Source organism: Mobula hypostoma, chromosome 2 (genome assembly GCF_963921235.1).
Source record: "Mobula hypostoma chromosome 2, sMobHyp1.1, whole genome shotgun sequence".
Classification (NCBI taxonomy): domain Eukaryota; kingdom Metazoa; phylum Chordata; class Chondrichthyes; order Myliobatiformes; family Myliobatidae; genus Mobula; species Mobula hypostoma.
In genome coordinates, this window is record NC_086098.1 from 171,636,143 (window position 1) to 171,708,231 (window position 72,089).

Below are 72,089 nucleotides of genomic sequence, written 5' to 3' on the forward strand. Positions count from 1 at the left end.
AATGGGAGAATCCGGAGGAAACCCACGTAGTATAGACGGTAGCAGAATCGAATCCTAATCGTTGATCGCTTGTTCTGTAAAGCATTTGCGCTAACCACTACACTATCATGTCGTTGCAGATCATGGAAACATTGCACAAAATACCGGAGATGCTGGAAATATGAAATAAACAATAAATGTTGGAAATACAGACAGCACCTGTGAAGTAAGAAAAAATTTGAACACCATTGAAATTTCAAATTTGGAACATAGAACATAGAATAGTACAGCACATTACAGGGCCTTTGGCCCACAATGTTGTGCTGACCCTCAAACCTTGCCTCCCTTATAACCCCCCACCTTAAATTCCTCCATATACCTGTCTAGTAGTCTCTTAAACTTCACTAGTGTATCTGCCTCCACCACTGACTCAGGCAGTGCATTCCACGCACCAACCACTCTCTGAGTAAAAAACCTTCTTCTAATATCCCCCTTGAACTTCCCACCCCTTACCTTAAAGCCATGTCCTCTTGTATTGAGCAGTGGTGGCCTGGGGAAGAGGCGCTGGCTATCCACTCTATCTATTCCTCTTAGTATCTTGTACACCTCTATCATGTCTCCTCTCATCCTCCTTCTCTCCAAAGAGTAAAGCCCTAGCTCTCTTAATCTCTGATCATATGATTGCCCTTTATGATGTTCTCTTAAGGGGTTGTCTATTGGTGGGTCCTCAGGTGTCTGTAGAGGCTGATCCGGGATCCACATATTCCTGTGCAGTGTGGGTACGAGTAAGTGGTGGCTGTGGTCAGTGGTCGGGTCTTTTGGTTGTTCAGTCTCTCCTTTCACAGCCGCCACTTGTTCTCTGTGGCACAGCGGAGGTTGTTCTCATGTAGTACAGCTCCCTCTCGACTAGATTTCCTCCAGGTGTATCTATCCAGTGCAATGTCTTCCCAGTTTTTAGGTGTAATGTTGAATTTCTTCAGGCGGATTTTGATGTTATCTTTGAAGTGTTTCCTTTGCCCTCCAGGGGCTCGCTGAAATTCTTTTAACTGGCAGCACAGGATCTGTTAGGCATTTGAATGACATGATCAATCCAGCAGAGTTGGTTTTGGTTTACTGATGCTGTTCACATTGGCTCCTCCACTGCGCAGTGTTAGTGCATCTGCTCTTCCAGATAACTCTCAAAAGGAGGGAGGAGAAGATGGCGGCGCAACAGCAGCGCGGGCGGCCCCTCCGGTGAATGATATCTGTAATCTGTCAAGTAGGGGACCGTGCACAATTTTGATTTGATGGAAACGGACGTGAGAGTACAGAGGAACATCTGGAGAGACTTCAGAAATGCCCACTTTGCTGCTGCCGCTACTGTGTGGTAACCAGAATCTCCGGAGCAGAAGACCTCAAATCCTCGGCTTTGCGTGTTTCAGCAGCCGGGGCTAGGTTGAAGGCGCTCAGCAGAGGATGGCGCTCGGGAGGCTGCATCAGAGGGGCTGGTCGGAGGCTCGAAGTTTTCGGACAGATGGACTCAATGTTGGCTGTGGTCAGCTGCTTCCAAGGCATCGGCAAGTTGACAGTGCCTGGAGGTTTATGGCAGGGAGTTTCTCCCTTTTGCCGCCTGCTAGTGGGGACTCGGGAGTCGATCGACTCAGGGACTTTGAGACTTTTTTTTACCATGCCCATGGACTGTTCTTCATCAAATTATGGTATTGTTTTGCACTGCTGTAACTATATGTTATAATTATGTGGTTCTGTCAGTGTTAGTCTTTGGTTTGTCCTGGTTTCTGTGTTATCACTCTGGAGAAACATTGTATCATTTCTTAATGCATGTGCATTTCTAAATGACAATAAAAGAGGACTGAGTGTTCTCATAATCTAAATCTTTTGTAAGGATCATTGGTACAGCTGTTACTCCTCAACCATCAGGCTCTTGAACCAGAGGGGATAACTTCACTTATCCCAGCAGTGAGACTATTGACTCACTTTCAAAGACTCATCATCTCATGTTCTTGACATTTACTGCTTATTTATTTATAATTATTATTTTGCTTTTTTTTCTTTTGCTGTCATTTGCACATTGGTTGGTTGTTCGCTCAACTTATTGTGTACAGTTTTTCATCAATTCTATTAAGTTTATTTGTTCTTCAATAGTTCCATTTACTATCAAAGAACATATACAATATACAATCTGAAGTTCTTGCTCTTCACATACATCCACGAAAACAGAAGAGAACTCCAAAGAATGAGTGACAGTAAAAACATGAAACAGCATGTATACCAACATGAACGTAGACCACCAACAGAACTGTGTACTGTATACCAGCACGAACACAGACCATCGACAGAACTATATACTGTATACCAACATGAACACAGACCACTGACAGAACTGTGTATTGTATACCAACATGAACACAGACCACTCACAGAACACTGTACTGTATACCAACATGAACACAGACCATCAACAGTACCCCATATTGTATTCTAGCATCATTCACAGAACATGGACAGTACCCTATTCTGTATACAAACTTTTACTAGTTTCTAATCAGAATCAGATTCTTTATCACTGACTTCGCTGATGTGAACTTTGTTACCCTGTGGCAGAAGTTAATGCAGAGACATAAAATTACCAAGTTACAAAAAGTAACATTGAGTTTGTTCATGGAGTGTTGAGGAAGCTGATGTTGCAGGGAACAAAGTCTTTTCTGAATTTTTGAGTGAGGCTCTACCTCGCCAACCGTAGTAACTGGACAAGGACATATTCCAGATGGTCAGAGTCCTTCATGATGTTTGCTTCCTTCTTGAGGTGCGGCTTCTTGGAGATATCCTTGACGGTAGGGAGAGTTGTGACCATGATGGAGTTGGCTGCAGCTCTCTGCAGCCTCTTGCAGTCCTGTGCATTGGATGATCCGTACCAGGCTATGGTACAACTGGTCAGTATTCTCTCTCCGTGGTACACTTGAGAGTGTACACTAGGAGAGACTTGGATAGCTCAGGGGCAGGAATGGTTACTTCGAGTGCCAGGCTTTAGATGTTCCAGAAAGGACAGGGAGGGAGGCAAAAGAGATGGGGGCGTGGCACTGTTGATTAGAGATAGTGTCACGGCTGCAGAAAAGGAGGAAGTCATGGAGGGATTGTCTAGGGAAAGAAGGGTAGGGAAAGGAAGAGGATGGCAGCAGTGATAGGGGACTCTATAGTTTGGAGGTCAGACAGGCGATTCTGTGGACGTAGGAAAGAAAGGATGGAAGTTTGCCTCCCAGGTGCCAGGGTCCAGGATGTTTCTGATCGCATCCAGGGGAACAGCCAGAGGTCATGGTGCATATTGGTATCAATGACATAGGTAGGAAAAGGGAGGAGGTCCTGAAAACAGACTACAGGGAGTTAGGAAGGAAGCTGAGAAGCAGGACCTTAAAGGTAGTAATCTCAGGATTACTGCCCATGCCACATGACAGTGAGCATAGGAACAGAATGAGGTGGAGGATAAATACGTGGCTGAGGGATTGGAGCAGAGGGCAGGGATTCAGATTTCTCGATCATTGGGACCTCTTCTGGGGCAGGCATGACCTGTACAAAAAGGACGGGTTGCACTTGAATTCCAGGGGGACCAATATCCTGGTGGGGAGGTTTTCAAATGCTATTGGGGAGAGTTTAAACTAGAATTGCTGGGGGGTGGGAACCGAACTGAAGAGACAGAGGAAGAGGTAGTTGGCTCACAAATAGAGAAAGCTTGGAGACAGTGGGAGAGGGAGGATAGGCAGGTGATAGAGAAGGGACACATTCAGACCGATGGTTTGAGATGTGTCTATTTTAATGCAGGGAGTATTATGAACAAAGCAGATGAGCTTAGATCGTGGATCAGTACTTGGAGCTATGATGTTGTGGCCATTACAGAGACTTGGATGGCTCAGGGGCAGAAATGGTTACTTCGAATGCCAGGCTTTAAGTGTTTCAGAAAGGACAGGGAGGGAGGCAAAAGAGGTGGGGGCGTGGCACTGTTGATCAGAGATAGTGTTACGGCTGCAGAAAAGGAGGAAGTCATGGAGGGATTGTCTACTGAGTCTCTGTGGGTGGAAGTTAGAAACAGGAAGTGGTCAATAACTCTACTGGGTGTTTTTATAGAACACCCAACAGTAACAGGGACATCGAGGAACAGATAGGGAGACAGATTCTGGAAAGGTGTAATAATAACAGGGTTGTTGTGGTAGGAGATGTTAATTTCTCAAATATCAATTGGCATCTCCCGAGAGTGAGGGGTTTAGATAGGGTAGAGTTTGTTAGGTGTGTTCAGAAAGGTTTCTTGACACAGTATGTAGATAAGCCTACAAGAAGAGAGGCTGTATTTGATCTGGTATTAGGAAATGAACCTGGTCAGGTGTCAGATCTCTCAGTGGGAGAGCATTTTGGAGATAGTGATCACAATTCTATCTCCTTTACCATAGCATTGGAGAGGGATAGGAACAGACGAATTAGAAAAGCCTTTAATTGGAGTAAGGGGAAATATGAGGCTATCAGGCAGGAACTTGGAAGCATAAATTGGAAACAGGTGTTCTCAGGGAAAAGTACAGAAGCAACTGTTCAGGGGATATTTGCGAGGAGTTCTGCATAGGTACGTTCCAATGAGACAGGGAAAGGATGGAAAGGTACAGGCACCGTGGTATAAAAAGGCTGTTGTAAATCTAGTCAAGAAGAAACGAAGAGCTTACGAAAGGTTCAAAAAACTAGATAATGATAGGGATCTAGAAGATTATAAAGCTGGCAGGAAGAATGAAATTAGGAGAGCCAGAGGGGGCCATGAGAAGGCCTTGGCAGAAAACAATTAAGGAAAACCCCAAGGCATTCTACAAGTTTGTGAAGAGCAAGAGGATAAGATGTGAGAGAATAGGACCAATCAAGTGTGACAGTGGAAAAGTGAGTATGGAACCAGAGGAGGGTACCTTGCTTCAGTATTCACCACGGAAAAGGATCTTGGCGATTGTAGGGATGACTTACAGTGGACTGAAAAGCTTGAGCATGTAGATATTAAGAAAAAGGATGTGCTGGAGCTTTTGGAAAGCATCAAGTTAGGTAAGTCACCAGGACCGGACGAGATGTACCCCAGGCTACTGTGGGAGGTGAGGGAGGAGATTGCTGAGCCTCTGGAGATGATCTTTGCATCATCAATGGGGACGGGAGAGGTTCTGGAGGGTTGCGGATATTGTTCCCTTATTCAAGAAAGGGAGTAGAGATAGCCCAAGAAATTATAGACCAGTGAGACTTATTTCAGTGGTTGGTAAGTTGATGGAGAAGATACTGAGAGGCAGGATTTATGAACATTTAGAGAGGTGTAATATGATTAGGAATAGTCAGCATGGCTTTGTCAAAGGCAGGTCGTGCCTTACGAGCCTGATTGAATTTTTTGAGGATGTGACTAAACACCTTGATGAAAGTAGAGCAGTAGATGTAGTGTGTATGGATTTCAGCAAGGGATTTGATAAGGCATCCCATGCAAGGCTTATTGAGAAAGTATGGAGGTTTTGGATCCAAGGGGATAGTGTTTTGTGGATCCAGAACTGGCTTGCCCACAGAAGGCAAAGAGTGGTTGTAGATAGGTCATATTCTGCATGGAGGTCGGTGACCAGTGGTGTGCCTCAGGGATCTGTTCTGGGACCCTTACTGTTCGCGATTTTTATAAATGAGCTGGATGAGGAAGTGGAAGGATAGGTTCACAAATTTGCTGATGACACAAAGGTTGGGGGTGTTGTAGATAGTGTGGAGGGCTGTCAGAGGTTACAGCGGGACATTGATAGGATGCAAAACTGGGCTGAGAAGTGGCAGATGGAGTTCAACCCAGATAAGTGTGAGGTGGTTCATTTTGGTAGGTCAAATATGATGGCAGAATATAGTATTAATGGTAAGACTCTTGGCAGTGTGAAGAATCAGAGGGATCTTGGGGTCCGAGTACATAGGACACTCAAAGCTGCTGCACAGGTTGACTCTGTGGTTAAGAAGGCATACGGTGCATTGGCCTTCATCAATTGTAAGATTGGGTTTAAGAGCTGAGAGGTAATGTTGCAGCTATATAGGACCCTGGTCAGACCCCACGTGCTCAGTTCTGGTTGCCTCACTATACGAAGGACGTAGAAACCATAGAAAGGGTGCAGAGGAGATTTGCAAGGATGTTGCCTGGATTGGGGAGCATGCCTTATGAGAATAGGTTGAGTGAACTCGGCCTTTTCTCCTTGGAGCAACGGAGGATGAGAGGTGACCTGATAGAGGTGTATAAGATGATGAGAGGCATTGATCGTGTAGATAGTCAGAGACTTCTTCCCAGGGCTGAAATGGCTAGCATGAGAGGGCACAATTTTAAGGTGCTTGGAAGTAGGTACAGAGGAGATGTCAGGGGTAAGCTTCACCACTCATTGGCTAAAGAAATTCCTCCTCATCTCTGTTCTAAAGGATGTCCTTGTATTCTGGTCCTAGACTCCTCCACTGTAGGAAACATCCTCTCCACATCCACTCTGTTGAACCCTTTGAGCCCTTTCTATATTCGATAGCTTTCAATGAGATCCCCCCCCCCACCCCCCGCCCCATTCTTCTCTGAGTACAGGCCCAGAGCCATCAAACACTCTCCTCATGCATTACCCCTTTCACTCCTGGGACCATTCTCATGAATCTCCTCTGGACAATCTCTAATGACAGCACATCCTTTCTGAGAGCAGGAGACCTGAATTGCTCACAATACTCCAAGTGCGGTGTGACCGTTGGTTTAATTGGAAAACAACGTTGTACTATCCAACCTGATTGCACTGAATATACCCTCACCCTCGTTCCCACCACCACAGACTCTCAGTGAAGTGTTTTAAGATTCTTGTCTCATTTTCACAGTTACCTTGCAGCCAAATTCCATTTCCTCTGTTTGTACTTCTGTCGAATGCTACAGTCTTCTGAATGATCTGCACCTTTCCATTCCTGGCTTCCTAAACATCTCCAAATTTATTGCAGACACCCACTGAACATCTTAGGAACAGCTTCTTCCCCTCCACCACTAGATTTCTGAATGGTCAATGAACCAACCAATGAATATATGTAAGTCCTACCAGTGGCCGGAAATGGCAGGGCTGAGGGACAGCACAGAGGCACTGCTCATGGCTGCACAAGAACAGACACTGAACACAAGGGCAGTAGAAGCAGAGGTCCATCACACCAGTCAAGACCCAGGATGTAGACTGTGCAAGCAACCTGTTCAAACCATCCAGCACATAGTAGCAGGGTACAAGATGCAGTCAAGGACAGAATACGCTGAACAGCACAACCAAGTAGCAGGAACTGTGTACAGGAACATCTGCATGGAGTATGGATTGGACACTCCCAAGTCCAAATGGGAAGCACCGAATTAGGTAGCGACAGAGAATTCCAGAGCTAAGATCCTGTGGAACTTCCAAATGCAGACTGATGAGCAGGTACTGGCCAACCAACCAGATGTAGTAATTCTGGACAAGGAACAGAAGAAAGCAACAGTAATAGATGTGGCAATCCGGAATGACAGTAACACCACGAAGAAAGAATATGAGAAGTAGAAGCTGGAGAAATACCAGCGCTTGAAAGAGCAGATAGAAAGGATGTGGAAGGCTCCAACAAATCCCGGGAACAATATCTGAGATCTTGGTCCAGAAGAGCACACTACTGGGAACAACAAGTATACTGCACTGAACCAGCAAGCTCCCAGCTGTCTGGTAGAAGACGCAAGATTGAGGGAAAAATACGCATACACACCACCCATTAGGGGCGAGAAAAATATATATATAAATCAAATGGAGAGATAGCCAAAAAAGTGTGGTGGAGGGAGGAGAGGAAGGATCTAGTGAGGAAGAAAGGGTTAATAGGCAGCTGAGAGTGGGAGAAATTGGGAATGATGTAAGAAGCTGAGAGGTGATATGTGGAAGTGACAAAGGACTGAAGAAGATGGAATCTGGTAGGAGTGGACAGTGGATCATGGAGTAAAGGAAGGGAAATGAGGAGATGAAATGGAGGGAGGAACATTTGGGTGATGGGCAGATGAAATAGCAGGGGAGGAGAAAGGGGGTGATGGGGCCAGGTTATAAGGGAAAACAAAAGGTGGGGGGAGAATGGATAGAAGGGAGTTGTCATACAAAGGTAATTTAGTTGTTCCACTTTGGCATCCGTGCAGCCAAATGGGTTTGCCTTAATTCTTGAAATATTCTTTCTGTGGCTGGGAGCTTTGATCAGTCCTGACATCCATGGAGTTTGCACGTTCTCCCTGTGACTGCATGGGTTTCCTCTCGGTTCTCTGGTTTCCTCCCACAGTCCAAAGCCACGTAGCAGATCAATTAGAATTGTACCTGGTGTGTGGTGAGCAGTGGAATTGGCTGGGACAGGGTAATGGGAAGGGATTACAGAGAAAGAGAAAAGGTAGCAAGGAGCTAGCATTAACTCAATGGGTTGAATGGCCTCCTATTTCATAAGGAAATATGGAAAGAAACTTCTCTATTGCATTCAGCTGTTTTAGGAGACTCCTTAAAACAATTTTTGACTAAACTTTTAACCATCTGTCTAACATTGTCTTGTGTAACTTGAAATTGATTTCATGTGGTCACAAGTTTAGAGCTGATAAATTAAAGGTGCTGTATGAATGGAAGTTGTTGTTGTTGTTGCTAGTATATGCAGTTGACTAAATTGATCATGTACGAACAGACAATGTGTCACCATACAGTCATCTGTTCCATACACCTCTTGGCTAACAAGAAACTATTGATCATGGATTTAAAATTAGTCATGGTCACAGCAACAAACGGTATTTGTGAGAAATGGGAAAGGTGTGGTTTGTAATGGGATATGGAGATGCTTGGTTCTACTGTAATGGGAAAGGGGTGAAATGGGATATGGCAATGGCTGGTCGCTGTCTAATGGGAAAGGTTTGTAATGGGATATGGTGATGATTGGTCTCTAATGGGAAAGGTTTGTAATGGGATATGGTGATGATTGGTCTCTAATGGGAAAGGTTTGTAATGGGATATGGTGATGCTTGGTCCCACTGTAATGGGAAAGGTGTGAAATGGGATATGATTGTTGGTCTGTCTGTAATAGGAAAGGTGTGTAATGGGATATGGCGATGGTTGGTCCCTATATAATGGGAAAGGTTTATAATGGGATATGGTGATGATTGGTCTCTAATGGGAAAGGTTTGCAATGGAATATGGGGATGGTTGTTGTCTCTGTAATCGGAAAGATGTGTTATAGGATATGGTGATGTCTGGTCCCTTTGTAATGGGAAAGGCACGTAATGGGGTATGATGATGGTTGGTCCTTATGTAATGGGAAAGGTTTGTAATGGGATATGGTGATGGTTGGTCTCTCTCTAATTGGAAAGAAGAAAGAGGAAAGAGGTTTGATATCTGATTATTGACCAGCTTTTAAACTGTATCTCAGAGCTATCTGGTCGTGGGTGGGCTACATTTACAGGGACCTTACTGTGTGCAAATTGCCTGCAAATTCCAATCAGTGCTCTAACGCTTCATGATTGCATAATAAATTAATGCTTACTTAAGATTGACTAAATGATAAACTAAATATAAAAACAAGTATAAATTATAAAGGTGAGTAAATATGTCATATATAATCAGCCACTTGCCCTCAGACGTCAGATTTCTGAATGGACGTTGAGCCTATGAACACTACCTCATTACTTTTTTCTCTTTTTGTGTTATTTATTTAATTTAACATCATATACCGTATGCTCTCTCTGTATATATATTTCTTTCCATAATTTACAATTGTACAATAGATGAGAGCTACAGGGAGGTAGTCACACCTAGCCTGCTGGAAGCAGGTCGTTGGGTGACAGTCAGAGGGGGGAAAGCAAAGGTGAGCAGACAGGTAGTGCAGAGCACCCCTGTAGCCATTCCCCTGAATAATAAGTTTACTGTCCTGGATACTGTTGGCAGGAATGACCGACCGGGGTGAGCCATGGTGGCAGGGCCTCTGGCACTGAGTCTGACCCTGTGGTGCAGAAGGGTGGGACAGAGAAGAGGACAGCTGTTGTCATTGGGGTCTCTATAGTCAGGGGAGCAGACAGGAGATATTGTGGACGTGAGAAGGACACCCGCATGGTTTGTTGCCTCCTGGGTGCCAGGGTCCGGGATGTCTCTGACCGGGTGCATGACATCCTGGTACGAGAGGGAAAGCAACCAGAAGTCGTGATACATGTTGGTACCAACGACATAGACAGGAAGAGGGATGAGGTCCTGAAGTGTGAGTTTCGGGAACTAGGCAGAAGGCTGAAGAACAGGACCTCAATGGTGGCGTTCTCAGGATTGCTGCCAGTGCTACGTGATAGTGATGGTAAGAATTGGAGGAGATGGCAGTTGAATGTGTGGCTGAGGAGTTGGTGCAGGGGGCAGGGTTTTAGATTTTTGGATCATTGGGATCTCTTCTGGGGAAGGTGGGACCTGTACAGATTGGATGGGTAGCTCCTGAACGCGAGGGGGAGCAATATCCTTGCAGGTAGGTTTGCTAGCATGGTTTGGGAAGGTTTAAATTAATTTGCAAGGGGGATGGGACCTGGAGCGATACAGCAGTGGAAGAGGTGCATGGAGTAAAGCCAGATCTAACATATGAAGAGGCTTTGAGGAAAGAGAAGCAGAATAAAGGGTATAAAGGTAGTAAGGTAGAAGGGCTTAAGTGTGTATACTTCAATGCAAGAAGCATCAGGAACAAAGGTGATGAACTGAGAGCTTGGATACATACATGGAATTGTGATGTAGTGGCCATTACAGAGACTTGGCTAGCACCAGGGCAGGAATGGATTCTCAATATTCCTGGATTTCAGTGCTTTAAAAGTGATGGGGGGGGGTGGGAAGTGGAGGAGGGGTGGCATTACTGGTCAGGGATACTATTACAGCTACAGTAAGGGTGGGTAATGTAGCAGGATCTTCTTTTGAGTCAGTATGGGTGGAAGTCAGGAACAGGAAGGGAGCAGTTACTCTATTGGGAGTATTCTATAGGCCCTTTGGTAGCAGCAGAGATACCGAGGAGCAGATTGGGAGGCAGATTTTGGAAAGGTGCAAAAATAACAGGGCTGTTATCATGGGTGACTTTAACTTCCCTAATATTGATTGGCACCTAATTAGTTCCAATGGTTTAGACGCGGCAGAGTTTGTTAAGTGTGTCCGGGACAGAGTCCTGTCACAGCATGTTGACAGGCCGACTATGGGGAAAGCCATAATAGATCTAGTATTAGGTATCGAACCAGGTCGGGTCACAGATCTCTCAGTGGGTGGGCATCTAGGGGACAGTGACCACTGCTCCCCGGCCTTTAGCATTATCATGGAAAAGGATAGGATCAGAGAGGACAGTAAAATTTTTAATTGGGGAAGGGCAAATTATGAGGCTATAAGGCTAAAACTTGTGGGTGTGAATTGGGATGGTGTTTTTGCAGGAAAATGTACTATGGACATGTGGTCGATGTTTAGAGATCTCTTGCAGGATGTTAGGGATAAATTTGTCTCGGTGAGGGAGATAAAGGATGGTAGGGTGAAGGAACCATGCGTGACAAGTGAGGTGGAAAATCTAGTCAGGTGGAAGAAGGCAGCATACATGAGGTTTAGGAAGCATGGATCAGATGGGTCTATTGAGGAATATAGGGTAGCAAGAAAGGAGCTTAAGAAAGGGCTGAGGAGAGCAAGAATGGAGCATGAGAAGGCCTTGGCGAGTAGGGTAAAGGAAAACCCCAAGGCATTCTTCAATTATGTGAAGAACAAAAGGATGACAGGATTGAAGGTAGGACCGATTAGCGATAAAGGTGGGAAGATGTGCCTGCAGGCTGTGGAAGTGAGCGAGGTCCTCACTGAATACTTCTCTTCAGTATTCACCAATGAGAGGGAACTTTGACATTTGACAAGGTTCCACATGGTGGGCTTATTCAGAAAGTCAGAAGGCATGGGATCCAGGGAAGTTTGGCCAGGTGGATTCAGAATTGGCTGGCCTGCAGAAAGCAGAGGGTCATGGTGGAGGGAGTACATTCAGATTGGAGGGTTGTGATTAGTGGTGTCCCACAAGGATCTGTTCTGGGACCGCTACTTTTCGTTATTTTTATTAATGTCCTGGATGTTGGGGTAAAAGGGTGGGTTGGCAAATTTGCAGATGACACAAAAGTTGGTGGTGTTGTAGATAGTGTAGGGGATTGTCAAAGATTGCAGAGAGACATTGATAGGATGCATAAATAGGCTGAGAAGTGGCAGATGGAGTTCAACCCGGAGAAATGTGAGGTGGTACACTTTGGAAGGACAAACTCCAAGGCAGAGTACGAAGTACATGGCAGGATACTTGGTAGTGTGGAGGAGCAGAGGGATCTGGGGGTACATGTCCACAGATCCCTGAAAGTTGCCTCACAGGTAGATAGGATAGTTAAGCAAGCTTATGGGGTGTTAGCTTTCATAAGTCGAGGGATGGAGTTTAATAGTCACGAGGTAATGATGCAGCTCTATAAAACTCTGGTTAGGCCACACTTGGAGTACCCTGTCCAGTTCTGGTCACCTCATTATAGGAAGGATGTGGAAGCATTGGAAAGAGTAGAGAGGAGATTTACCAGGATGGTACCTGGTTTAGAGAGTATGCATTATGATCAGAGATTAAGGGAGCTAGGGCTTTACTCTTTGGAGGGAAGGAGGATGAGAGGAAACATGATAGAAGTGTACAAGATAATAAGAGGAATAGATAGAGTGGATAGCCAGCACCTCTGCCCCAGGGCACCACAGCTCAATACAAGAGGACATGGCTTTAAGGTAAGGGGTTTGAAGTTCAAGGGGGATATTAGAGGAAGGTTTTTTACTCAGAGAGTGGTTGGTGCGTGGAATGCACTGCCTGAGTCAGCGGTGGAGGCAGATACACTAGTGAAGTTTAAGAGACTACTCGACAGGTATATGGAGGAATTTAAGGTGGGGGGTTATAAGGGAGGCAAGGTTTGAGGGTCGGCACAACATTGTGGGCCGAAGGGCCTGTACTGTGCTGTACTATTCTATGTTCTATGTTAAAAATTTGTTTTGTATTGCAATGTACTGTTGCCCCATAACAACAAATTTCACGACATAGGTCAGTGATGTTAAACCTGATTCCGATTCCGATTCCGATTCGGATTATGATACAGATTCTGATTCTGCCACTTTACATTATATAACATTTGCACATTTGAAAAGTTTTTAGTTCGGAGGTGTATTTGTTTTTGCTAACTTTCCCGCTTAGCCCGTGTGTTTTACTAGCAAACACCGGGATCCGATCCGGATTCGGGTGAAGGGTCAGCGAACGCCTGAAAGGTGTGGACAGCGATCTGCAAAATAACCTTTTCATATATATTTTAAAAACACATGCCTAGTACTATGTGTGTAGGGCAAAGCAGCTGAGGGATGAATAACCAACAGGAACTGCATAATCTAGTTATTTCTGGAGCTTCCTGTCTGCCGGCACAGTTCTCAAGGTTGAAGCGGAGCTGAGTTGCTCAGTGTGTGTGTGTGTGCGAGGGAGAGGATGGACGGTTCTGGACGGGAGTCGTCAGTGTGAAACTGGCGGGCAGGAAGAACCGCTGGAAACCAGGAACCAGCAACACCCTGACCTCAGAGCGGGGAACAATCTCGTCGGGCTCTGACAACTTCTGGATGGAATTGCTGCTTTAAAGCAACAGGTAAAACCATTCAGGGGAATGAACCTCCATCCATTCTCCCCGTCTGCCAGTGAAGCCCACTGCCGAGCTTGGCTGTGTGTACCCTCACACCACAGACTGTGGAGGCATTATCACTGGTGCAGACCGCAGCAATTTCCCCTGATTCAAGGCTGCACTTGTGGCAATCATTCCGTTTGCAAACAGTTAAAAATCCCTTAGGGTTAAGGTCAGAGTATGTTTCTTTCATTCTTATTGTTATCTCCGCTCTGTAATTACATTATCTTTCAGCTTTCTGATCAAGTCCTTTGAATTTTGTCTATCTTTTGTTAAATATAATGGAGCAATATTCTTCAGCGTTCTTCAGTTTATCCCACACTGTCCTTGAATCGGATTTTAAATTTCCCTTTCTGAACTGCCTTCTCGTTCTCCCTTTGAAATGTTGTTGGACTGTTTAGTTCTTCTCATCAGATTCTCTCTCTCGCTCTCCCTCCACCCCGTCCCCCTCCCTCCCTCTACCCCGTCCCCCTCCCTCCCTCTATCTCTCCCTCTCCCCCTCTCCCCCTCTTCCTCCACCCCATCCCCCTCCCTCTCTCCCTCTCTCTCCACCCCGTCCCTCCTCCCTCCCTCTCTCTCTCCCCTCTCCCTCCACCCCATCCCCCCTCCCTCCACCCCATCCCCCCTCCCTCTCTCCTTCTCCCTCCACCCCATCCCCTCTCCCTCTCTCCTCCTCTCCCTCCACCCCGTCCCCCTCCCTCTCTCTCTCCCCTCCCTCCACCCCGCCCCCCCTCTCTCTCTCCCCCTCCCTCCACCCCATCCCCCTCCCTCTCTCCCTCTCCCTCCACCCCATCCCCTCCCTCTCTCCCTCTCTCTCCACCCCGTCCCCCCTCCCTCCCTCTCTCTCTCCCCTCTCCTCCACCCCATCCCCCCTCCCTCTCTCCTTCTCCCTCCACCCCATCCCCTCTCCCTCTCTCTCTCCCTCTCCCTCCACCCCGTCCCCCCCTCTCTCTCCTCCTCTCCCTCCACCCCGCCCCCCTCCCTCTCTCTCCCCTCCCTCCACCCCGCCCCCTCTCTCTCTCTCCCCTCTCCCTCCAACCTGTCCCCCTCCCTCTCTCCCTCTCTCTCCCACTCCTACCTCCCTCCACCCCATCCCCCCTCCCTCTATCTCTCTCTCTCCCCCTCTCCCTCCACCCCTTCCCCCTCCCTCTCTCTCTCTCTCCCCCTCTCCCTCCACCCCGTCCCCCTCCCTCTCTCTCTCTCCCTCTCCCTCCAACCTGTCCCCCCTCCCTCTCTCCCTCTCTCTCCCACTCCCCCCTCCCTCCACCCCATCTCCCCTCCCTCTCTCCCTCTCCCTCCACCCCATCCCCCCTCCCTCTCTCCCTCACCCTCCACCCCGTCCCCCTCCCTCTCTCCTTCTCCCTCCACCCCGCCCCCCTCCCTCTCTCTCCCCTCCCTCCACCCCGCCCCCTCTCTCTCTCTCTCCCCTCTCCCTCCAACCTGTCCCCCTCCCTCTCTCCCTCTCTCTCCCACTCCTACCTCCCTCCACCCCATCCCCCCTCCCTCTCTCTCTCTCTCTCCCCCTCTCCCTCCACCCCGTCCCCCTCCCTCTATCTCTCTCTCCCCCTCTCCCTCCACCCCGTCCCCCTCCCTCTCTCTCTCTCTCCCTCTCCCTCCAACCTGTCCCCCCTCCCTCTCTCCCTCTCTCTCCCACTCCCCCCTCCCTCCACCCCATCTCCCCTCCCTCTCTCCCTCTCCCTCCACCCCATCCCCCCTCCCTCTCTCCCTCACCCTCCACCCCGTCCCCCTCCCTCTCTCTCTCTCCCTCCACCCCATCCCCCCTCTCTCCCTCTCCCTCCACCCCGTCCCCCCTCCCTCCCTCTATCTCTCCCCTCTCCCTCCACCCCATCCCCCTCCCTCTCTCCCTCTCTCTCCACCCCGTCCCCCCTCCCTCCCACTCTCTCTCCCCTCTCCCTCCACCCCATCCCCCTCCCTCTCTCCTTCTACCTCCACCCCATCCCCTCTCCCTCTCTCTCTCCCTCTCCCTCCACCCCATCCCCCCCTCTCTCTCTCTCCTCCCCTCCCCTCCCTCCACCCCGCCCCCCTCTCTGTCTCTCCCCCTCCCTCCACCCCCGTCCCACCTCCCTCTCTCTCTCCCCTCTCCCTCCAACCTGTCCCCCTCCCTCTCTCCCTCTCTCTCCCACTCCTACCTCCCTCCACCCCATCCCCCTCCCTCTCTCTCTCTCTCTCTCCCCCTCTCCCTCCACCCCGTCCCCCTCCCTCTCTCTCTCTCTCCCCCCCTCCCTCCACCCCGTCCCCCTCCCTCTCTCTCTCTCCCTCTCCCTCCAACCTGTCCCCCCTCCCTCTCTCCCTCTCTCTCCCTCTCCCCCCTCCCTCCACCCCATCTCCCCTCCCTCTCTCCCTCTCCCTCCACCCCATCCCCCCTCCCTCTCTCCCTCACCCTCCACCCCGTCCCCCTCCCTCTCTCTCTCTCTCCCCCTCTCCCTCCACCCCGTCCCCCTCCCTCTCTCTCTCTCCCTCTCCCTCCAACCTGTCCCCCCTCCCTCTCTCCCTCTCTCTCCCACTCCCCCCTCCCTCCACCCCATCTCCCCTCCCTCTCTCCCTCTCCCTCCCCCCCGTCCCCCTCCCTCTCTCTCTCTCTCCCCCTCTCCCTCCACCCCGTCCCCCTCCCTCTCTCTCTCTCTCTCCCCCTCTCCCTCCACCCCGTCCCCCTCCCTCTCTCTCTCTCTCCCCCTCCCTCCACCCCGTCCCACCCTCTCTCTCTACCCTCTCCCTCCACCCTGTCCCCCTCCCCGCCTCTCTTTCTCTGTCTCCCTCCACCCCATTCCCCTCCCTCTCTCTCTCTCTCTCTCTACCTCCCTCTCCCACTCTCCCTCCACCCCGTCCCCCCTCCCTCTCTCTCTCCCCCTCTCTCCCTCTCCCTCCACCCCATCCCCCCCTCTCTCTCTCTACCTCCCTCTCTCCCTCTCCCTCCACCCCGTCCCCTCTCCCTCTCTCTCTCTCCCTCTCCCCCTCCCTCCACCCTATCCCCCTCCCTCTCTCTCTCTTTCCCTCTCCCTCCACCCCGTCTCCCTCCCTCTCTCTCTCCCCCTCTCTCCCTCTCCCTCCACCCCATGCCCCTCCATCTCTCTCTCTCTACCTCCCTCTCTCCCTCTCCCCCCACCCCGTCCCTTCTCCCTCTCTCTCTCTCTCCCTCTCCCCCCTCCCTCCACCCCATCCCCCTCCCTCTCTCCCTCTCTCTCCACCCCGTCCCCCCTCCCTCTCTCCTTCTCCCTCCACCCCATCCCCTCTCCCTCTCTCTCTCTCTCCCTCTCCCTCCAACCTGTCCCCCATCTCTCTCCCACTCCTACCTCCCTCCACCCCATCCCCCCTCCCTCTCTCCCTCACCCTCCACCCCGTCCCCCTCCCTCTCTCTCTCTCCCTCCACCCCATCCCCCCTCTCTCCCTCTCCCTCCACCCCATCCCCCCTCCCTCTCTCCCTCACCCTCCACCCCGTCCCCCTCCCCTCTCTCTCTCTCTCCCCCTCTCCCTCCACCCCGTCCCCCTCCCTCTCTCTCTCTCCCTCTCCCTCCAACCTGTCCCCCCTCCCTCTCTCCCTCTCTCTCCCACTCCCCCCTCCCTCCACCCCATCTCCCCTCCCTCTCTCCCTCTCCCTCCACCCCATCCCCCCTCCCTCTCTCCCTCACCCTCCACCCCGTCCCCCTCCCTCTCTCTCTCTCCCTCCACCCCATCCCCCCCTCTCTCCCTCTCCCTCCACCCCGTCCCCCCTCCCTCCCTCTATCTCTCCCCTCTCCCTCCACCCCCTCCCCCTCCCTCTCTCCCTCTCTCTCCACCCCATCCCCCTCACTCCCTCTCACTCCCCCTCCCTCCACCCCATCCCCCTCCCTCTCTCTCTTTCCCTCTCCCTCCACCCCATCCCCCCTCCCTCTCTTTCTCTCTCCCCCTCTCCCTCCACCCCATCCTCCCTCTCTCTCTCTCTCTCTCTCTCTCCCTCTGCCCCGTCCCCCCTCCCTCTCTCGCTCCACCCCGTCCCCCCTCCCTCTCTCTCTCTCTCCCCCTCTCCCTCCACCCCATCCCACCTCCCTCTCTCTCTCTCTCCCTCTCCCCCTCTGCCCCGTCCCCCCTCCCTCTCTCGCTCCACCCCATCCCCCCTCCCTCTTCTCTCTCCCCCCTGCTCCACCCCATCTCCCTCTCTCTCTCTCTCTCTCTCGCCCTCGCTCCACCCCGTCCCACCTCCCTCTCTCTCTCCCCTCTCCCTCCAACCTGTCCCCCTCCCTCTCTCCCTCTCTCTCCCACTCCCCCCTCCCTCCACCCCATCCCCCCTCCCTCTCTCCCTCTCCCTCCACCCCGTCCCCCTCCCTCTCTCTCTCTCTCCCTCTCCCTCCAACCTGTCCCCCCTCCCTCTCTCCCTCTCTCTCCCACTCCCCCTCCCTACACCCCATCCCCCCTCCCTCTCTCCCTCTCCCTCCACCCCATCCCCCCTCTCTCTCCCCCTCTCCCTCCACCCCATCCCCCTCCCTCTCTCTCTCTCACTACCTCCCTCTCTCCCTCTCCTTCCACCCAGTCCCCCCTCCCTCTCTCTCTCTCCGTCCCCTCTCCCTCCACCCCATCCCCCTCCTCTCTCTCTCTCTCTCCCTCTCCCTCCACCCCGTTTCCTCTCTCTCTCTCTCTCTCTCTTTCCCTCTCCCTCCACCCTATCCCCCTCCCTCTCTCTCTCTCCCCTCCCTCCACCCCGTCCCCTCTGCCCCCCTCTCCCTCCCCCCTCCACCCCGTTCCCTCCCTCTATCTCTCTCCCTCTCTCCCTCTCTCCATCTCCCTCCCTCTCCCTCCACCCCATCCCCCCTCCCCCCTCTCTCTCCCTCTCTCTCTCTCCCTCCACCCCGGCCCCTCTCCCTCTCTCTCTCCCCGCTCTCCCTCCACCCCGTCCCCCTCCCCCCCTCTCTCTCTCCTTCTCCCTCCAACCCGTCCCCCCTCCCTGTCTCTCTCTCTTCCTCTCTCCCTCTCCCCCTCTCCCTCCACCCTTCCCCCCTCTGTCTCTCTCCCTTTCCCTCCACCCCGTCCCCCTCCCCCTCTCTCTCTCTCCCCCTCTCCCTCCACCCCATCCCCCTCCCTCTCTCTCTCTCTCCTTCTCCCTCCAACCTGTCCCCCCTCCCTCTCTCCCTCTCTCTCCCACTCCCCCCTCCCTCCACCCCATCCCACCTCCCTCTCTCCCTCTCCCTCCACCCCATCCCCCTCCCTCTCTCTCTCTCACTACCTCCCTCTCCCCCTCTCCCTCCACCCCATCCCCCCTCCTCTCTCCCTCTCTCCCTCTCCCTCCACCCCATCCCCCTCCCTCTCTCTCTCTCTCTTTCCCTCTCCCTCCACCCCATCCCCCCTCCTCTCTCCCTCTCCCCCTCTCCCTCCACCCAGTCCCCCCTCCCTCTCTCTCTCCCTCTCCCCCTCTCCCTCCACCCCATCCCCCTCCTCTCTCTCTCTCTCCCTCTCCCTCCAACCCGTTTCCTCTCTCTCTCTCTCTCTCTTTCCCTCTCCCTCCACCCCGTCCCACCCTCTCTCTCTCTCTCTCCGTCGCCCTCCCCCCTGTCCCCCTCCCCCCCTCTCTCTCCCTCTCCCTCCACCCCATCCCCTCTGCCCCCCCTCTCCCTCCCCCCTCCACCCCATTCCCTCCCTCTCTCTCTCTCCCTCTCTCCCTCTCCCTCCCTCTCCCTCCACCCCATCCCCCCTCCCCCCTCTCTCTCCCTCTCTCCCTCTCCCTCCACCCCGGCCCCTCTCCCTCTCTCTCTCCCCGCTCTCCACCCCGTCCCCCTCCCCCCCTCTCTCTCTCTCTCCTCCCTCCACCCCGTCCCCCCTCCCTGTCTCTCTCTCTTCCTCTTTCCCTCTCCCCCCTCCCTCCACCCTTCCCCCCTCTGTCTCTCTCCCTTTCCCTCCACCCCGTCCCCCTCCCTCTCTCTCTCTCTCCTTCTCCCTCCAACCTGTCCCCCCTCCCTCTCTCCCTCTCTCTCCCACTCCCCCTCCCTCCACCCCCTCCCACCTCCCTCTCCCCCTCTCCCTCCACCCCCTCCCCCCTCCTCTCTCCCTCTCTCCCTCTCCCTCCACCCCATCCCCCTCCCTCTCTCTCTCTCTTTCCCTCTCCCTCCACCCCATCCCCCTCCCTCTCTCTCTCTCCCCCCTCCACCCTGTCCCACCCTCTCTCTCTACCCTCTCCCTCCACCCCGTCCCCCCTCCCTCTCTCTCTCTCCCTCTCCCTCCACCCCATCCCCTCTCCCTCTCTCTCTCCCTCCCCCTCCACCCCATCCCCCTCCCTCTCTCTCTCTCCCTCTCTCCCTCTCTCCCTCTCCCTCCACCCCATCCCCCTCCCTCTCTCCCTCTCCTTCCACCCCATCCCCCCTCCCCCCTCTCTCTCCCTCTCTCCCTCTCCCTCCACCCCAGCCCCTCTCCCTCTCTCTCTCTCTCCCCCTCCCTCTACCCCATCCCCTCTCCCTCTCTCTCTCTCCCCCCCTCCCTCCACCCTGTCCCCCTCCCCCTCTCTCTCTCTCCCTCTCCCTCCACCCTTCCCCCCTCTCACCCCTCTCCCTGTCCTTCTCTCTTCACTCTCTCCCTCTCTCCCTAGCTCTCTTTCCTCCCTCTCTCCGCCTCACCCTCTGCCCCTCTCTACCTCTCTCTCCCCATCTTTCCTTCTACCCCCTCTCTTCCTAACTCTCTCTCCCCTTACCTCTCCTCTCTTTCACTCTCTCTCTCTTCCCCTCCCCCTCTTCTTCTCACTGTCCCTCCCTCTTGCTATGAAATCTTTCCTCTCAATCTTTGGCCATCTCCCCCCTCCCACCCCTCCAATACAAACACTCTCTTCTTACCCAAACTCCCCTCACTATCCCATCTCCCCTCATCCCCAAACTCCATCTCTTCTCCACCCCATTTCACAACTGCACCCCTCACTCCCAGTCACCCCACTCAGTCCCAACAGCCTCCAACACTCATTAACTTCCAATCTCCCTCCTCACTCCCCGTCACCCCCTTTCTCTGTCCCCCCTTCACTCTCCACACTGTCTCACTATGTTTCACACCCAACTTTCTGTCACCTTCTCACTCCCCCAATTCTTCTTCACACCCTCACCACCCTCACTTTCCATCAGCCCCCTCTCCCCATCACCCCCTCAACCCCGGTCATGTCCCTCACTCCCCAACACCCTCCTCACTCCCTCAACTCTTCTTCACCCCCTCACCACCCTTACTTTCCATCAGCCCCCTCTCCCCATCACCCCCTCAACCCCGGTCATGTCCCTCACTCCCCAACACCCTCCTCACTCCCCCAACTCTTCTTCACCCCCTCACCACCCTTACTTTCCATCAGCCCTCTCTCCCCATCACTCTCTCACTCCCTGTTACCCTCCTTAATTCCATTAATACCCCATCACTCCCTCACTCCCCATCAACACCCTCAACCCCGGTCACCTCCCTCACTCACCAACACCCTCCTCACTCCCTCAACTCTTCTTCACACCCTGAAACCCCCCCACTCCCCATCACCCCCTCACTTCTCATTAACTCTCTTTCCCATTCAACCATTCATGTCCCACCTTCCCCCTCACTCCCAGTCACTCCTCACATCATCCCAAACTCCACTTCACCCCCCACTCTATATCATTCCCCATTACCCACTCACTGCCCCCTCTCTCCCCATGATACCCCCACTCCCCTTCACCTCCCTCACTCCCTGTTAACCCCCGTCATTCCCCTCACTTCTCATCACCACCCTCACTCCCATTAATTTCCCATCACCTTCCTCACTTCCTGTCATCCCCTCACTCCATCACCCTCTCACTCCCCCAACTCTTCTTCACACCCCTCACCACGCTCACTACCCATCACCTGCTCACTCCCCATCACCCTCCTCACTCCTCCTCACTCCTCCTCACTCCCCCTCACTCCTCCTCACTCCCCGTCACCCCCTCACTCCCCGTCACCCCTGTCACCCCCCTCACTACCCGTCACCCCCTCATTCCCTGTTACGCCCCCCATGGCCCATCACCCCCGACTCTCCATTATGACCACTCCCTATGACCATTCAGTACATGTCCTGCTCTCCATGCCAGCAGGCAGGAAATACAGAAGCCTGAAGACACACACGTAAAGTTTTAGAAACAGCTTCTTCCCTTCCACCATCAGATTTCTGAAAGGTCCCAAAAGCTATGAACACTATCTCACTATTTTTGCTCTCTGTTTTTCCACTATTTTTAATGTATTTATACAGTACGTACATACACTGTAGTGCTGCCACAACAAAACAAATTTCATGACAGACGTCAGTAATAATAAATTTGATTCTTGTTCAGTGATGCCTCTTTAATTAAATTTATTCAACCTGATTCCTTCTTCCTGCAAGTCTATTGACCCAGACAACTATCCCTTTTCCTGTCAGTTCCCTTTTCTCTACATTCTCTCCAGCTCTTTCTAATTTTAAATATCCTGAAGTTGTGGAGCATTGTGTAAATCTACAACTGATCCCCTGATAGCTGACGTGAATGATAGCAAAATCTGCAGTGACGGCTAGAATTAATCCAAACTCCATCACATTTCTCACTATGCATTTACATGCAGTCACACATGCACGTGTGTGTGTGTCTGTCTGTCTGTCTATATAGGCACCTGTGTGTGTGTGTCTGTGTACGCCCGTGCATATAGGAGTGTGTGTGTGTGTGTGTGTGTCATTGTGTGCCCATGCATATAGGAGTGTGTGTGGTGTGCTTGTGTATATGCGTGTGTGTGTTTGCATCTGCGTGTGTGTGTTTGCATCTGCATGTGTGTGTGTGTATGAGAGAGAGTGTGCGTCTGTTTGACTATATATGCATATGTGTCTGCGTGTGTGTGTGTGTGTGTGTCTATATGTGCGTGTGTGTGTGTGTGTGTGTGTGTCTATATGTGCGTGTGTGTGTGTGTGTGTCTATATGTGCGTGTGTGTGTGCGTGTGTGTGTGTGTGTGTGTGTGTATTTAAATGGATATCTTGAAGAAAAGATTTATATGCTGTAAATATGATGATCTGTATGTATTATTATTTTATTGTGTTTATGTAAATATCTGCTCATATGTCTATCTACCCCTGACTGCTGTCTGAGTCACTTGCATTTTTTGCTTTAAGAATGATGAAAGAGAATATTCCCGTCTGATCTATTTAGAGAAAAAGCTCAATAACTGGGGAAAGAGTGAAACAGAACGGAAATATACCATCTTGTACTTGCATCCACGCTCATCAACTGTGAGAATCTTACCAATCTGTAATAGTGACTTGCTTAAACCAGCAAACTGACAACGTCAGCTGGCAATCGGTAAAAATCGCCCTGCAGGTATAGGGAAAGGAAGAGGGCAATTAATGTAAACAGTTCTTCCCCAGAGCCTGAGATGGAGAAATTAATCAAGGGAAACTGAGAAGTAGCTGTAATAGATTAAAGATCAGTTTTATTCGTTACATGTACATCATAACATAGAGCAGGGGTTCCCAACCTGGGCTCCATCAATCCCTTGCTTAAGGGTATTGGTCCACGGCAGTGTGTCATTTTGCGTAATACAGTACAATCCAAGGATGTGCTGGGGGCAGCCCGCAAGGGCCATGATGTTCCTGGCACCAACATAGCATGCCTACAATCCATTAACCCTTTGGAACCATCTTTGGACTGTGGGAGGACATGGGGGCACCCGGAGGGAACCCACAAGGTCAGGGAAAGAACGTGCAAGCTCCTTACAGACAGTGGAGGAAGTGAACCCCGGTAATGTAAAGCATTGCACTAACAACTACATTGCCGTGCTGCCTGTTCAATGGGCTACAGAGAGGGAGGGATTTAGTCACAATGACCAGAAAACCAAAGGGGCTTAAGGCCAAACAATCAGAGAGTGATAGAGTCACAAGGCGTGGAACCAGGCCCTCGGCCAAACTCGTGTTGACCAATGAGCTGGTCCAAGAGCCCACATTTGTCCCTGAACCCACTGAGGCCCTCCACTGGTTGGGTCAGCCATGAATACCATGTCTCCATGATACACAAGGCAGGGCAGTATGATATGGAGAACAAGCCGCTGCCCGTGTAACAGGTTACCCCTCTCCACACAGCTGACGAATCCAAGGGAAAGTCACAGACCCACACATTCCGGCACCAGCAGTCACAGGAGTTGCTAGTCAGCGTTGAACTCAATGTAGGACTGTCTTAAGGACTTCAGCTCCAAATTTTTCCTTGGGGTTTACTTTGAAGCCTTCCCCATGACTGTGTATAGTCACAAGGCAGCGTAGGTTTGAGATTAGAGTTTCCTTCCCCTAGATGAGCTGCCAACCACGGCTGATGAATCCCATCTTCCCAAAGTGACTGGTTTTAAGGTGACAGCAACCCGACATTGCCCTTTCTCCTGTCAGTAGAAACAGTTCCACTGGGCTTAGTAGCTAACCCACACGTGAAGACCAGGAACTGGACTTCATTGCCAGAGGCTAATTGAGGTGCACACTGTTGGGGGCACTTAATAGGTAGTGGGAGCCTAACCCCACTACCACCTCCTCCCCTGGCAATGACAACCTTAAGGAAACTATAACTCTCTAAACCCCTCCACAGCACAGTAGCATAGTGGTTAGCAGAATGCTTTAAAGTGCGGCCTGGGTTCAAATCCAGCCACTGCCTGTCGGGAATTTGTACATTCTCCTCCAGGTGTTCTGGTTTCCTCCCTCAGTCTGAAGACGTACCAATTGGTAGGTTAATTGGTCATTGTAAATTGTCCTGTGATTAGGCTATGGTTAAATTGGTGGGTTGCTGGGCAGTATGGCTCAAAGAGCTGGAAAGGCCTGTTCTACATTATACCACAATAAATAAATGTACTTACTTCAATGTCTTTAAAGTGTTGTTACTGTGCCCAACTCAGTCTGGTGGAGTGGTGCTGTTATGACATCAGCAAAGCTAAAGAAGTGCAACGAGACCTGAGTGTCATTATACACCAGTCATTGAAAGTGGGCATGCAGGTACAGCAGGCAGTGAAAAAGGCGAACGGTATGCTGGCATTCATAGCAAGAGGATTCGAGTACAGGAGCAGGGAGGTTCTACTGCAGTTGTACAAGGCCTTGGTGAGACCACACCTGGAGTATTGTGTGCAGTTTTGGTCCCCTAATCTGAGGAAAGACATCCTTGCCATAGATGGAGTACTAAGAAGGTTCACCAGATTGATTCCTGGGATGGCAGGACTTTCATATGATGAAAGACTGGATCGACTAGGCTTATACTCTCTGGAATTTAGAAGATTGAGGGGGGATCTTATTGAAACGTATAAAATTCTAAAGGGATTGGACAGGCTAGATGCAGGAAGATTGTTCCCAATGTTGGGGAAGTCCAGAACGAGGGCTCACAGTTTGAGGGTAGAGGGGAAGCCTTTTAGGACCGAGATTAGGAAAAACTTCTTCACACAGAGAGTGGTGAATCTGTGGAATTCTCTGCCACAGGAAACAGTTGAGGCCAGTTCATTGGCTATATTTAAGAGGGAGTTAGATATGGCCCTTGTGGCTAGAGGGATCAGGGGGTATAGAGGGAAGGCTGGTGCAGGGTTCTGAGTTGGATGATCAGCCATGATCATACTGAATGGCGGTGCAGGCTGGAAGGGCTGAATGGCCTACTCCTGCACCTATTTTCTATATTTCTATGATTGATAACTCCAAGAAGGGGAATGAGGGTGAACTGCATCCAGGAGTTGTAAAGGAAGTATGAAGTGATGGTGACGCATTGCTTCAATCTACTTGTACTCTACAAAGGCTGGAATCCATTTCTAAAGCAGTTAATAATAGGAGAAATTTAGTGGAGTTCTTTGAGGATGTAACAAGCAGCTGGATAAAGGGGAACCAGTAGCTGTAGCGTATTTGGATTTCCTGAAGACTCTCAATAAGGGGAAGCCAATAGATGTAATGTATTTGGTTTTTAGAAGACATTCAATAAAGGAGCACTAGTCAATGTAGCCTACCTTGATTTCTAAAAGATATGCCATCAAGGGCAACAAGTAAATGGACTGTATTTAGATTTCTAGAAGCCACACAATTCCATATAAAATAGTCCTTCACAAGAAAAGAAAATACTGGATTGGAGTAATATATGGTCGAGGGTCAGATATTGGCTGACGAACAGAAAACAGAGAGCAGCGATAAAGGGATAATTTCATATCAGCAAACAGTAACTACAAGACACCACAGGGATCAGTACTGAGACCTCAATTATTTATGATTAATTAGTATAGTGTGAAGGCTTAACACTATCTGCCAGTTGAAAACAACTGCCACTTTGTTAGCTATTGATTGGCGCATTTGAAGAAACTACTGCTATATTATATAGAGTGTGTGGGGCTCCGCTCGATATGGACCGGCTCGTGATGGGTGCCATGGACAGATTGGAAGTGTGATGCAGATAGACGGTCCATGCGCACTCTTTGATAAGTATCTGTGTAACTTGAATGTTTTAGTGTTTGTCTTTCTTTTGTTGTGTGCCGCGTGGCCAAGTGGTTAAGGCGTTAGACTAGCGATCTGAAGGTCGTGAGTTTGAGCCCCAGCCAAGGTAGCATGTTGTGTCTTTGAGCAAAGCACTTAACCACACAATGCTCCAGTCCACCCAGCTGAGAATGGATACGGGCAAATGCTGGGGGTTAACCTCGTGATAGACTGGCATCCTATCCAGGGGGGCGGGGGGTGAGTCTAGTACTCTCAGTCGCTTCACACCATGGAAACCGGCATAAGCACCGGCCTGATGAGCCTATTAGGCTCAGGACAGACTTTAACTTAACTTCCTTTTATTAATAAATAGTTAAAATACTTATCCATAGATGGTGTCTTCCGCTCCATCTACCGAATCCACAAAACTGCTTCTTTGCAATGGTTAATGACATAAATGGAGGAACCAAGTGCATTGTAACCAGATTTTCTGTCGATATAGGGGTGGGTGGTTTAAACAGGTTGTGACAAGGATATTCAGAACTTGAGGAGGGGAGCTAGAAAAAGTAAATGAGGAAGTAGTTACAAAGAGGAATATAACGTGGGAAAATATGAGGTTATACACTTTAAAAGTGAATATAAAAAGAAGTTATTATTTAAAAGAAGTGGAGCTGTACAGTCTTGCAGAGCAAAAGAAGTTAGCTACTCTAGAGAAAACTAAAGGTTATCCATACAGATACACTCAGTGGCCACTTTATGAGATACACCAGCACTGGCACCAGCACAATGCATAAAGGCATTCAGACATGGTCAAGAGGTTCAGTTCTTGTACAGGCCAAACATCAAAACGTGGAAGAAATGTGTTCTAAGTGATTTTGACCCGTGGGATGATTGTTGGTGCCAGATGGTGCGGTGTGAGTATCTCAGTAACTGCTGATTGCAGGCCAGAGCCATCAAACGCTCCTTGTGCATTAACCCTTTCATTCCTCAGATCATTCCAGTGAACCTCTTCTGGACCATCTCCAATGCCAGCACATCTCTTAGATAAGGGGTTCAAATGTGTCCAGAGGAGAATGGGTGGGAGTTAATGATGTCAAGATGAGTGTGATTGTGTGTTTGATGCTTATTACAGGCACAGTGGGCCAAAAGGCCAGAATGAGACTATGATCAATGGATTGAAATTAAAAAGTGGAGAGCAGGCAAAAACACCCAGGAAGGAGACCTATTTCTAACACCTATAGCCTTGCTTCCAGTACACCTGTAGTCTTGCTCCAGTACACTGGTAGTCTTGAATCAGGTACACCCACAGTGTAGGTTCCATGAGAGGGGACTTGAGGGAGGTGTACAAGATGATGAGAGGCATAGATTGACTGCACAGCCAGGGATTTTTCCCCTGGGTAGAAATAGTTAATATAAGAGGGCACAATTTTAAGACAATTGGAGGAATGTATAAGGGGGATGTCAGAGGAAAGTTCTTTGCACAGAGAATGGTGAGTGCGAGGAATGCCCTTCCGGGGATGGGACGGGGGAGAAGGGTGGTAGAGGCAGATACATTAAGGGCATTTAAGACCATAGATATAGGAGCAGAATTATTTCAGAGACTTTTAGATGGGCACATAGATGATAGAACATTGGAGAGCAGAGTTAGACTGATCTTCAAGTAGCTTAAAAGGTCAGCACAAGGTCATGGGCCAAAGGTCCTATACTGTGATGTAATGTTCTATGTCCTATGTTCGGTTCTGTAGACAGTAGGTGTATGTTCAGAATTTCACAGATTCGCTTTCAGAAAAAACAAATCGTCATCAAATGGGAGGTGTTTTCAGCAGTGTGTTAAAGTGGAAGGGGGTGATGGTGCAGACTGGAGTCCTCAGAGCTCACTGACGGCAAAGCTGCTAACGATGGAGCGGAATTCATTCAAGGTGACTAGTACCGTCATTCAGTTCCTGCAGACACACATGCAGAGGAGCACAGCAACAGAAAGCAGCGAGAGCCCCTGAGCTGCTAATGAATACATTTCACATTATCTGGATTAATGACACACTCTCAGAACGGTTGTACATTTGCACTTAGCTGAATACATGGCACAGCTGCCTTACCCTTCTCCCAAGATTCCACATCCATTTTAATAATGCAGAGATTAATCAATTCACTGAAATCAAACCCTGAATCCGGAGCTGATGCAGAGAATCTCTCTGCTGACAAATTGCATTTGCATTATCTTTAACATGGTGACAAATGTTTCAAGGAGATTCAGGTCAGCATAAAGACTATATTATGACCGAGGAGTAGGCCAGATCCAGATTTAAGGTGATTGAAAGTGGAGGAAGAGGTAGAGAGATTGGGAGGGAATTATAGAGGCTCAGATAGAGGCATGAAAAGAGCCCAGGGTTCAATAAGTGCAGAGATCTTAAGGAGTCTTAGGACTGGAGTTGGCTATGGAGGTGAAATGTGGCTAACTACAGGATCTAAGTCTGCAGGTGCATTGGATCCAAGACTACAGATGTATTCGATCCAAGTCTACAGGTCTTTGGGATCTTTGGGATCCAAGTGTATAGGTTTATTGGATCCAAGCCTACAGGTGTATTGGAGCCAATGTTGCAGGTATCAAGACTTCAGGTGTAACTGACTCAAGAACACAGGTGTATTGGATTTAAGATGGTGCAGATAAGAAGTGACTCATTGTGGGCAGCTCCGATAGGAATCATCAAATATTCCCGTTCAGGACTACTACAGCTGAAAACCACGTTCACCACTATAGGTATTTCAGTAAGCAACATCATCTTAAGATGATTAAAAAATCTATAAATACTCAAAATCGAAGGATCTTGGACTGTCGACTCAGGTCACGAGTGCAGCTTCCTTTTAAGGAAGAGGAAGTGGGGAAAGCCTGCTGGGTTGCAAGAAAGATTGAAATGCAAAGGCTTTAGACCCCCATTCCCAACTACCCTGCTGGCAAATGTATAGTCTCTGGAAGTAAAATTGAAGACCTCTGAGCAAGATTACTGTACCAGAGGGACATCAGGGACTGCTGTGTACTCTGCTGCATGGACACCTGGCTATCTCCCACCATTTCGGATGCAGTGCTGCAGCTCAATTTCTTCACTATTCACCGCAAAGGTAAGACAGCTCAGTTTTTTAAAAGTAGAGGAGTTCAAGTGCCAGTGGCCAGTGGTGGCGGTTGGTGCAGTATGGACAAGAAGGAGAAGAAGTGTGTGTTATAATTATCTAATCGCGGTGCACAGACGTGGCGGCTCTGTCTCAGTCCTGCTCACCAAACCTGGAACATCAAGCAGTCAAATGTCACCCTTTTTATCTGCTGAGGGAGATTTCTACCATCAACCTGATTGTGGTATACATTCCACCTCAGGCTAACATCTGGCAGGTATTGGAGGAGCTAAGCTCCATAATCATCAGAAATAAAACAGTGTACCCTGGTGCCTTCCCTATCACCATGGGAGATTTCAATTAAGATAGCTTGAAGAAGTCTCTGAACAACTACTATCAGCTTATCACTTGTGGATCTAAAGGAGCCAACACACTTTACCACTGTTATATCACTATCAATAATACTTACCATGCCATTCCATGCACACACTTTGCAAAGTCCGATCACCTGACTTTACTTCGACAACTTGTGAATGTGGAACTGAGCTACAAACTATGCAACAACTCCTGCAATGCCCATCGCTAGAGGAACCCTGTACTGCTGCAGATCTTGCCGAATTCAACAACAAGGTGCAAAAATGTGTCCAGTTCTGGCTGGGTTGTGTATAAACTGTCCGTGCACATGATAAGAAGAAGTCTTCTACTCCCAGCATATAGGTAGAGATTGAAGACCGTAGCACCAGTGGTGAGGACAAGAAGGTATGGTCAAGGGAGGTGAAGGAGTGCTTGCAGGACAGCTTTGTGTCGGTGGACTGGACAATATTCAGGGGTTCATCTTTGAGTCTGAATGAATATGCCACAGCTGTCACTGACTTTATTAAAACCTATGTGGATGAGTGTGTGCCTATGAGAACATACCGGACATACCCAAACCAAAAGCTGTGGATGAACCAGGAGATTTATAGTCTGCTGAGGGCTAGGTCTGTGGCATTATAGACCAGTGATCCAGAACTGTGCAAGAAGTCCTGGTACGACCTATGGAAGGCTATTTTCAGAGCAGAAAAACAATTCTGACTGAGGCTAGAGAAAGAAACCGATGCACATCAACTTTGGCAGGGTTTTTCGGCCATTACTTCATACAAAGCAAAACCTAACATCATGAATGGTTGTGATGCTTTACCCCCAATGAGCTCACCACCTTTTATGCACGCTTTGAAAGGGAGAATAAAACTATATCTGTGTGAATCCCTGCAGCATTCAGTGACCCAGTGATCTCGGTCTCAGAGGCCATCTATCAAGAGGGCGAACCCTCACAAGGTGTTAGGCCCTGATGGAATACCTGGTAGGGCTCTGAAAACCTGCGCCAACCAACTTTCAGGAGTTTTGAGGGACATCTTCAATCTCTCACTGCTGCAGTCGAAGATTTCCACCTGCTTCAAAAGGGCGACAATCACACCAGTGCCCAAGAAGATCAGGATGAACTGCCTCAGCAACTATCACGCAAAGGCCCTCACATCCACTGTGATGAAGCGTCGTGAGAGGCTGGCCACAGCCAGAATCAACTGCTGCCTAACCAAGAACCTGGACCCATTGTAATTTGCCTATCACCACAATTGGTCAACAGCAGATGTAATCTCACTGGCTCTCCACATGGCCTTGAATCACCTGGACGATAGTAATACTTGATCAGGCTGCTGTTTATTGGCTACAGCTCAGAGTTCATGCAGTTATACCCTCAGAACTAATCAAAAATCTCCAAAACTTGGGCCTCTGTACCTCCCTCTGCAATTAGATCCTTGATCTCCTCACCGTGTGACCGCAGAACATGTGGATCGGAAATAAAGTCTCCTTCTTGCTGTCCTCGCTGACAATCAATGCTGGTGCACCTCAAGGGTGCATGCTTAGCCCACTGCTCTCCTCTGTCTACACGCATGACTATGTGACCAGGCACAGCTCAAATGCCATCTGTACATTTGCCAACGACACAACTATTGTTGGCAGAATGGTACACGGTGATGAGAAGGCGTACAAGAGTGAGATCGATCTGCTGGTTGAGTGGTGTCACTCAACATCAGTAAGGCCAAGGAAATGATTATGGGCCCCAGGAAGGGTAAGTCAAAGGAACACCCATCAGTCCTCATCGGGGGATCAGAAGTGGAAAGGGTGAGCAGTTTCACGTTCTGGTTGCCAACATCTCTGAGGATCTATTCTGGGTCCACCGTATTGATGCAATTACAAAGAAGGCATGACAGGGCTATATTTCATTTGGACAATAGGTGCAGGAGTAGGCCATTCAACCCTTCAAGCTAGCACCGCCATTCACTGTGATCATGGCTGATCATCCACAATCAGTACCCTGTTCCTGCCTTCTCCCCATGTCCCTTGACTCCGCTATCTTTAAGAGCTCTATCTAACTCTTTCTTGAAAGCATCCAGAGACTTGGCTTCCACTGTCTTCTGAGGCAGAGCATTCCACAGATCCACAACCCTCTGGGTCAAAAAGTTTTTCCTCAACTCTGTTCTAAATGGCCTACCCCTTATTCTCAAATTGTGGCCTCTGGTTCTGGACTCCCCCAACATCGGGAACATGTTTCCTGCCTCTAGCATGTCCAGTCAATTAATAATCTTACATGTTTCAATCAGATCCCCTCTCATCCTTCTAAATTCCAGTGTGTACAAGCCCAGTCACTCCAATCTTTCAACATATGACAGTCCCGCCATCCCGGGAATTAACCTCGTGAACCTTCGCTGCACTCCCTCAAAAGCAAGAATGTACTTCCTCAAATTTGCAGTTTGAAGAGAATTGGTATGTCACCAAAGACACTCGTAAGTTTCTATAGATGTACCATGGAGAGCATTCTAACTGGCTGTATCACCGTCTGGTAGGGAGGGGCACTGCATAGTGTTGGAAAAAGCTGCAGAAAGTTGTAAACTCAGTCTCCGCCATCATCTGCACTAGGCTCACTGGCATCAAGGACATCTTCAAAAGTGATGCCTCAAAAAGGCAGCATCTATCATTAAGGATCTCCATCACACAAGACGTGCCCTCTTCTCATTGCTATCATCTAGGAGGAAGCACAGTGGCCTGAGCATTTCAGGAACAGCTTCTTTCCCTCTGTCATCAGATCTCTGAATGGACAGAGAATCCACAAACTCTACCTCAACAGTTTCCCCTCTCTCTTTGCTCTACTTACTTAATTTATTGTTATACCTATGCTTATTATTGTAATTTATAGTTTTTATTACTATGTATTGCATTGTACTGCTGCCACAAAAACAAATTTTACAACACAGGCTGATGATATTAAACCTGATTCTGATTGGATCGAAAACTACAAGTGTATTGGAGCCAATGTTGCAGGTATCAAGGCTGCAGATGTACTTGATTCAAGACTACGGTTCTATTGGAGCCAAGACTACAAGATACTTTCTCAATGGTCTCCTCAGCAAACATCTGCCATCATTATAAATCACCCAATCACATCACCTCTTAGTCATCTCAATTCTCATGAATGGAAAATGCTTGTTTCATTTTTGTGCCCTTGTAGATCCCAAAGGAGAGTGCAGTTAAGTTTTATCAGGAGAGAAATGTCCTCACAAAACTTAGGTGAACCCTTCTTTGTCATATACAAGCGAGCTGCTATGTCTTGTAACTCCAAAACTGAAATCTCATTGAAAGCAAAAAGACGGGAGCCCAGGAGAACTTGTCCTGGTCTCATTTTTGCTTTATCACATGGTAGCGACATGATGTATGCAAATCACTGATTGTTACATATAACCCACGAAGAATTATTTAAATGAACAGAGAATGCTTAATCAAACAATATATTTACAGTATTACATGAATACTACTGAAATATTAAATACACAATGGGAACCATTTAAAATATGCTCATTATCAGAATCAGGTTTACTATCACTGACATTGTCATGATATTCCTTGTCTTCCTGCGGCAGTACAGTGCGATATATTGAAAATGCCTCAATAACCAGGAGAGCTGTGTTGGCTGGAGTCAGGGCTTTGTGCTTTGGTTCTTGGTTGGGTCATCCCTGCCAAAAAGGTCAAAGGGTAAAGGCCTAACTAAGAGTTGTCCACCGGTCCTCCAGGTTTGGCGATTCAGCTCAGGGCTAACAAACCTGACTGGTCAAAAAAATGGTTATTACAGAAACAGCAATGAAAATGGAGAGCTTTCATTGCTGCTGCTGTAATGGGCAGTAAGCAAGAAAAATATAAAAGAAATATTTAGTGTAAAAAGAGTGCAGAATACTGAGGTAGTGTTCATGGGTTCAGACATCTGATGGCGGTGGTGAAGAAGCTGCCCCAAAAATGTTGAGTGTGTGTCTTCAGGCTGCAGTACCTCCTCCCATATACCATTATGTGTGGCATGCTCAGTTTATGTGATGCTTCATTCGTGGGATCGTCCAGTCAACATTATTCTTGGTCCATGTACCTTTTTCAGTGAGAACGAGTCTACAGATCCTTTAAGATAGACAACCAGGTGGTCTGGAACAAATCTGGTGAAGCATCACTACCATCCTCTGAGGAATAGTCTTCCTGTGTTGGTTGGAGCTGAGCCCTGCCCTCACCTGCCTTTGTTTATTCCGTTCCATAGATGCTGCCTGAGATGTTGAGCTCCTCCAGCACTTTGTGTGTGTTCCTCAGGATTCTACAGATTTCTATCACGTTCAGTAGGAGTGAATGCAGAAAATGCTGGAACCACTTAGTGGGTCAGACAGCATCTGTGGAATTCTCTACCCCAGAGCTGTGGAGGCTAACTCAATATAAATCTTTTAGGTGGAGGTTAATACATTTTTGGAAGTTGATGGGGTTGAGGGATTCATAGACTTGTCCTGTTAAAGTTATATTCGGTCTATGTACTTTGAGTGGCCGGTGGAGGTACGTACATCCCTATCAAAGGAGGTGTCAGGTGCTCCCTCTCTCTGCTAGCCTGCAGGTCACCCTTGGGCAAGGTGTAGCACCTGCTTAGCCTCCGATCAGGGTCACGTGAAGTCAGCCGAGCAGGTGGTGGATGGTTGTATGAGCAGCTGGTGCATATCCCAGGTCCTGGTTATGTGACCACTGACACCAGGCATAAGGGTATTTATAATGGCTGGGGTCACCCTCTTGTAAAGACGCTGCCCAGAAGAAGGCAATGGCAAACCACTTCTGTAGAAAAATTTGCCAAGAGCAATCATGGTCATGGGACCATGATCACCCATGCCGTACGACGCGGCACATAACGATGATGTCATACGACATGGCACATGATGATGTCATACGACACGGCACATAATGATGATGACTGTCTACTCAATCCATGTAGTTGAAAGCAGTGACTGCTTTTGAAATTTGTGTCAAGGAGCTGACACTGATTTGGGGGAGTTCATTATTTTAGTTATTTTATTTCAGAGATACAGTGCTGAAAAGGCCCATCTGATCTAACGAGCCGCACCGCCCAGCAATCCAGCTATTTAACCCTAGCCTAATCACAGGACCAACTACAAAGACCAATTAACCTACTGTGGTCTTTGGACTGTGGGAGGAAACCGGAGCACTTGGAGTAAACCCAGGTGGTCACAGGGAGAACGTACAAACTCCTTACAGCTAGCTGGCGCCGGAATTAAACTCCGAAGTCTGATGCCCCGAGCTGTACTAGCTTTGTGATAACAGCTATACCATCATGGCAGTTGTTCATTCCCACTCAGTGTCATTCCCCCACCACCGCCACTCCCGGCATTGTTTATACTTAGAAGCACAGGTGCTCTGGAACAAATCTCCAGTGATGCATTGCTACTGTACTCTGAGGAATGGTCGTTCTGCGCTCCCCTCACTTGCTTGTCTTTGCCCCCGCTGGATAGATGATGCTCGATCTGTGCATCAGCCCTGTTAAAGTGGTGCTCAGTCTGTGTCCGCTGCGGGGTTAAAATGACACACAGTCTGTATGGTATACTCAGTTATAATGGTGCTCAGTCCGTGTAGTATGCTCACACAAGATGACACGTGGTTGTTTTTGGATTAGAAACATAAGAGATTTTGCAGATGCTGGAAATCCAGAGCAACAGACACAAAATGCTGGAGGAAATCTGCAGGCCAGGCAGCATCTATGGAGGAGAATAAACAGTTGATGTTTCGGGCTGAGACCCTTCATTGGGACTGGAAAGGTAGGGGAGAAGAAGATGAAAGGTCTTGGCTTGAAACGTCAACTGCTTATTCCTTTCCATGGATGCTGTCTGAGTCCCTCAGGCATTTTGTGTGCATTGCTCTTTTTTTCGTTCATCACACAAATATCGAAACAGAATTGAACTCCAAACTTCAGATGCCCCGAGCTGTAATAGCGTTGAGCAAACTATGGCACTCACGGTAAGGAGTCAAAGGTTATGGGGAGAAGGCAGGAAAATGTGGTTGAGAGGGATAATAGATCAGACATGATGGAATGGCGGAGCAAACTCAATAGACAATAGGTGCAGGAGTAGGCCATTCGGCCCTTTGAGTCAGCACTACCATTCACTGTGGTCATGGCTGATCATCCACAATCAGTATCCAGTTCCTGCCTTATCCCCATAACCTTTGATTCCGTTATCTTTAAGAGCTCTATCCATCTCTTTCTTGAAAGCATCCAGAGACTTGGCCTCCACAGCCTTCTGGGGCAGAGCATTCCCTATATCCACCACACTCTGGGTGAAAAAGTTTTCCCTCAACTCCGTTCTAAATGGCCTACCCCTTATTCTTAAACTGTGGCCTCTGGTTCTGGACTCACCCATCAGCGGGAACATACTTCCTGCCTCCAGCGTGTCCAATCCCTTAATAATCTTATATGTTTCAGTAAGATCCCCTCTCAGCCTTCTAAATTCTAGAGTATACAAGCCCAGTCGCTCCAATCTTTCAACATATGACAGTCCCGCCATCCCGGGAATTAACCTTGTGAACCTATGCTGCACTCCCTCAATAGCAAGAATGTCCTTCCTCAAATTTGGAGACCAAAACTGCACAGAGTCCTCCAGGGGTGGTCTTACCAGGGCCCTGTACAGCTGCAGAAGGACCTCTTTGCTCTTATACTCAATTCCCCTTGTTATGAAGGCCAGCATGCCATTAGCTTTCTTCACTGCCTGCTGTACTTGCATGCTTGCTTTCAGTGACTGATGAACAAGAACACCTAGATCACGTTGTACTTCCCCTTTTCCTAACTTGACTCCATTTAGATAATAATCTGCCTTCCTGTTCTTACCACAAAAGTGGATAACCTCACATTTATCCACATTAAACTGCATCTGCCGAGCATCTGCCCACTCACCCAGCCTGTTCAAGTCACCCTGCATTCTCATAACATCCTCCTCACATTTCACACTGCCACCCAGCTTTGTGTCATCGGCAAATTTGCTAATGTTACTTTTAATTCCCTCATCTAAATCTTTAATATATATTGTAAGCAGCTGCGGTCCCAGCACTGAACCCTGCAGTACCCCACTGGTCACCGCTTGCCATTCCGAAAGGGACCTGTTAATCGCTCTTTGTTTTCTGTCAGCCAGCCAATTTTCAATCCATGTCAGTACTCTGCCTCCAATACCATGTGCCCTAATTTTGCCCACTAATCTCCTATGTGGGACTTTATCAAAGGCTTTCTGAAAGTCCAGGTACACTACATCCACTGGCTCTCCCTTGTCCATTTTCATAGTTACATCCTCAAAAAATTCCAGAAGATTAGTCAAGCACGATTTCCCCTTTGTAAATCCATGCTGACTTGGACCGATCCTGTTACTGCTATCCAGATGTGTCGTAATTTCATCTTTTATAATTGACTCCAGCATCTTTCCCACCACCGATGTCAGGCTAACCGGTCTATAATTCCTTGTTTTCTCTCTTCCTCCCTTCTCGATGGACTGAATGGCCTAATTTAGACCATAAAATATAGGAGCAGGATTAGGCCATTCGGCCCATTGGAATACTCCGCCATTTCAATATGGCTAATCCAATTTTCCCTCTCAGCCCCAATCCCCTCCCTTTCCCCGCATATCCCGTCATGCCCTGACCAATCAAGAATCTATCAACCTCGGTTTTAAATATACCCAATGATTTGGTCCCCATAGTCGCCTGTGGGAATGAATTCCACAGACTCACCACTCTAAAGAAGTTCCTCCTCAACTCCATTATAAAAGCCTCAGCCTCTATTCTGAGGCTGTGTCATCAGAATAGACTCCCCAACCACAGGAAACATCCTCTCCACAGCCACTCTATCAAGGCCTTCCAACATTCAATAGGTTTCAATGAGATTCCAACCCACGCTCCCCCCCTCCACATTCTTCTGAATTCCAGTGAGTACAGGCCCAGAGCCATCAAACACACCTTTCAACCCTGGAATCTATTTTGAGAGCCTCCTTTGAACTTCCTCCAATGTCAGCACATCCTTTCTGAGACAAGGGATCCGAAACTGCTCGCAATACTCCAAGCGAGGCTTTACAGCCTCAGCATTACATGCTTGCTTTTCTGTTCCAGTCCTCTCAAAATGAATGTGATCATTGCATTTGCCTTTTTCACCACCAGCTCAACCTGCAAATTAACCTTAAGGGAATCCTGCACAAGGACTCCCAAGTCCTTTTGCACCTCAGGTTTTTGAATTTTCTCCCCCTCCCTGTTTAGAAAATAGTCTATGCTTTTATTTTTTCTACCAAAGTGCATGATCATACACTTCCCAACACCGTATTCCATCTGCCGCATCTTTGCCCATTCTCCTAATCTCAGTCCCTCTGTAGCCTCTTTACTTCCTCAAAACTACCTGCCCCTCCACCTATCTTTGTACTTAGTTCATTGGGAACCAGTACAGAGTAGGCCCTTCCCGCCCTTCGAGCCATGCCTCCCCAGCAATGCCACAACTCAATTAACACTAACCTAATTACAGGACAATTTACAATCACCAATTAACCTATCCGGTATATCATTGGACTGTGGGAGGAAACTGGAGGACCCGGAGGAAACCTGCAGATTCCACAGTGTGGATGTAAGGAGACTCCTTACAGAATGGTACTAGCATTGAACTCTCAGCTGTGGACACCCCTAGCTGTAATAGTGGTGCACTAACCACTATGCTACCAGGGCGCTCGTGATAAGGGTGTCAATAGTTACAGGGAGAAGGTGGGAGACTGGGGTTGAGAGGCGGAATAAATCAGCCATGATGGAATGGCAGAGCAGACTCGATGGGCTGAATGGCCTACTTCTGCTCCTGTGTCTTATGGTCTTATGGTCTAACGTCAGCTCAACACTGCAGCCCTTAACCCAACATCTCAACTCACATCCAACCTCTAAGTCTTACTTCACTGGGACTACAGCACTTGCATAGCTTTTATCTCAGCCACCTCGAAACACAGTTGAGTTTGTGCCAGTTAAGCTTGGCCTAGTCTAAGGGCAAGCCCAATGTTCTTGGCTTGTGGCTCACATCCGGTGAATGTTGTGTCAATTTTACACCTTCTAAAGGCAGTGTCTCAAAAAGGCAGCATCAATATTTAAAGACCCCATCACCCAGGACATGCCCTCTTCTCATTGCTACCATCAAGAAGGAGGTACACGCTCAACGATTCAGGAACAACTCTTCCCGCCCGCCATTAGATTTTGAACGGATATTGAACCCACGAACACTGCCTCGCTATTTTTTTTTCTCTTTTTGCATTACTTGTCCTGGGTGATGGGGGTCCTTAATGACGGATGCAGCTGGATTGAACCTGGATCACTGAACCTGTATTCCAGCAGCTCCAACGTGCCACTCTCTGGTTGGATTCGAGTGGAGGGATAGAATCTGTATGCCTTGGCTAATGTGGCATCTTGGAGTGTCTGTAATTCTGCAGCACTGGAGACAAAAGAGATAGGTTTTATTTTTTTAAAAATCCCAGCTGTCCGTGCAAAAGTCTTAGGCACATACAGCTAGAGTGTAAACGGTTTATTGATCAGTACAGAATGTCTCTCGAGTGAAGAAATTCCTCCTCATCTTGGCTTTAAGATGAGTGGAGATTTGATGGAGGTATACTAAATAATGACAGGTATAGTTCCTCCCCACACCTTGCTTGGGCACAGGCTACAACCTTGCCTTTTCTTTAGCATTTGTCTGCTTTCACGAGGCCGATTTGCAACGCTCAACCCACCATGGAGCCGGCCGGATTTGAACCTGGGACCTCTTGTTCTGAAGCCCAGGTGTGAATACCCCCATGCCACCGGCAGAGACAAGCGTATAGATAGGGTAAATGCAAGTATGCTTTTCCCACTGAGTTTGGGTGAGGCTGGAACAAGAGACAGGTTAAAGGTGAAAACTGAACTGTTTAAGGGGAACATGGGAGGGACCCTCTTCACTCAGAGGGCGCTGAGAGGTGGAAAGAGTTGCTAGTGGAAATGGTTATTAGGATTCCATTTCAACATTTAAGAGAAATTTGGATAGGTGGATGGATGGGATTGAATTGAATTGACTTTATTTCTTACATCCTTCACATACATGAGGAGTGAAAACCTTTATGTTACATCTCCATCTAAATGTGCAATGTGCAATCATAGTAATTTATAATAATTTATAATAAATAGAACAGTCAATTTAACATAGAGTACACTCAAATTCAGTATGAGTTAATCAGTCTGATGGCCTGGTGGAAGAAGCTGTCCTGGAGCCTATTGGTACCGGCTTTTATGCTGCAGTACTGTTTCCTGGATAGTAGCAGCTGGAATAGATTGTGGTTGGGATGTCTTGGGTCCCTAATGATCCTATGGGCCCCTTTTACACACCTGTCCTTATAAGTGTCCTGAGTCATGGGAAGTTCACAACTACAGATGCGCTGGACTGTCCACACCACTCTCTGCAGGGTATGAAGGGCTATGGTCCAAGTGTAGGTCAACGGGTCTAGGCAGATTAATAGTTTAGCATGGACTAGATGGGCTGAAGGGCCTGTTTCCTTGCTGGTGGTGTTATATGACTATAACTTTAAAGGAATATCCCCTTTTTCTGAGACAGTGCCCTCGGATTTTAGACCCTCCTACTGATGGTCACATCCCCTCCACATCCACACTAGCCAAGACCTTCAGTGTCTATCTGGTCAGTTTCAATGCGATTCCTCCTGTTATCCGTCAAGTACAGGCCCAGAGGCACCAGACACTGGTTATATGTCACCCTTTCGTTCCCAGAACCGTTCTCATGAACTCCCTCTGAGCTCTCTCCAGGGTTAGCGCGTGCTTCCTCAGATGTTATGGAGGAAGTTCACTGAGGCTAAAAATGTCAAAGTTCAAAGTATGTTTATTATCAAAGAATGTATAAATTATTCAACCTTGGGATTTGTCAGTTTACAGGCAGCCACAAGACAAGAACCCTGAAAGAACCCAATTTAAAAAAAGCCAACACTGAATGTGCAGAGAGAAAAAACAACACAAATCATGCAAGCCTCAGCGTTGAGAACAAAAGTGAGTCCATAGACCCGAAGCCCAGAGCAGCCTCAGCTTCAGTTCATCACACAGCAGGGCAAATCATTGCAGAGCTCGCAGACACAAAGCCTGAGCAGGACATAGCCTTGGCCTCAGTGCTGGGTCCAAGCACCGGTTCGTCTCCCACACTAGGACCCAGACCCCCCCACCCCAGCATTGATGCACTTTGGGCCTGAACCCAAGCCGTGTTCTGACCCGTATCTGACCTTTCCAAATCGGCCCAGCGCTGGAATTGATCCAATGTTTTAAGTGAACTGAAACTCTGCTTACCTGGTATGGGGAAGTACAATATGGTGAAAGACTGCATTGATGACGCAGTTCAGCAGAATAAAAGAGTCTCAAATCATGAAAAGATGCATATGGCTGAGAGAATCAAACTGTGCCCAGCAGCTGAGCTGAGAATATCAGGGAGACCATAGTCACAGAATGAACGTGCGAAATGAGGGGGAGTGTAACCTTCTCACACACAAAGCTAGAAGCTGTGGGCCTCAAGGTCGACTTAGAGCAAGAAGCAGTATCATGCGCCTGGACGGCTATGTGCGTCTGAATAGCAATATTTAAATCACGTGTGTCTGTGTGTGTGTGCACACATGTGTCTGTGTGTGTGTGCACGTGTGTCTCTGTGTGTGTGCACACGTGTGTCTGTGTGTGTGTGCATGTGTGTCTCTGTGTGTGTGTGTACGTGTGTGCACGTGTGTCTCTGTGTGTGTGCACACGTGTGTCTGTGTGTGTGTGCACGTGTGTCTCTGTGTGTGTGTGTGCACGTGTGTCTGTGTGTGTGTGTGTGTGTGTGTGCACATGTGTCTCTGTCCCTGTGTGTGTGTGTGTGTGTGTGTGTGTACATGTGTCTCTGTGTGTGTGTGTGTGTGTGTCTGTGTGTGTGTGTGTCTGTCTGTGTGTGTGTGTGCATGTGTGTCTCTGTCTCTGTGTGTGTGCGTGCACGTGTGTCTGTGTGTGTGCACGTGTGTCTCTGTGTGTGTGCACACGTGTGTCTCTGTGTGCGTGTGCACGTGTGTGCTCGTGTGTGTGTGTGTGTGTGTGTGTGTGTGTGTGTCTGCACGTGTGTGTGTGTGTGTGTGTGTGTGTGTGTGTGTGGGGTAGGATGAGTAGTTCCAAGTATCTATCTATCCTATTCGTTTAGAGGTACGGTGTGGAAAAGGCCCTTCCTGCCCAACAAACTGTGCTGCTCATTTAATCCTCGCCTAATCAAGGGGGAGGGAACGTCGACTCCGACCATTTTCATGCCAACTGGTGCATCTTCAGACTGTGGGAGAAAACCAGAGCACCCGGAGGAAACCCATGCGGTACTGATGAGGGAAGAATTGGAGTTGGTTTATTATTGTCACAAGCACAGAGAGGCAGTGAAGAGTTTGTCTCGCATACTGTTCGTACAGATCAAATTGTTGCACAGTGTATTGAGGTAGAACAGGATAAAGCAGTAACAATGCAGAATAAAGTGTAACAGTTACAGATAAACAATAAGGCAGAAGGCCATAATGAGGGTGATTATGAAGTCAAGAGTCCATAGTATTGTACAAGATATCTGTTTAATGGTTTTATAACAGAGGAGTGCAAGCTGTCTTCAGGCCTGGTGGTGCATCTCCCGAGTCTCACCCTGTGTTGAATAGTCAGTACATAAGCTGTGGGCAGGATTAGCCGGGTAGCTGTTTGGTTTTCCATCCTTTTCCCTGCTTTCCATGGACCAGAGAGATTGTCCCATGTCTGTTTTCCAGGGATTTCCATGGCGGGCTGTGCAGACTTCTGCACATCCCACACACGGGCCGGCCCGGCGGATGAGCAAAGGTACGGGGTCCGTTCCTACCTCCACCTGTTCTACGAGGACTGCACTGGATCGGTTCTGGAGGGCGAAGACCCAGTGGGGGCAGGGGCAGAGCGCTCGCACAGTAACTGGCGCTCTGCCCTGTGGAAGGTAAGCATTCTGGAGCAACAGAGGACTGGGTGACGGGCAGGAGGCCAAGAATAGGAAGAAAGGGGGGCTTTACTGAGTTCAGTAGTTGGTACATATTGGAGACCATTATTAAACATGGGGTTTCGGGCTACTTGGAGACACATGATAAAATAGGCCAAAGTCAGCATAGTTTCCTTAAGGGGAAATCTTGCTTGACAAATCTGTTGGAATTGTTTGAGGAAATAACAGGCAGGATAGATAGACAAAGGAGAGTAATTGGATGTTGTTTACTTGGATTTTCAGAAGGTCTTTGACAGGCTGCTAAATAAGATACAGTAAGAGCCCATGGTATTATAGGGAAAGATACTAGCATAGATAGAAGACACTTCACCTGTGAATCGGCTGGGGTGATATACTGTGTCCGGTGCTCCTGATGTGGCCTTTTATATATTGGTGAGACCCGATGCAGGCTGGGAGACCGCTTTGCTGAACACCTATGCTCTGTCCGCCAGAGAAAGCAGGATCTCCCAGTGGCCCCACATTTTAATTCCACGTCCCATTCCCATTCTGATATGTCTATCCACAACCTCCTCGACTGTAAAGATGAAGCCACACTCAGGTTGGAGGAACAACACCTTATATTCCGTCTGGGTAGCCTCCAACCTGATGGCATGACCAATGACTTCTCAAACATCTGCTAATGCCCCACCTCCCCCTCGTACCCCATCTGTTATTTATTTATACACACACATTCTTTTTCTCTCTCTGCTTTTTCTCCCTCTGTCCCTCTCACTATACCCCTTGCCCATCCTCTGGGCTTCCCCCCCTCCTTTTCTTTCTCCCTAGGCCTCCTGTCCTATGATCCTCTCATATCCCTTTTGCCAATCATCTGTCCAGCTCTTGGCTCCATCCCTCCCCCTCCTGTCTTCTCCTATCATTTCGGATCTCCCCCTGCCCCTCCCACTTTCAAATCTCTTACTAGCTCTTCCTTCAGTTAGTCCTGACGAAGGGTCTCGGCCTGAAACGTCGACTGTACCTCTTCCTAGAGATGCTGCCCGGCCTGCTGCATACACCAGCAACTTTTATGTGTGTTGCTAGATAGAAGATTGATATCTTGGCAGGAGGCAAAGAGTGGGAATAAAGGGAGCCTTTTCTGGTTGGCTGCCAGTGACTAGTGGTGTTCCACAGGGGTTGGTGTTGCTACTGCTTCTTTTTACATTGTATGTCAATGATTTGAATGATGGAATTGATGGCTTTGTGGCTCGATTTCTGGAGCTAATTCACCATGGAGGTGAAGAGGGATGTGGGAGTACTCAGGCAGAATTAACTTCCAGTTTGGGTTGGTAGTAATGAAGGTAAATGCAATGTTAGCATTCATTTCAAGAGCACCAGAATATAAAAGCAAGGATGTAATGCAGAAGCTTTATAAGGCATTGGTCAGACCACACTTGGACTATTGTGAGCAATTTTAGTCTCCATATCTAAGACAGGATGTGCTGGTATTGGAGAAGGTACAGAGGAGGTTTCCAAAAACTGACGTGGCGATGAAAGGATTAACTCGTGAGGTGCATTTGATGGATCAGGGCTGTATTCACTGAAGTTTAGCAGAATGAGGGGGTAATCTCATTGAAACTTACCCAATATTGAAAGGCCTAGATAACGTGGATGTGGAGAGGATATTTCCAGTAGTGGGGGAGTCTAGGACAAAGGGCACAGCTTCAGAGTAGGATAGAATTGAGGAGGAATTTCTTTAGCCAGAGTTGTTACGTTTTGTAACTTCAAAACATTAAATTAATTCAAAGAAAGCGTGGAGAGTCTGAAATACAAGTGTAACTTTGAGTTTACTTTAAGCAAGACACCATATTATCACATGGTAGCGTGATAGTGTCCTTATTTAGGCTAAAAAATTTCATTGCTTTGGAGGCTTTCATTCTCTTGTGGGATAACGGCCTTCTTGAGAAGGGGGGCTCACTCTGCTTGGCAAGTGAGACTTGTGGCTGGGAAAACAATCTCAGGTTCTGACACCTCCCCCATGGTAGTTGTCGGAGTTGACTCAGAGACGGCAGGAAATGGTTCTGACAGCCCTGTACACCTTTCTTCTCCTTTTCACCCTCAATCTACTTTGATCCCTTTCTTTTTCTTTCTCACGTTCTTTCTCTATCTCTTCTTCTAGTTTGTGCATCTTGATCTTGGGAAGGCACATTTAGTCGTTCACTGGAGTATTTGCTTATTAATCCTTCTATTGCTCCCTTTCGTATCTTTATTGACTCCTTTCATTTTGACCTTCCATTCATCCAGCTGGGCTTTAGTCTTCATCTACTTTTACAAGCAGCTTGAAGTTCATACAATAACTTTAATGCACACAGATACATTCTGGTTCATTATACCAACAAAAGCCAAATGCTTGCAACTTTCCTGAAGCTCCTTGAACTTTCTTCCAGCTTAAAACAAAACCAGATTTTGCAAGTAACTGCCTGATTAACATATCAGAAGCTTTCTCAGATATGTTGTCTACAAAACCTATTGTAGTCCGACCACTGCTTTCATCACTTTCACGCTTTCTCTGAGCAGCATGGTCCTTCCTTGGGTCCAATATGCTTTCCGACCCATTGGCACCAACACCTGTTTGTCCTCTGTTGGACAATGGTTCATAGTGTTCAGTATGGAGACAGGTACAGCAACATCCAGTAGCTTACTTAATTTGTTTTCGGGTGACTATTGTAGGGGATGTGACATGCAAATGGTGGATGGATCTCCAGTCAAGCTGTAATTGTCTCAGCCAATCACACCTTCACAATGATGGCCCTTCCATTTTTATCACATACAGGCCCAATGTGGCTTGTTGTTTGTTGTATTTCAGTTATGGATATCATTCCCACAGGAGTTATCTTTCTCAAGTATAAGTTCTTACTTGGATATCTAAGGGCTTCAGTTTACTATCTTTGAAATGCCATTCAAACTCATGTTATGGAAAGATTGAACAGCCGAACCAGTGTCCAATTCCATTTTAATTAATTTGCTGTTCACTTCTGGTGTAAGCCATATTACTTGTCCGTTGTTAGTTTTCACACTCTAAATCTCAAAGCTACACAGTCCTGTGTCACTGTCATCATTATCAGATTTTTCATCAACAGCGTGCAGGTCAGTGCTCTTTCGGAAACTCCAACTTGTACTCTTATCTTCTTTGCTTCCCTGTGCAGACCATTTATTTTTGTCTGTATGTGCCCTACTTTCTTACATTTTCTACAAGTTTCGCCTTTAAGTCTGCTTTTGTTTTGAGTATGTGAGCCCCTGCCACAATGGTAACACAATTTATTCGGCCAGACTGGTTTCTGTTTCGATGATGCAGTTTTGTTTACACTCATTTTCATTCCGAACTGCAACTCAATTGCGTCTCTGTCTGCTGTTTCCATTGACATAGCGATTTTGATTACTCTTTTGAATGTAAGCTGTGTTTCAATTAGGAGCTGTTTTTGAATACTTTCTTTTAAGATTCCACACACTAAACAATCTCTCAGTGAACACAAAATACCCTGCAGATGCTGGAGTCAAAGCAACACTCACAACATGCTGGAGGGACTCAGCAGGACAGGCAGCATCCGTGGAAACGATCAGTCAACGTTTTGGGCTGGAACCCTTCGTCAGGTATCTCTCAGTGTATCATTAAGACCATTATACTGAACTGACAATGCTCACACAATCACTTCAATTCAGCCAGGTTTGCTGAAATGGACTGCCTTCTTTTTGATTCTGCTTATGAAACCTAAAGTGTTCTGCAATCACCAGTGGCTCTGGTTCTCAGTCCTGCTGCATCACTTTTACAATAGCGCCAAAGCTCATTTCTGATGGTTTGGTTGGAGCAGTCAGACTTCGAAGCAAACTGTATGCCTTTAAACCTGATGCACTTAACAAAACCAGCACTCACTTCTCAATGGCTATTTCATTTGCTTCAAAGTACTGTTCCAATAGCTTAGTATACACGAGCCAATTACCCAATGTGTAATCAAGCTCATCAATCTTTTCGATGTACCTAGCCATTTCTTTTTTTTAATGATTATTATCACCTGGTACTCACAGTTAATGCACTCTGAATTCGTACATTTACTGCCTTATAAAAAACTCAATCGTGTTCTCCCTTCTGAAGAGCTTGTGCTGGCTGCCTTCATCTTAAACTCGACTGTCTCTCCATGTGCTGGGCTGCCTTTTTTACTTGCTAATGCTCCCGCTGCCTGTTATTTCATTTTGAACATCTGACTCCATTTTAACAGATTGGTAGCCATGTCAGGTTCATTTTAAAAATATCTCATCACCAATGTTATGTTTTGTAATGTCAAAACATTAAATCAATTCAAAGAAAACACAGGGAGTCTGAAATTCGAGTGTAACTTTAAGTTTACTTAAAACAAAACGCGCATATACCACGTGGTAGTGTGATGACGTATGCAATACATGTATTTATACGTATAAACTGTAATTAATTATTTAAACGAACAAGAATATTTAATCAAACTATATATCTATATATACACACACAATTACTCAAATGTTACTGAAATATTGAATACACAACAAGAGGGTGGTGAGTTATTGGGTATATTTAAAGCAGAGTTTGATAGGTTTGTGATTTAGTAAGGGTGTCAAAGAATATGGGGAGCAGGCAAGAGAATGGCATTGAGAGGGAAAATAAATCAAAGATAATCAAATGGTGGAAGAGACTCGATGGGCCGAAGGGCCGAATTGTACTCCTAAGTCTTACTGTTTTATTGCCATCACAAATCGATTCCTGTGAACAACACCTCCACCAACATGAAAGGTCCCCAAGGCACTTGGCAAAATTTAACATTCGGTGAGATTTTGGACGTGGAACTAAGAGCTTGTTCAGATACTGGATACTGGAGGAACTCAGCAGGTCAGGCAGTATCTGTGGAGGAGAATGAGCAGTTGACATTTCAGGCCAGGACTGGAAAGGAAGGGGTCAGAAGCCAGAATAGGAAGATTGGCAAAGGGGGGACCAGCTGGCAGGTGATAGGTGAAGCCAGGTGAGGGGCAAAGTGGGAGGGGGTGTAGGGGAGAGGAGGTAAGAGTCGGGGAGATGATAGGTGGAAGAGACAAAGGGCTGAAGAAGAAGGAATCTGATAGGAGGGGATAATGGAAAGAAGGGATGGAAGAGGGAAGCTGGAGGGAGGTGATGGGCAGGTGAGGAGAGTAGAAGGTGAGAGATGGAAACCATAATGAGGAATGGAAAAAGAGAGAAGGGGGAGGGAGGAGAAAATAATGGAATTTGGAGAAATTGATGCTCATGCTATCAGGTTGGAGGCTACCCAGACAGATTATGAGGTGTTGCTCATCCAATGTGAGTATTGTCTCATTCTGTCCTTGGCCCAAGACTCTCAGCCGAAAACGTCAACCATTTATTCCCCTCCGTAGATGCTGCCTGATTTGTTAAGTTCCTCCAGCAGTTTGTGTGTGTTACTCTGGGTTTCCAGTAGCTGCAAAATCGCTTGTATTTAAGTGTAGTCAGGTGTTAATTCTTTTATGAGATGAAATTCCCATAAATTCAATCATTTACTGAGATACACACTGAACTGGTTTGTAGTACAAAACACCCCTGTAGCCATTCCCCTGAATAATAAGTTTACCATCCTGGATACTGTTGGCGGGGACGACCGACCAGGTGTGAGCCACGGTGGCAGGGCCTCCGGCACTGAGTCTGACCCGGTGGTGCAGAAGGGTGGGACGGAGAAGAGGAGAGCTGTCGCCATTGGAGACTCCATAGTCAGGGGAGCAGACAGGAGATTTTGTGGACGTGAGAAGGACACCCACATGGTTTGTTGCCTCCCGGGTGCCAGGGTCCGGGATGTCTCTGACCGGGTGCAGGACATCCTGGTACGAGAGGGAAAGCAACCAGAAGTCGTGATACATGTTGGGACCAACGACAGAGGCAGGAAGAGGGATGAGGTCCTGAAGTGTGAGTTTCGGGAACTAGGCAGAAGGCTGAAGAACAGGACCTCAAGGGTGGCGTTCTCAGGATTGCTGCCAGTGCTACGTGACAGTGATGGTAAGAATTGGAGGAGATGGCAGTTGAATGCGTGGCTGAGGAGCTGGTGCAGGAAGCAGGGTTTTAAATTTTTAGATCATTGGGATCTCTTCTGGGGAAGGTGGGACCTGTACAGATTGGATGGGTTGCACCTGAACCCGAGGGGTAGCAATATCCTGGCAGGTAGGTTTGCTAGCATGGTTCGGGAGGGTTTAAACTAACTTGCAAGGGGGATGGGACCTGGAGCAATAGAGCAGTGGAAGAGGTGCATGGAGTAAAGCCAGATCTAACATACAGAGAGGCTTTGAGGAAAGAGAAGCAGAATAAACGGTGTAAAGGTAGTAAGGCAGAAGGGCTGAAGTGTGTGTACCTCAATGCAAGAAGCATCAGGAACAAAGGAAATGAACTGAGAGCTTGGATACATACATGGAATTATGATGTAGTGGCCATTACAGAGACATGGCTAGCACCAGGGCAGGAATGGATTCTCAATATTCCTGGATTTCAGTGCTTTAAAAGGCAGAGAGAGGGGGGAAAAGGGGAGGAGGGGTGGCATTACTGGTCAGGGAGACTATTGCAGCTACAGAAAGGGTGGGTAATGTAGCAGGATCCTCTTTTGAGTCAGTATGGGTGGAAGTCAGGAACAGGAAGGGAGCAGTTATTCTGTTGGGGGTATTCTATAGCCCCCCTGGTAGCAGCAGAGATACAGAGGAGCAGATTGGGAGGCAGATTTTGGAAAGGTGCAGAAATAACAGGGTTGTTATCATGGGTGACTTTAACTTCCCTAATATTGATTGGCACCTGATTAGATCCAGAGGTTTAGAAGGGGCAGAGTTTGTTAAATGTGTCCAGGATGGATTCCTGTCACAGTATGTGGACAGGCCAACTAGGGGGAATGCCATACTAGATCTAGTACTAGGTAATGAACCGGGTCAGGCCACAGATCTCTCAGTGGGTGAGCATCTGGGGGACAGTGACCACCGCTCCCTGGCCTTTATAATTATCATGGAAAAGGATAGAATGAGAGAGGACAGGAAAATTTTTAATTGGAGAAGGGCAATTTATGAGGCTATAAGGCTAGAACTTGCGGGTGTGAATTGGGATGATGTTTTTGCAGGGAAATGTACTATGGACATGTGGTCGATGTTTAGAGATCTCTTGCAGGATGTTAGGGATAAATTTGTCCCGGTGAGGAAGATAAAGTATGGTAGGGTGAAGGAACCATGGGTGACAAGTGAGGTGGAAAATCTAGTCAGGTGGAAGAAGGCAGCATACATGAGGTTTAGGAAGCAAGGTTCAGATGGGTCTATTGAGGAATATAGGGAAGCAAGAAAGGAGCTTAAGAAGGGGCTGAGAAGAGCAAGAAGGGGGCATGAGAACGCCTTGGCGAGTAGGGTAAAGGAAAACCCCAAGGCATTCTTCAATTATGTGAAGAGAAAAAGGATGACAGGAGTGAAGGTAGGACCGATTAGAGATAAAGGTGGGGAGATGTGCCTGGAGGCTGTGGAAGTGAGCGAGGTCCTCAATGAATACTTCTCTTCGGTATTCATGAATGAGAGGGAACTTGATGATGGAGAGGACAATATGAGTGAGGTTGATGTTCTGGAGCATGTTGATATTAAGGGAGAGGAGGTGTTGGAGTTGTTAAAATACATTAGGATGAATAAGTCCCCGGGGCCTGATGGAATATTCCCCAGGCTGCACCACAAGGCAAGGGAAGAGATTGCTGAGCCTCTGGCTAGGATCTTTATGTCCTCATTGTCCACAGGAATGGTTCCGGAGGATTGGAGGGAGGCGAATGTTGTCCCCTTGTTCAACAAAGGTAGTAGGGATAGTCTGGGTAATTATAGATCAGTGAGTCTTACGTCTGTGGTGGGAAAGCTATTGGAAAAGATTCTTAGAGATAGAATCTATGGGCATTTAGAGAATCATGGTCTGATCAGGGACAGTCAGCATGGCTTTGAGAAGGGCAGATCGTGTCTAATAAGCCTGATAGAGTTCTTTGAGGAGGTGACCAGGCATATAGATGAGGGTAGTGCAGTGGATGTGATCTATATGGATTTTAGTAAGGCATTTGACAAGGTTCCACACGGTAGACTTATTCAGAAAGTCGGAAGGCATGGGATCCAGGGAAGTTTGGCCAGGTGATTCAGAATTGGCTTGCCTGCAGAAGGCAGAGGGTGGTGGTGGAGGGAGTACATTCAGATTGGAGGATTGTGACTAGTGGTGTCCCACAAGGATCGGTTCTGGGACCTCTACTTTTCATGATTTTTATTAATGACCTGGATGTGGGAGTAGAAGGGTGGGTTGGCAAGTTTGCAGACGACACAAAGGTTGGTGGTGTTGTAGATAGTGTGGAGGATTGTCGAAGATTGCAGAGAGACATTGATAGGATGCAGAAGTGGGCTGAGAAGTGGCAGATGGAATTCAACCCGGAGAAGTGTGAGGTGGTACACTTTGGAAGGACAAACTTCAAGGCAGAGTACAAAGTAAATGGCAGGATACTTGGTAGTGTGGAGAAGCAGAGGGATCTGGGGGTACATGTCCACAGATCCCTGAAAGTTGCCTCACAGGTGGATAGGGTAGTTAAGAAAGCTTATGGGGTGTTAGCTTTCATAAGTCGAGGGATAGAGTTTAAGAGTTGCGATGTAATGATGCAGCTCTATAAAACTCTGCTTAGGCCACACTTGGAATACTGTGTCCAGTTCTGGTCGCCTCACTATAGGAAGGATGTGGAAGCATTGGAAAGGGTACAGAGGAGATTTACCAGGATGCTGCCTGGATTAGATAGTATGGATTATGATCAGAGATTAAGGGAGCTAGGGCTTTACTCTTTGGAGAGAAGGAGGATGAGAGGAGACACGATAGAGGTGTACAAGATAATAAGAGGAATAGATAGAGTGGACAGCCAGCACCTCTTCCCCAGGGCACCAAGAGGTCATGGCTTTAAGATAAGGGGTGGGAAGTTCAAAGGGGATTTTAGAGGAAGGTTTTTTACTCAGAGAGTGGTTGGTGCATGGAATGCACTGCCTGAGTCAGTGGTGGAGGCAGACACACTAGTGAAGTTTAAGAGACTACTTGACAGGTATATGGATGAATTTAAGGTGGGGGCTTATATGGGAGGCAGGGTTTGAGGGTCGGCACAACATTGTGGGCCAAAGGGCCTGTACTGTGCTGTACTGTTCTATGTTCTATGTATTTATTGATTGATTGAGATACAGCGTGGAATGGGCCATCCCAGCCCCTGAAGGTCGCGCCACCCAGCAACCCCAATTTAACCCTAACCTAAGCACGGGACAATTTACAATGACCAATTAACCTACCATTACGTTTTTTGGACCACAGGAGAAAACCTAGAGCACCCAGAGGAAGCACACGTGTTCACAGAGAGAACGTAGAAACTCCTCATAGGCACCAGCAGGAATTGAACCCATGTCGCCAAGCGTTGTGCTAACCACTACGCTACCGTGTCGCCCATCACTGAAATCAACTTTCAATGACTCGACAACTCATGTTCCCGGTGTTGTTTGTCTATGGTTTATTTTGTATGTCTGCATTTTTCCACCTTATGCACATTGGTTGCTTGTCAGTCTTTATGTGTAGATTTTCATTGATTATTGTAGTTCTTTTTTACAATGCGAATGCCTGCAAGAAAATGAATCTCAGGGTGATATATGTAGTCTGATAAATAAATTTATTTTGAAATTTAAACTTTGGTATTATCCCACATGAAATAAATGGAGCAGTTCATTTCTATTGAGAGAGTTGGTGGGGGTAGGAGGGGGGAGTTGGCTTCTTGCTGGGAAGAGAGCTCTGTAAGCCTTTGACAATGTGAATCAGACTGTAACGTGTCCGAGGACAGTCTCAGCAGCAGCAGGTCTATAAGTGCCAGGCTTCCATGGGGGAAAGTGCATTTAGAAACAGCCCCTGGTGCAGACGCACAATGCTTTCTGATGACTCATCTCAGTGGATAGATTCGACTCTTGTTGAATCAAATATCAACACAGCTCCCACTAAAAAAAGGCTGACTTGAGTCATCCACACGTACAAACATTGCATCTTTCAAATGCCTTTAGCGTAACAATATGTCTCAAGATGATCCACAGGAGCATAATCAATCACATAACTGTCTCGTGATATACCAATCCACATGAAGAGATATTGTGACAGGAGGTATTACGCTTTGTGAAGGAGCTGGGTATGGTGAAGCAAAGTGAAGAGGTTTGGGAATGAATTCTGTTCCATTGGGGTTTGACAGCCCTAACAATGGCTGCTGTAGTTGGAGTGATCAAAGGGTCAGGCTCACAGAGAGGCAGATATCTCTGAGTTCTGCATTCCGGAGAGGAGGGACAGGAGATGGGAGGAGGGAGGCAAATGACCACTGAGGAATCTGCAAACATAACTGAGAAGTTTGTTGTTGAGCCCTTGTGGGTCTGTTCGTACATCATAAATTGGGAGACCATTTTGTTGAGCGCCTCCAATCCAACAGTCAAAAGCGGAACTTCCCAGTGGCCAAGCATTTTAATTCCCAATCCCATTTGCGTTCTGACATGTCAGTCCCTGGCTTCCTCTTATCCCAAGATTAGAGGTGGAGGAACAACACCTTATATTCCATCTGGGCAGCCTCCAACCTGTTGGCATGAACATCAATTTCTCCTTCCAGTAAGAAAATGTTTCCCTCACCATCCCTTCTTATTCTATTCCCCACTCTGCCCTCTTACCTCTTCTCACTTGCCCATCTCCTCCCCCGATGCCCCTTCCCTTTCCCCTACGGTCCACTCTCCTCTCCTATAAGATTCCTTCTTCTCCAGCCCTTTACCCTTCCCAGCCACCTGACTTCACCTATCACCCTCCAGCTATCCTCCTTCCCCTCCCCTGCATTTTTATTCTGGTGTCTTCCCCCTTCCTTTCCAGTCCTGAAGAAGGGTCTCAGCCTGAAATGTCGATTGTTTATTCACCTCCGTAGTTACTGCCTGACCTACTGACTTCTTCCAAACTTTTGTGCATGTTGCTTTGGTTTTGTTTTATCTGGTTTTGGTTTTTGGTTTTTGATTCTTATTGTCACATGTACCAAGATACGGTGAAAAGCTTGTCTTGGGTACTGTTCATACACATCAAATCATTACACATGCATTGAGCTAGAACAAGGTAGAATAACTTAATTAATTAAATAGATAGATAAATAAATATATAACAAATAAAAAAATATAAAAATAATAGATAGAACGAGGTAAAACAATAACAATGCAGGATAAAGTGTAAAACTTACAGAGAAAGTGCAGTACGGGTAAAGAATAAGATGCAAGATCCTAACAAGGTAGATTGTGAGGCCAAGGATCCGTCTTATTGCACAAGAGTGTGATAACAGCGTAGAAGCTCTCCTTGAGCCTGGTGGTACGTGCTTTCAGGGTTTTGTATCTTCTGCCCGAAGGGAGCGTGGGGGAGGTAGGTCTGGAGTGGTTGCCGGTCTTTGATAATGCTGGCAGATAGAGTCCATAGAGAGGAGGCTGGTTCCTTTGATGTGTTAAGCTGTGTCCACAACCCTCAGTAGTTTCTTGCGATCACATGTAAGTAGTTGTCATACTGAGCCAGACGGAATGCTTCCAATGGTGCATGGATAAAAATTGGTAAGGGTCTACAGGGGCTTGCTGAATTTCTTTGATCTTCTGAGGAGCTATGGGTGTTGGTTAGTTTTCTTGGCTGTGACCTGCCTATTGAGCATGGCGGAGTGGGAGGGGGTGAATCCCTGACGTCCTGGCAATTGGAAGTGCTCTCCCACAGGGCGAGAAGCTGGTGTAATTGCTCCATTCCTCGGAGGTGCAAAACCAGAATCAGGAGGTAGATCAACATTGTTCCCCTTCTTGTGTTCCAGGTAGGCCTGTCAGCAGGGACCATCCTCTTCCTCGTCGGCATGGCAACCGTCACCACTGGATACCTGGTACCCCCGAAGATCGAAGGCATTGGAGAAGATGACTTCCTCGTGGTGGACAAGCGGGCTGTCGAGTACAATGAGGCCCTCGAGGTCAGCAAGCTCGTCGGCGCCATTCTGTTCAGCGTGGGTGGCACGGCGATAGCGGCGTGCGTCCTGGTCCTGACCATCTCCAGGCATGTCCCCAGAGATGAGGAGAGACAGTTTTCCCCCATCCTGAAGGAAGGACCACAGCAAAGACAACACAAAGCGGTTGTAAAGACTGGGTCGCCAGGGAGCGCCCATATCCCCGTTGGCTTTACTCGGGTACAAAGTGTGCAGCCCAAGACGGGAACATGAGGGGGCACATCCAAACCCTTCTGTAACAGGTCATCCCTGTAATAGCTGAGGCCCTCTCCCAATGACCACATTTCCACACAGTGGCTTCAAGTTGGGCTTCTTTATAAACGTTGGACCCCAGTGCTTTTCCCTCCACCCTGCTTTTCATAGACCCAGAGATACTCCAGTGCAGTGCCCAACATTATCAAGTCTGCTGTGGTAATGTTACACTTTTTCTGCCTTTTTGTGCCCTTTGATCTCTTTCACCCCACCATTGCTTCCCTTGCCTACACCGGCCTAAGACCCAAGTTCTGCAATCTCTGTCCTACTCTCTACCTCCTTTAATGTGCCCCTAAAAGCCCTACCTCTTTGACTGAGCCTTCAGTCACCTGGAGTATCATGGGAGTCAATTCTTTTCCCCATCGTTCCTTACAAGGAAGAAAGGTATTTCGGCCCATCGATTCTGTACTGGCTCTAAGATAATCCCATTCTGCTACTAATCTTCCCTTGAATCTATTCGTCCCTCATTACAATCAATACCACCCCAGACTGCCCATCAGCCATACACTAGGGCAGGGTTCCCAACCTTTCTTATGCATGGACCCCTACAAATTAACCAAGGGGTCCGTGGACCCCAGATTGGGAACCGCTGCAATAGGGGGAGCCTGGCCAATTAACCTATTAACCTACCAACATGATGTCTTTGGACTGTGGGAGGAAACCAGAGCACCTTGAGAAAACCCACACGGATTGAGGGAGAACATGCAAATTCCACACAGACCACCCCACAGATACCCAGATGCATCTGGAGATTCAGTTCTGTCTCCAGCAGACAACTGTGTGGGGTTACCACCTTCTGTCTGCATGCTGTCTCTTGGAGCTGACGTCAGTGTAAACATTGTAGGTTATTCACAGGACATGGATATCACAGGGAAGGCCAGAATTTCTTGCCCCTCCCTAATCGCCATCAAACTGTCTCCCACATATCCATTTTGGAGCTAATGCCTTCTCCCAAAGGCCTCAATGAAACCAAAAATTTAGACCATGAGATATCGGACCAGTATTCGGCTGTTCAGCCCATCAATTCTGCTTCACCCTGGCTGATTTTGTTTCAACTCTATTCTCCCACCTTCTTCCCACAACCCTTAATTCTCTTGCCTTTTTGTTCTATGGACACAGTTTCTGATGGAAACACCCACTCCACATCCAGTCTATAAAAACAATTTAACAATAATCACCAGTTTCCACTGTAGCCTTCCAAATTCCAGATTTACTTTACAAAATAGAATTTCAATTTTCATCTGCTGTGCTGGGATTTGAACTCAGATACCTGGGTCCATTCGCCCAGCCCCATTCACTACAAGCCAAATAACAAGGCTACAGTGTATTGCATGACCTGTTCCACAAGGGCTGTGGTTATGTCCTCCTAAGGTGCAGTGTTCTGATCACAATGGACTCCACCTTCATCCCAAAACTATTTTGTCACCACCTCATGAGATATAAAGAAAGAAAATATGTAAATAAACGAACCACATCACTACCCACTGCAGGCACAGAGTGTTTGTGAGCATTTACTGATTCTCTTTCCACTCGCGTGTCACTTATACTGAGGTGCAGTGAAAAACTTTGATTGGGATGCCATTCCAGCTCCTTCCCCCCCTTTGGACTGCTGTTATTCAAACAGGGGTTGATGGGGGGGGGTGATATCGATAGAGTTAATGCAAGCAGGCTTTTTCCCTTGATGCTGGGTGAGACTAGAACTAAAGGTCATGGGTAAAGGGTGAAAGGTTCAATGTTTAAGGGGAACTTGAGCACTAATTTTTTCACTCAAAGGGTGGTGCGAGTGTTGATTGGACTGCCAGTGGAAGTGGTGGGTGTGATTCAGAATCAGAATCCGCTTTATTATCACCGGCATGTGATGGGAAATTTGTTAACTTAGCAGCAGCAGTTCAATGTAATACATAATCTAGCAGAGAAAGAGAGAAAAATATAAATTAAATAAAACATAGTAATAAATAAACAAGTAAATCAATTATGTATGTTGACTAGATTTTAAAGAATATGCAAAAAACAGAAATACTGTATATTAAAAAAAGTGAGGTAGTGTCCAAAGCTTCAATGTCCATTTAGGAATCGGATGGCAGAGGGGAAGAAGCTGTTCCTGAATCACTGAGTGTGTGAATTTAGGCTTCTGTGCCTCCTACCTGATGGAGAAAAGGACATGCCCTGGATGCTGGAGGTCCTTAATAATGGACGCTGCCTTTCTGAGACACCGCTCCCTGAAGATGTCCTGGGTACTTTGTAGGCTAGTACCCAAGATGGAGCTGACTAGATTTACAACCTTCTGCAGTTTCTTTCAGTCCTGTGCAGTAGCCCCTCCCCCCATACCAGACAGTGATGCAGCCTGTCAGGTACAACTATAGAAGTTTTTGGATAGGTACGTGGATGGGAGGGGTAAGAAGGGCTATGGTGCAGGTGCAGGTCAATGGGAGTAGGCAGAATAACGGTTTGACATGGGCTGAACAGGCCAAAAGTCCTGTTTCTCTGCTATAGTGTTCTATAACTGTAAAGGTACAGAATATCGAACTGAATAGTTTGGATGGGAAATATTAACTCCGTTTCTCTTTCCACAGATGCTGCCTGAGTTGTGGTGTGTTTCCATAACTTTGTTGTTGTTTTGTTCTCTGCAACGGCCAGCATGTAATTAGCAGATGATGCATTGCAATTTCAGCTGAGGGCTAAATATTGGTCCAAACACCAGAACGCAAATTCATCCCCTGACCTCATCCTTCACATACCCTTGAGAGCACCCCTTAACGGGAAAAGATTCAGGGTTCAAGGTTGTTTAATGTCATTTCCTGTACACAAGTATAAAGGAGAATGAAATAATTGTTACTCTGCATCTGATGCAGCACAAAAAACAAAATGAGATAAAGGACACAATAATTTAAAAAAACACAATAAATATAAATACTTTAGATAGAGTATATAAATGCAAACGTTTGTAGATTGATTGTATGTCTATAAAGTGACACTAGACCCAGGAGTGTCTGTACATAAGATGACTGACAGGAAATGATAAAATAGTGGTGTTTGGGCGGTGTGGAGGGATGGGTTAGTGGGTGGAGATATTGATCAGCCTTACTGCTTGGGCAAAGTAACTGCTTTTGAGACTGGTGGTCCTGGCACGGATTTTCCGTAGCCTCCTCGCTGATGGGAGTGAGACAAGCAGTTCATGAACAGCGGAGGTGGGATCCTTCATGATGTTACTGGCCCTTTTCCGGACTTTCTGTATACATGTCCTTGATGGTGGGTAGGCTGGTGCCAGTGGTGCGTTGGGCAGTTTTGACTCCCCGTTGTAGAGCCTTCCTGTCTGCTACAGTGCAGTTTGCACACCAGGCAGTGATGCAGCTTGTTAGGATGCTCCCTACTGTGCATCTGTAGAATGATGTGAGTATACCGTAGATGTGCAAACTCCAGCTTTCTTCAGCCTCCTCAGGATTCGGGAAGACAGACATCATCTAGGGCATGCTGTCAAAAAACTCAACGAATTGAATGAATACTCTCTTTACCAAGAACAACTGCCTGAAAGAAATGCTCGACTTTGAAGTTGCCCTGGAGTCTTTCCAACTTTCGATACAGTTGCAGGTTGAACAGAAAGTTCAGTTGCAGTACTCTTGCATTAACACTGGGCGGCAGTACACCCCCACTATCGCTGTCCCATCTTTCTCATCACCGTTTCGCAATCTGCAGTCCCAGAGCGTGCGAACTACAACTGCGCTAGGAAAGGGGGGGGGCAAGATAAAATAGCCGGACGAGTTTTCATGAACAATAATAATAAATAATTTAAAAGATTCAGTCTGCAGATGCTGGAATCCGGAGAAACAAACAATCCGCTGGAGGAACTCGGGGGTCCCGCACCGTCTGTGGGAAGAACAGAACTGACGACGTTTCAGAACAAAATCCTAGACTAGGGTTCAGATTTAGGAATTACAGCCCAAGTGCGCACAATCTGCACACTGCCTATTACCTGTTTCTGTGCCTGGTGAGCTGACTCTATGACTCTACATGCTGTACGAATGAGCTCCCATCATATTATTCAATTCAGAAGTCCAACGTACCCGCATACTGTATTTTGTTCCAGCAAACACCAGACTGGTTTCTCTGTCACTCTCTCTCTCTCTCTAATTTTTTATGTCTGTCTCTGTCTCTGTCTACCTGTCTGTAGCTCTTTCTCTTTCTTTCTCTTTCTGACTCTCTCTGTCTCTGACTCTGTCTCTCGGTCTGTCTGCCTTTCTTTCTTTCTTTCTTCCTTACTTGCTCTCTTTCTCTCTTTCTGTCTGTCTCTCCCCCTTCTCTCTCACTTTCTCTGTCTCTATCTCTCTCTCTCCCCTTCTCTGTCCTACTCTCTCTCTCTCTCTCTCTCCGTCTCTCTCCAATTTTAGTAAATAATCGGTCTTTTTCAGTATTATGTGTTTCTGCTGTCATTCATTTCGATACAGTGGAGGTGTGAACATAAAACTGAGTGATATTGGTGTATTTTCTGACCCCGGGTGAAATGGACTTTTAGATATCCGTTAATATGGAATGTGTTTGCTGACTGGTCTATGTCTTCATTCTTCTTTGGGAATTGGAGAAGACTTGATTCCATTCCTGTTCCAAGGTGGCTCTTGGGGAAAATCCTGATGAGGGGTCTCAGCCTGAAACGTTGACTGTTTACTTTTCTCCACAGATGCTGCCTGGTCTGCTGAGTTCCTCCAGCATTTTGTGCGTGTCTTGGAAAATTGGTTTATTATTGTCACCGGGGTACATTGAAAAACTTGTTCTTGCAAACTCTTCCTGCGGAGCAATTCATTACAACAGTGCATTGAGGTAGAAGAAATAAGGTTAAAGACCATAACAAAATGGATTCTGAGATCAAGAGTCTACCTTACGGTACTAGGGAACAATGGATTTAATAATCAGTGCCGGAGCTGACCTTGAGCCTGGTGCTACATGCATTCAGACTTCTGTATCATCTGCCCGATGGAAGAGCGGGAGAAGAGAGAAGCTGCTTTGCCAAGACAGTGAGAAGTGTAGACGGAGTTCACGGAGGGCAGATTGGTTTCCCTGATGTGCTGAACTGTGTCCACAAACCTTCTCTTCAAGAAATTGTAGTTTCTTGCTATTTCAGCGGAGCATTTGTCATACCAAGCAGAGACGCATTTGGATAGGACACTCTCTCTGGTGAGGGTCGAAGGAGTAAAACCGAACTTCTTTCGTCTCCTGAGGAAGTAGAGGTGCTGGTATGGTTTCCTGGTCAATGTGGTTGGACCAGGACTATTGGTGATATTCACTCTCAGGAACTTGAAGGTCGGAACCCTCTCACCCTCATCTTCATTGAGGTAAGTAGCTGCAAAAGAAGATTCTAAAGATTCACAACCTTTTAAATAAGCTGCATAAAACTTTGGTTAGGCCACAGCAGGAGTATTGCGTACAGTACTGACCACCACAGTACAGGAAGAATGTGGGGGCTTTGAAGAGGATGAAGAAGAGGTTTACAAGATGCTCACATCAAAGTTGCTGGTGAACGCAGCAGGCCAGGCAGCATCTATAGGAAGAGGTACAGTCGACGTTTCGGGCTGAGACCCTTCGTCAGGACTAACTGAAAGAAGAGCTAGTAAGAGATTTGAAAGTGGGAGGGGGAGGGGGAGATCCAAAATGATAGGAGAAGACAGGAGGGGGAGGGATGGAGCCAAGAGCTGGACAGGTGATTGGCAAAAGGGATATGAGAGGATCATGGGACAGGAGGCCCAGGGAGTACTGTCGAGCTTGAACGCACGCGAGATCATTACGCACGCTTTATCCATGTCAGCGCGGGAAGGAGATCAACTCTTCGAGCTTGCAAACGACGGCGGGCTGAAAAGTATGTTTGACATAACATCTCTGCCGGCATTCTGGATCAAAGTCAAGGCTGAATATCCTGAGATAGCCACAAAAGCACTGAAAACGTTGCTTCCATTTCCAACATATCTCTGCAATGAATGCAACGAAAACTAAATTGCGGAATAGACTGGACATAAGAAACCCCCTTCGAGTATTGCTGTCTCCCATCACCCCTCGATAGGACCGTGTTGTTGCAGGGAAACAAGTATTCAGCCCAGGGCTCCCACTGATTCAGCGATATTGGTGTGTTGCAATGAGTTTATATGTTCATACGGGGGAAATATGTGCTGCGTGTTTAATATCCAAACGTTACTTAAAATGTTATGATGCTATTGACTTATAAGTGTCTTATATAACCATATAACAATTACAGCACGGGAACAGGCCATCTCTGCCCTTCTAGTCCGTGCCGAATGCTACTCTCACCTAGTCCCACCGACCTGCACTCAGCCCATAACCCTCTATTCCTTTCCTGTCCATATACCTGTCCAATTTTTCTTTAAATGATAATATCAAACCTGCCTCTACCACTTCTACTGAAAGTTCGTTCAACACTTGCTTCAATCTCCCCTGTCCTCCCCTGATAATTGACTTATGGCTATGTTCATGCGAGGAAAATATGCGTTGTGTGTTTAATATTAAATTCGTTAGATAAACCCTTTTAGAAACAAAATTGAGTGCATTAGCCACTTATCACCTATATTCCGGTCGTGATTAACACCTCTCCTGAATAGAATCGCCAAAAACGATTTGTAGAAAAAAAAATCACACATGCGCACTGGTGCCCGTGCAAGGCTTCATGGTCATTGTATTTTTTCCTGGGGTAAACAACGTATTTGACTGCTACTCTTGTCCGTTGGCAACCCTACACCCCCCCCCCCCCGGTCAGCCGGTCCGCAAGAATATTGTCAATAATAAACCGGTCCGCAGTGCAAAAAAGGTTGGGGACCCCTGGTCTAGAGGACGTTTGCTACTCACCCGAGAGGCTACTTCAGCTCTGATCCATAGTGGGTAATTTTCCAGTTAATAAACTCTTCTGAGTTGTTTAAAGGTACAGCAATCACATGAGGGTCATTAAGAGTTGTGGAGGTAGTGAGAGGGTCATTAGTCTTAGCTTTGCAAGAATAGAGTTGTGAACTGTTGTGGAGACGCTGGAGTGGAGTGTTTGGACTGCATTGTAAGTCAAGACTCAGCTGTATATTTACCCGGACAAAGGACCCTCCTTTGATGATAACAATGTGCACAGGGAGGACAGGGGGCTTTGAAAGAGGGATTAAAGAAGCCATCTTTGTCAAACTGGAAAACCCACCGCTGAACAGAAGGGGTGGGGTTTGACACCACTTATAGCTGGGATAATCGATTCAAAGCAAGGGGCTGTACATTCAGCCAGCTCCATCACGGACAGAAGCCTCCCCACCATCAAGGACACCTTCAAAAGGCAGTGCCTCAAGAAGGTGGCATCCACTACAAAGCACCATCATCTGCAGCATGCTACCACCCACACTACCCCCCTACAATTCACCTACCGACACAACCCATCGACAGATGACACAATAGCCACTGGTCTACACACCATCCTTACGCACCTGGAGAAGAAGGATGCTTATGGGAGAATGCTGTTATTGGACTACAGTTCAGCATTCAACACCATAATTCCCTCCAGGCTCGACAAGAAGCTCAGAGACCTCGGCCTTGACCCTACCTTGTGTAGCTGGATCCTGGACTTCCTGTCAGATCGCCGGCAGGTGGTAAGAGTGGGCTCCCTCACCTCTGCCCCTCTGACCCTCAACACAGGTGCCCCTCAGGCTGTATCCTAAGCCCCCTCCTTTACTCTCTGTATACCCATCACTGTGTTGCCACCCACAACTCCAATCTGCTGATTCAATTTGCTGGCGATACTACACTGACTGGCCTAATCTCAAATATAATGAGATTAGAAGAGTAGAAGTCATCACCCTTACACAGTGGTGTCACGAAAACAACCTCTCCCTCAATGTTGCAAAAATAAAGGAGCTGGTTGTGGACTACAGGAGGAATGGAAACAAGTTAGCCCCTATTGACATCAATGGATCTGGGGTGAGAGGGTGAACAGCTTTCAGTTCCTTGGCATAAACATCACCGAAGATCTCACATGGTCTGTACATACCAGCTGTGTGGTGAAAAAGGCACAACAGCACCACTTTCACTTCAGACGGTTGAGGAAGTTTGGTATGGGTCCCTAAATCCTAAGAAATTTCTACAGGGGCACAACTGAGTTCATTCTGACTGTCTGCATCACTGTCTGGAATGGGAAATGTACTTCCTTCTATCGCAGGACTCTACAGAGAGTGGTGCGGACAGCCCAGCACATCTGTAGATGTGAACTTCCCACTATTCAGGACATTTACAGAGACAGTTGTGTAAAAAGGCCCTGAAGGATCATTGAGGACCTGAGTCACCCCAACCACAAACTGTTCCAGCTGCTGCTGTCCGGGAAATGGTAGCGCAGCGTAAAAGCCAGGGCCAACAGGCTCTGGGACAGCTTCTTCCACCAGGCCATCAGACTGATTAATTCATGCTGATACAATTGTATTTCTATGTTACATTGACTGTCCTGTTGTACATAATATTTATTATAAATGACTATAAATTGCACATTGCACATTTAGACGGAGACGTGATGTAAAGATTTTTACTCCTCATGTATATGAAGGATGTAAATAATAAAGTCAATTCAATTCAATTCAGTTCAACCCTCACCATCCAGGACAAGAGCCTGAAGGTGCACATTGAGTGTTTTGTGAACAATCTGTTCCTCTCCACCATCCAGTTTCTGAATGGTCCATGAAACCAATAAGACCACCTCACTATTCTTTTTTTTAGATTAGATTATGAGAACACGCAGTCCTCTTTTATTGTCATTTAGAAATGCATACATGCATTAAGAAATGATACAATGTTCCTCCAGAGTGTTATCACAGAAAACAGGACAAACCAAAGACTAACACTGACAGAACCACATAATTATAACGTATAGTTACAGCAGTGCAAAACAATACCATAATTTGATGAAGAGCTGACCGTGGTCACGGTAAAAAAAAGTCTCAAGTCCCGATCGACTCCCGAGTCCCCGATAGCAAGCGGCAAAAGGGAGAAACTCCCTACCATAAACCTCCAGGCACCGACAACTGCCGATGCCTTGGAAGCAGCCGACCACAGCCGACACCGAGTCCGTCCATCCAAAAACTTCAAGCCTCCGACCAGCCCCTTCGATACAGCTTCCCAAGCAGCATCCTTTGCCGAGCACCTTCCACCTAGCCCCGGACGCCGAAACAAGCAAAGCCGAGGATTCAAGGCCTTCTGCTCTGGAGATTCCGGTTACCACACAGTAGCAGCGGCAGCAAAGCGGGCATTTCGGAAGTTTCTCCGGATGTTCCTCCGTACTCTCACATCTGTCTCCATCAAATCAGAATTGTGCATGATCCCCTACTTGACAGATTACAGATATCATTCACCAGAGAGGCCGCGCGCGCTGCATGGCATCGCCATCTTCTCCTCCTTTGCACTATTTATTTTATTTCTGTTTGTAGTAATTTTTATATCTTGCAAATATCTCTCCAAACACTCAGTAGCCTACCCAACAATATTAGGTACACTTGCACACCTGCTTGTTAATGCAAACTTTGAATCGGCCAATCACATAGCAGCAACTCAATGCATCAAAGCATGCAGGCATGGTCAAGAGGTTCAGCTGTTGTTCAGACAAACATCAGAATAGGGAAGAAATGTGATCTAAGTGACTTTGACTGTGGTTTGAGTATCTAAGAAACTGCTGATCTCCTGGGATTTTCATGCACAACAGTCTCTCGAGTTTACAGGGAATGTTGCAAGAAGCAAAAAAAAACCAGTAGGCAGCAGTTCTGTGGGTGAAAATGCCTTGTAAATGTTGAACACCAGAGGTAAATGGCCAGACTTGTTCAAGCTGATAGGAAGGCGACATGTTCTCAAATAAGAACATGTTGCAACAGTGGGTGTGCAGAAGAGCATCTCTGAACATGGAACACATCAAACCTTGAAGTGGACGGGCTACAGCAGCAGAAGACCATGAAACACACTCAGTGGCCACTTTATTAGGGATAGGAGGTTCCTAATAAAGTGGCTGCTAAGAGTATGTATGTCAGTGATAATAAGGCTGATTCTGAATGTGGGAAATTGCTGTGCACTTCCTAATCGCACCAAGAGGGGGCGCCAGCAGCCAGTTTCTCAATGAATGGGGTGCCTGCCTGCAGTCAGGCATCAGCAGTCTTGGAGTTTCAGGCAAGTATTGTGCAACACAGATTCTTACTAATGCTTTGGTATGAATTCCTGTAAATAAGTAATTAAAAGATTGCAACTGCACCCTGGAATTGACAACAAGAGTGATTTCCTTGAATCTGCTCTCTATAATTAAACGTTTTGTAAAGTAAAATGATTTCAGTTGCTGGAAATCTGATGCAAAATCAGAAAATTATGGGGATATTCCACAGGCCAACATCCTTCTTCGAATGGCAAGACAGTAATCTGAAATGTAAACTCTGTTTCCTGCCACACTTCTCCTGAACTGCTGTTTCCAGAATTTTCTAATTTTGTTTCAGTGGTTCCCTGCTCAGAATCCACCGCCACCCCCCCCCCCGCCCCGCATCCACCTTCACGCTCAATAAATTTAATTTTATCTGGGCCATTTCCTAAAACTATTTTGAGTGATGCCTTTCCGGACTCTGTTGAAGGGTCTGCAGCAACACACTAATCGCTCGGCGGGTCTGGCAGCATGCGTGTGTTTTCCCCGGGCGCTCTGGTTTTCTGCCACAGTCCAAAGACGTACCAGGCAGGTTAATGGGTCACTGCAAGTGTCCCGTGAACAAGTTAGAGTTTGTCAGGGGTTCCTGAGGGGGTGTGGCTTGAAGAGTCCTACTCTGCACAATGCCACAAAATAAATAAATAAATCTGTGACCCTCCCCTCTCATGGTTTCACCTATCACCTACCACCTTGTACTCCGCCCCACTGCCTTGCCCTAAGTCTTGGCCCAAAACATCAACTCTTTACTCTTTTCCATAGGTGCTGCCTGGCCTGCTGAGTTCCTCCGGCATTTTGTGTGTGTTGTTTGGATTTCCAGCATCTGCAGGTTTTCTCATCTTTGAGTCTGCAGAAAGAAATGGACAGTCAATGTTTTGGGTCGAGATTCTTCCTCAGGACTGGAAAGGAAGATTCCTCCCTGGCTCCCCTAGTCACCTCATTCCCTTTACTCCACGGTTCACCGTCCTCTCCTATCAGATTCCATCTCTTTCCACTCATAGAACAGGAACAGGCCCTTTGGCCCACAATGCTGAACCAATTACATTTACCTATTTTTATTTATTGACATACTGTGCAGAACGTGCCCTTCTGACCCTTTGAGCCACACTGTCCAGCAATCTCCCGATTTAACCCTAGCCTAATCGGGACAATTTACAATGACCAGTACACCTACTAACTGGTACGTCTTTGGACTGTGGGAGGAAACTGGAACATCCAGAGAAAGCCCACACTGTCATGGGGAGAACGTATGAACTCCTTACCAGCAGCGGTGGGAATTGAACCCATGTTGCTGGGACTACAAAGCATTGTGCTAACTACTATGCTACCGTGCCACCCATGTAATGAAATGCCCAACTAACCTAATCCCTGCTGCCTACACAATGCCCATATCGTTCCATTTGCTGCACCTTCATATACCTACCTGAGAGCCTCTTGAACACCCTCTTCATATCCCCTTTGTCACTTCCACCTATCACCTCCCAGCGTCGTACATCATTCCCACTCCTCTCTAGATCTACCTACTGCCCGCCAGCTCTAACTCCGCTCCCTTCCCCTTTCCCACCTCTTTACACCAGCTATCTTCCCCCTATCTTACAGTGCTGTTGAAGGATCTTGCCATGATTGAATGGCAGAGCAGATTCAATGGCCTGAATGGGCTCATTCTTCTCCAATATCTTATGGTCACAACAGAAAGTATTGTGCTTCCATTCACAGGCATGTGCATACAATTGCTCACCCCTAGTTTACCCAAAACTGAAGTTGCAGATAAGAATCATTGGTACGCTGGAGTCACATGTAGATTAGTTTAGTTTACATACCAATTTATTTAGTCACTTCAGTCTTAATTTCTCATGGGATATGAACTCACATCTCTGATTCAATGACACAGCATTCTACAGAATGGTCTACCGTGGAGAGTATTCTTACTGGCTGCATTACCACCTTCTATAAGAGGGGGATGCTGCCATACAGGATTGATGTAAACTACAGAGAGATGTAAACTCAGTCAACTCCATCATGGGCACCAGCCTCCATAGCATCCAGGACATTTGCAAGGAGTGATGTCTTAAAAAGGCAGCATCCATCATTAAGGACCCCCATCACCCAGGTCATGCCTTGTTCTCATTGCTACCATCAGGAAGGAGGTACAGGAGCCTGAAGGCACACACTCAATGTTTGAGGAACAGCTTCTTCCCCTTTGTCATCCAATTTCTGAATGGACATTGAACCCATGACAATACCATACTACTTTTTATTTCTACTTTTGCACTACTTATTTAATTTAACTAGCCGGCCGGTGGCGTAGTGGCATCAGCGCCGGATTTCGGAGCAAAGGGTCCAGAGTTCGAATCCAGCCGGCTCCCTTGCACACTTTCCATCCGTGCTGGGTTGAGCGTCGAGCTAGCAATTCGGCCTCGTAAAAATAAGAAAACCTGCTAAAAAACCGCTGTCATGACGGCGTTCCAATGACTCCACTCGGAGTTAAGGGCAAAAAAAGAAGATTTAATTTAACTATATAACATAGATATACTGTATCTACTTACCGTAATTCACCGTTTTTTTCTATTATTATGTGATGCATTGTGCTGCTGCTACTGCAAAAACAACAAATTTCACAACATATGCTGGTGATATTAAACCTGATCCTAGCTGCTGATTCAACGTCTTAATGATCACCCTATCAGTCGACACAATACTCCCAGTGAGACACCTCGCATCCTGGGCTGTTTGACCAAGAGTATATGACATTAAAGATAGACAATGAAGAAGGCTTAGGACATTCTTGCCATCATGACTTAGGGCGTTGAATCTAAGAATTGGGATATTAGAACATAAAGCATAGAACAGTACAGCACTGCACAGGCCATTCAGTCCACAATGTTGTGCTAGTCTACCGAAGAGCATGACCATGCACTGTATTCCAAGTGCCACTCTTTGCCCATTCTCCTAATCCATCCAGGTCCCACTTCAGACTCCCTGCTTCCTCAAAACTACCTGCCTTTCCACCTATCTTTGTATTGTTTGCAAGCTTGACCACAAAGCCATCAATTCTGACATCCAGATCATTAACAAATAACATGAAAAGTAGTGAACCTAACACTGACGCCTGCAGAACATCAGTAGTCACCGGCAACCAACCAGAAAAAGCTCCCTCTTTATCCACTCTTTGACTTCTGCCAGTCAGTGGGAGAGTTTCAAGGTTCAGGCTAAATTTATTGTCAAATTACGTAGACGTCAGGGTGGTGGGGTGGGCATACGTCTCTACCAAAGGAGTTATATGGTGCTCCTTCATTCCTCTAGTCTGCAGGCCACCCTTGGGCAAGGTGCAGCACCTGATTAGCCTCCTGGCCAGGGTCACGTGAAGCCGTGGGAGCAGGTGGTGGATGGTTGTACAAGCATCTGATGCATATCACAAGTCCTGGTTATGTGACCACTGACATCAGGAAGACAATCTCTGAAGAGTATTGATAATGGCTGGGGTCACCCATCTTGTAAAGACACTGCCCAGAAGAAGGCGATGGCAAACCACTTCTGTAGAAAACTTGCCAAGAACAGTCATGGTCATGATCACCCACGTCATACAGCGCTGCATATAATGATAATGATGACATGCACATCACCATATACAACCCTGAGATTCATTTTCTTGCGGGCATTCACAGCAGGACAAAGAAGTACAATAGAATCAATGATAAACTACACAGGAAGAAAGAAAGACTGACAAGCAACTACAGACACAAAGACTGACAAACAATAGTCTGGACTTGTACTCCCCGGAGTGAAGGAAGGCGAGGGGTGGCCTAATAGCAATGGATAAGAACACAAGTGGCACTGATAGGGTAGAGATATCAACAACAAGGGAGCTTAGGTTTAAGGTGAAAAGGAGTTTAGGGGATTTTAGGGGAAGTTTTTTTTACATAAAGTGGTTGGTATCATGAGCATACGCCAGAGGAAGTGGTAGGATCAGATACAAGCAATCGGTTTAAGAAGCATTTAAAACAGATACTTAATTAAAAAAGGCATACAAGATTGTGGACTTTATGCAGGTAAACAGGATAAAAACAGATGGTTAGTATTTCCTTTACAACTCTGGCCCTAAAGCCTAGATAGAGTTGACATGGAGAGTGTGTTTCCTTCTGGAGGAGCTTAGGAGCAGAGGACACAGTCTCAGATTACAAGGATGTCCCTTTAGAACAGAGATGAGAAGGAATTTCTTTAGCCAGGGCGTGGTGAATCATTGGAATCCTCTGCCACAGATGGCTGTGGGGGGCAAGACATTGAGTGTATTTAAAGCAGAAGTTGATAGATTCTTGATTAGTCAGGGTGTCAAAGGTTTCGAAGAGAATTCAGAGCAATGGGGTTGAGAGCGATAATAAATCAACTATGGTCGAATGGTGGAGTAGATTCAATGGGCTGAATGGCTTAATTCTATTCCTATGGTCCGCTGATGGGCCCTGGCAATGAATGGAGAGGGATAAAAGTTCTGATATATGTCAGGGCAATCAGTACAAGGTCAGAGGAAAAGAGTGTCTCGAATGGGACTGGGCAAGTCTAGTTGCTCCATGGAGACTTTGGTTTCAGAAGGTATTCTGTTATAACATCAGGGTTCAATTCCTATCACAGTCTATAAGGAGCTTGTATGTTCTCCTCATGACCACATGGGTTTCCTCCGGGTGCTCCAGTTTCCTCCCACATTCCAAAGACGTACAAGTTTAGTGAGTTGTGGGCATACTACATTGGCACGAGGTGTGGCAAAACCTGCTGGCTGCCTGGCACAATCCTTTTGCTGATATAATCCTTTTCCCGAGATGGCCTGTTTCCATGCTGTAATTGTTATATGGTTATAATTTGAAGCAAAAATGATGCATTTCCCTGTATGTCTTGATGTATGTGTGAAGAATAATGCCAATCTTGAAATCTTTAGTCTGCGAGGGTGTTACAGTTACCACAATGTCCAGTTAACTTTTCTACAGTACAGTGGGTGGTAGAGATGCTGTCAAAAGTAAAACTGATTCAGAAACACGTAAAGGGATATCTGGACGGACTAGCTAAAATTTGGTCAAAGATGTCAAAACCACATCAAACGTAACTGAAGCAAGCCATCCTCCCATTCACAGATTAAGTTTAGGTTTCAATCAGAATTGAAACATTCTCAGCAGCCAATCTTTCTTCAACCCTGAGCCAAATTGATAGTTCAATGTTAAGCAGTCAGATATTCACAGCAATTTAAACGCTGGGCCAGATAGATTGAGAAGGCTGGTGTCGGGACTAGAAGCGAGGGTCGGGCTGGCTCTGCTTTCTGTTCCACGATATTTATTCCGCTCTTGGCTGCACTAAAGCTGAGGCTGTAGGCCTGCTCCGGCTCTGCGGGCTTCATGTCTGAGGACTCTCTTTCGTTCTAAATGCTATTTGCCTACTTTTATTGCTTGCACTATTTGCTTTTTTTCTCTCTCCCTCTGAACGTTAGGTGTTCACCAGGTTTGCCTTATATGGGCTCTTCTGGGTTTCTTTGTTTTGTGGCTGCCTGTAAGGAGACAAACCTCAAGGTTGTATAATCTATACATGTTTCAATAATAAGTGTGCTTTGAGGTTTGAACTTTGAACATCTTCTCTGAGGACTGTTACCTTGTCATGATGGAGAGGCTTGTGAGTTCCGGAGATCCCGAGAGTGATGTCTTCTGGAGCTTAGCTCCTGGTGGGGTCTCCTGTGGTCGTAAGTTCGAGGGAGAGGTTGCAGAGAGAGAGCGATCCAACGGAGACCTCACTGGCAGAGCTGCTGGAGGATGTTGACACGTCACAACGGCGGAGGAAGGCTGCAGTAGTGAACTGTCCCCAGTTGTCCTGCATTCCATGTCACTGGACCCTGAACCTGATCTACCAATGTGTCTGCCCCACATTAAACAAAGTCACGCACACCCTTATTCCCATCAAGGGAATAACCCCTTGGGAGAACCTTTTTCAGAATCAGAATCGGGTTTATTATCAGCGACATGTGTCATGAAATTTGTTAACTTAGCAGCAGCAGTTCAATGCAATACATAATATAGAAGAAAAAAAATAAACGTAATAATGATAATAAATAAATCAATTACAGTATACTTATATTGAATAGATGAAAAACCATGCAAAAAACAGAAATAATATATATTAAAAAAGTGAAGTAGTGTCCAAGGGTTCAATGTCCATTTAGGAATCAGATGGCAGAGGGGAAGAAGCTGTTCCTGAATCACTGAGTGTGTGCCTTCAGGCTTCTGTACCTCCTACCTGATAGTAACAGTGAGAAAAGGACATGTCCTGGGTGCTGGAGGTCCTTAATAATGGACGCTGTCTTTCTGAGACACCGCTCCCTGAAGATGTCCTGGGTACCTTGTAGGCTAGTGCCCAAGATGGAGCTGACTAAATTTACAACCCTCTGCAGCTTCTTTTGGCCCTGTGTAGTAGCCACCCCCCATACCAGACAGTGATGCAGCCTGTCAGAATGCTCTCCATGGTACAACTATAGAAGTTTTTGAGTGTATTTGTTGACATGCCAAATCTCTTCAAACTCCTAATGAAGTATAGTTGCTGTCTTGCCTTCTTTATACCTGCGTCGATATGTTGGGACCAGGTTACGTCCTCAGAGATCTTGACACCTAAGAACTTGAAACTGCTCACTTTCTCCACTTCTGATCCCTCTATAAGGATTGATATATGTTCCTTCGTCTTACCCTTCCTGAAGTCCACAATCAGCTCTTTCATCTTACTGACTTTGAGTGCCAGGTTGTTGCTGTGACACCACTCCGCTAGTTGACATATCTCGCTCTTGTACACCCTCTTGTCACCACCTGAGATTCTACCAACAATGGTTGTATCAGCAGCAAATTTATAGATGGCATGTGAGCTATACCTAGCCACACAGTCATGTGTATACAGAGAGTAGAGCAGTAGGATAAGCACACACCCCTGAGGTGCGCCAGTGTTGATCGTCCGTGAGGAGGAGATGTTATCACCAATCTGCACAGACTGTGGTCTTCCGGTTAGGAAGTCGAGGATCCAA

The 72,089-nt window shown here is 47.3% G+C and overlaps 1 protein-coding gene across 1 annotated transcript; it reads left to right on the top strand.

The window, feature by feature from the left end:
• Window positions 1-13,450: 13,450 nt before the first annotated feature.
• LOC134360069 (neurensin-1-like) lies at window positions 13,451-57,194 on the top strand. Its single transcript, XM_063074153.1, has 3 exons — window positions 13,451-13,648; window positions 42,354-42,550; window positions 54,439-57,194. The coding sequence occupies exons 2-3, from the start codon at window positions 42,362-42,364 to the stop codon at window positions 54,832-54,834; spliced, it is 585 nt and encodes a 194-aa protein (XP_062930223.1). The 5' UTR covers window positions 13,451-13,648; window positions 42,354-42,361; the 3' UTR covers window positions 54,835-57,194.
• The last annotated feature ends 14,895 nt before the right edge of the window (window positions 57,195-72,089 follow it).

Excerpts from the sequence above, each read along its gene's own strand:
- LOC134360069 (XM_063074153.1), top strand. The coding sequence starts at position 42,362 with ATGGCGGGCTGTGCAGACTTCTGCACATCCCACACACGGGCCGGCCCG. Across the intron at positions 42,551-54,438 it reads GGCGCTCTGCCCTGTGGAAG|GTAGGCCTGTCAGCAGGGAC; the intron begins GTAAGCATTCTG and ends CTTGTGTTCCAG.